The sequence below is a fragment of the Nelumbo nucifera genome, chromosome 1 (genome assembly GCF_055504915.1).
Source record: "Nelumbo nucifera cultivar China Antique chromosome 1, China Antique-T2T, whole genome shotgun sequence".
Lineage (NCBI taxonomy): Eukaryota > Viridiplantae > Streptophyta > Magnoliopsida > Proteales > Nelumbonaceae > Nelumbo > Nelumbo nucifera.
Window position 1 is genome coordinate 168,488,194 of NC_142649.1, and position 60,948 is coordinate 168,549,141.

At 40.8% G+C, this 60,948-nt stretch overlaps 4 protein-coding genes across 4 annotated transcripts; 1 reads left to right on the forward strand and 3 right to left on the reverse strand.

Annotated features, from left to right (window-relative positions):
* Window positions 1-34,399: 34,399 nt before the first annotated feature.
* Window positions 34,400-36,397, reverse strand: LOC104596583 (uncharacterized). The gene is made up of 2 exons (XM_010257818.3): window positions 35,716-36,397; window positions 34,400-34,928 (listed from the first exon to the last, which is right to left on the reverse strand). Exons 1-2 carry the CDS (start codon window positions 36,060-36,062, stop codon window positions 34,730-34,732), a joined length of 546 nt encoding a protein of 181 aa, XP_010256120.1. The 5' UTR covers window positions 36,063-36,397; the 3' UTR covers window positions 34,400-34,729.
* A 2,236-nt stretch (window positions 36,398-38,633) lies between these two features.
* Window positions 38,634-41,164, reverse strand: LOC104596675 (vicilin Jug r 6.0101-like). The gene is made up of 6 exons (XM_010257927.3): window positions 40,471-41,164; window positions 40,166-40,341; window positions 39,970-40,050; window positions 39,580-39,858; window positions 39,148-39,481; window positions 38,634-39,051 (listed from the first exon to the last, which is right to left on the reverse strand). Exons 1-6 carry the CDS (start codon window positions 41,066-41,068, stop codon window positions 38,891-38,893), a joined length of 1,629 nt encoding a protein of 542 aa, XP_010256229.1. The 5' UTR covers window positions 41,069-41,164; the 3' UTR covers window positions 38,634-38,890.
* Window positions 41,165-41,776: 612 nt separating this feature from the next.
* On the forward strand, window positions 41,777-43,929 carry LOC104596674 (vicilin-like antimicrobial peptides 2-2). Its single transcript, XM_019197627.2, has 6 exons — window positions 41,777-42,185; window positions 42,285-42,460; window positions 42,555-42,635; window positions 42,751-43,035; window positions 43,123-43,417; window positions 43,536-43,929. Exons 1-6 carry the CDS (start codon window positions 41,819-41,821, stop codon window positions 43,742-43,744), a joined length of 1,413 nt encoding a protein of 470 aa, XP_019053172.1. The 5' UTR covers window positions 41,777-41,818; the 3' UTR covers window positions 43,745-43,929.
* A 1,801-nt stretch (window positions 43,930-45,730) lies between these two features.
* On the reverse strand, window positions 45,731-59,301 carry LOC104596582 (KOW domain-containing protein). The gene is made up of 5 exons (XM_010257817.3): window positions 59,092-59,301; window positions 58,897-58,992; window positions 46,704-46,807; window positions 46,411-46,547; window positions 45,731-45,963 (listed from the first exon to the last, which is right to left on the reverse strand). The coding sequence occupies exons 1-5, from the start codon at window positions 59,149-59,151 to the stop codon at window positions 45,881-45,883; spliced, it is 480 nt and encodes a 159-aa protein (XP_010256119.1). The 5' UTR covers window positions 59,152-59,301; the 3' UTR covers window positions 45,731-45,880.
* Between the last annotated feature and the right edge of the window lie 1,647 nt (window positions 59,302-60,948).

Genomic DNA, 60,948 nt, shown 5'->3' on the forward strand with positions numbered 1-60,948 from the left:
TAAATTAAGCTCAGGTCCTCAACTAGTCTTGAATCTCTGATCGAAGAGTGAAACGCATTTTAAATTTTCTAGAACAAAACTCAAAGTATAATATATATATGGTTGGATGATGGTACAACTTGTTACCCAAAAGATTTAATCATGTGATAGCTACATACATCCAACTAACCCTGCCTGACTTTTTTATTTTGTACAAGAATATTCCTACATGATGTCCACTTGTTACACAATTTAGAATGAAAGAATTATACATCTACCGACCATCTCTCATGTAAACAAGGTACCAGCCCACTTTATGGCTTTTTCAGTACTATTTACTGGTGTTCAGAGGGACATTAAGACAGGAATTATACACTTCAGCCTCTGCAGTTTCAATACGTTGCTACAATAACTCGATTAGTTTTTAGACAGCCTCTTTGATACAATAGGAAATTAAACAAAATTGGCTTAAAGGAGGTGTTATCTGTGATTCAGCTTGGAGGGTGTTGGACAACATGGTTGAAAAATATAAACAACTGTGATGCCATATCAGTAAAAACAATATAATTAATTTTATCGATCGATACTTATTTTTGTTTTTATAAATAAAACCAACCTTGTTGTCAAACACACCTTTAGTTAAAACCTTTTTTTTTTTTTCTTTCTTATACTGAATGACAGGCATTGCAACACCAATGTCCAATATTCTAATCAACTTATAAGGTTCTTGCTGAGTGAATTATATATATATATTTATAAAAGGATAAATATTCTAATCAACTTAATTGATTAAGCTTTTAAGTCAAAGGTGGTGTTTAATTCTTGTATAAAAGTCTATGTGTATTGATGAGTTTCTAGGTTATGGTACTTCTCGTCATTGTGCAATTCTAGTATTATTAGAGTTGAAGGTTTGAGTGGACACAAGTTAGATGCATGTAATGACTCCCATAATGAAATATGGGAGTCTGATCCTCCACAATTAGATCCGATCCGTTAGTTATGAAATATTATATATTATATCGTAGTTAAGTTTTTTATTACAATTCTAATGGAATCGGATATTGAATAAGATATTCGAATTCTAATCATGCTATTGAAAATCTAATGGATTTTTATCGGATTCAGATCAGTTGGATTTCTTAACAGATCTGATGGAATACACCAACCTTTGCCAAATCCGATCCATTCTGTTTACAATCCTACATTGTTTGACCCATCTATGGATGATTTTTCATTTGGCACATGGCAGTTGAATGATGGTTCCTTATGGTCATGAGCAAATGGCTCTTAGTTGGTGACTCGATGATATTATAAGGGAGTATGGAATACCTTAGAAAAGTGTCATATTTAAGGGGGAGGAGATTAGTTGTTGGGATTCACATGTAATTCAAGAATCGTTGGGAATAAAGAAATAAATAATTGCAATGGAGTTATATATAACGATTGGCCTGGTTTAAGCTTTTTGGATTAAAATTGGCTTAAGCTTTTAATATTTGTGAAGGAGACGCATTCAAAAATCTTGAAGCAGGCCAAAATTGGAACCATCACGGGTTTATGGAACATTAATGTTGGCTTAGCATCTTATGGGTAACAGGAAAAGGAAAAACGAGGCCTTAGTACTTCTTTTTTCTTCGCTGAGATGGGTACGTTGGGAGGAGCTTCATCATCTTCCGAAAGTTGAAACCCTACTGTTCCCATTTCTGAAAACTAAGCACCACCTTCACCTTTTTCAAACGGGACTCTGGCGCTGTTCTTGAATCTTGCTCCTGTCGGAAACAATACACAGAACAACGCCGAAAAAGCTAAGCAAACATGCCCCAGTACTTGAAGCGCATTGTTTTTATTTTATGGATCCTTCTCGCTGAATTCGGATCACTGTTTTGGCTAGGGTTAAAAGGAATTACCACTGATAATATAGACAGGCGATGTTAAAAAACCTTCACGTAGAGAGAGAGAGAGAGAGAGAGAGAACTACGATGCACGTGCTATACCGGCAGCTTACCACTAACACACAGAAACTGCGCCACCTTATTGGCCACCTTCTCCGATCAACCTTCACGTACCTTGTCGGGGATTTTGGAAGCCGCGTACTGATTCCATCAACTTATTTGTCTTGTAACGTGGAAAATGGATTCATCTCCACCCGAAAATATATATTAGAATTCAGAATTCATCTAAAGATTAAAATAATGCTATATTTTTTACTTCTTAAAATTAATTCTTCGAAAACGGGTTCAATTTGAGTTGATCAATACAGATCAGAATATATATGAAACGATTCTATCAAAACTGTCTCCCAAGCATCCAATAAGAATGAAGAAAACTTTACGTTGATGCAGTAAGGAGCGAGGACTGTGATGGCTACCATCGTAATCGTTTCAAGTTTCAAGAGGTTCTCCCAATCCCATCTAATAAGATTGAGATCAAATCTCGAACAGAGACGTGGGACCCAACTGCATGCTGCATCTCTCTCTCTCTCTCTCTCCGAGAAATTTGTGGGGAACAAATTTAAACGGCTAGTTTGGACGTTTTTGTTTGGAAGAACCTGGGCGAGCCCCCAAGCCCTCTGAGGAGATGGACGTGACCTTATCAGTTCTCTTTTGCATGGGGAGCCGGAAATTTCCATGCCCGTCTACTCTTTCTTTTTCCTTCATTTCCATTTTCAGTCTTTCACATAAATTTCTTGCCATATTATATTACATAGAAAACAAATTTTCTTAATAAAATTATAGTTGACGATTGGGCTTACTGGAATAATGTTCAGAGCCACCGACCAGATTTGACCACTGTATGTGTCATGGTTTTTAAAAACGAACCGGTCAGGGGTCCGTTATCGGTTCGAATGGTCCGACCGTTTGATCCGAACGACCGGCCCATTCTGACAAAAAAAATTAAAAATTTGGAAAACGGTTAAAACTATTCAAACGGTTAACTGGCTGGTTCAGTGGTTTGTTGACCAAAATCAATGGTTTTGGAGGAAAATGGAATCGGTCAGGTGACCGGTTCCCGGCTTTTTCGGTCCGACCGTCTGGTCCGGTCCGGTTTTGAAAACAGTAGTATGTGTCCCTTCCCATATAAACACTCAGAACGTGATGCATTTCATGGTTCCCATTCCCAATTCCCATATTCTCGTGTATTCATTTCATTTACACATTTCTATTTATTTTTCTTGTGAGAATTTAATCATACAAATGTAGAACTGGGCTTTCTTTTCATGGACCAAATCATCTTTGAAATGATCAAGATGGACCCACAGCATCTCCAAATTAGGAATGATCCAAATATGAAGGTTGTTTGTATTGTTGTATGATCCCAAAGTATCTTTGTAACTACCGGGGGGATGGGTCCATCAGTGAGTCCACCCTATGTATTTTATTTTAGATCACATCTTGCATGTCTGTCTATATATGTGATGTAGGCTTCCATCCCAAATCAAGGAACCAAGGAAACCTTCATTTTCTGTAATTTTATTGAAAAACTGGTGCAATTAAGAGCTTAATTTCTAGAGAAAATACAGCAAGAGTTGAGGGTATTTTGGGGAGTTGAGTGGAGCCTTTGTTCTGATAGGAAATAAAGTGAGAACCCTCTGCGCCCCTATGTGACTGTATCACTGTGAGAGTCTCTTTCTTCTCTGCTTTTTCCCCACTCTCTTTTTCTGGGGGGACCTTGTGTTACATATACAGAAAAAGATACAGTGAGTAAACAGGGAGACAAAGAATCCAAGTTGGAGGGTGACTCTGGAACCTTGGTTTCCGTTTTATCAAGCAAGCAATGCGTCTTTAAAGCACACACCCATCAGGAAAAAAAAGAAAAAAAACACAAAGGAAATTGTAAAGAAGGAAAGAAACAAGAAAGAAAAATTAGGGCACGAATTCCCAAATTCGACCAACATACGAAACTATTTGACTAATCCCAGCTCTGCCCACATGATATTAATTTCATAACCATCTATTTAATTACACTGCTAACTACTAACTGATCTAGTTCAATGTATTTGCTATTCATTTGCAGAAAAATAAAGAGATGCATGATATGGTGTCACAGTATAATAGTGGTGATCATGTGGAAGAGTGTTAAATGGGGAAACCCAGATGGTGGGGTCCGATGTGAACCGTGTCTAGTGTGATTGATTGATGGGTTAAGTACTTGGTGATTAAATTGATCAGGATTGAGATTATTTTTGAGGGTCCCAATAACAATAATTATGTATCGATTGGGCAGTTGAGATTTAGAAAATATGTTGGTCAAGATTCTTGTTTCAAGGATCAAGGTCTTTGCAGTTTACAGTGGGCCGTTTGTTTTATACCTTGTTTGGTTGTTGCCTACAATGGACCAAGCAAAAACTGTTTGATCTAACAGTAATCGAGGTTGTGATGTCAAGGTCAAACATGATTGATTCAATCAAACAAATTCATGTACCAGGTGTCAAAATATTGCAACTGTACCAAGAATTCTTGCCTGATGGTTCACCCACCTCCACTTCTCAGTTTTCACACATAATTGTTGTTGTGAAACGAGGTCAGAGGTTGATCCAGGTATTTGGGTGGCTGGGTCCAACCGTTTCCTTTAGAATCTGGATAAGAAGGCATCACTTGGGGTGGTATTGTGGCCCACTTTTAACTGTCCAAGTCCAATAGGGCTCAGCTAGCTAGGGAAAGTACTACCCCACCCATCAGGGCATCAGTTCCGTTCAGTTCAGCCTAAATCTAAAACCGGACTCTGAATGGAGTTTGCCTACTCTGACCTGACCCAGAAAAATGTTGGGCTGAAATTGGGCCGGGCCTACTTACAACATAAAAAATCATCCCTAAACCAAACCCAACTTAAAGCAGGGCTGCCATGACTCATGAGTCACCCCAAACCTGAAAAAGCAGGTCCAGTGTGTTTGTAATTCGTTGGCTGGGCATTTTTGGCCAGTCCGAGAATGTAGTACATTTTAATGGACCCAGTTGATGAATTGTCCCTTTCTTTTGATTGCTTTGGTTTTGAGATGTTTGAATGCTTCTCATATTCACCCTTGGCATGGGTTTGTGTGGAAGAAGTCTGTAAAACTATGTGCATTCATTCACGAAATGACTACAAACAATGGCTCACAACAAACACAAAACATCCAATTGGTTCAGTTAAACGCTTGGATTGACCAGAAGAGGCCTTCAGAAGGCAGAAAATGTCTGAATAGCATAACACAAAGGTTGTAATACATCAAAAAAAAAAAAGAATAGCTTTTTTTCCCTAGAAGAACAGTAGAAAGTATCAAAAGCAAAAGTCTATTCTTGCTCTTCCTTTTATGCTTTGGCCACAATACCACCCACAACACTGATGACACTGTGGTGTTGATGATGTCTAAACTGTACCAAAATCTCTACAAGACAAAGACAATACCTTGTATTCTGCTTTCAATTGCTTCAATGAAGTTTTAAAAAAGTCAACCCTCTTTAGACTTGGCAATTGAATTTGTTATTTTTCTCAGTAACGGTCACTTCATCCCTAACACACATGAGAACATGACGTCTATATATTAATTGTGTCCCATGAAGTTCTCTAAAGAAGCTAAAATTAAAGAAACATGAGAAATAAAAAGCAAAAGGAAAATGGTTTGCTTCCTAATTTCTGTTACTTCTTTCTGGAGCCTGTATCTTAGTTAACTGTGTAATTCATCTAGATTAGACTTCCTTACCAAATTCCCAGCTGAGGGTCAATTCAATTACATCCAATGGATGTAACACATTAGGCCTTGAGATGATTTAGGTGCACAAATTTTCTACAATGAATTAATAAACAAAGTAAAATTTTAGCTTTTCTACATATCAATGATATAGTTTTCGGTAAGGGTCAATTCTAGCTAGTTAGTTAAACACCTAGCCATACTAATAACAGAAATTCATATTAGTTATAACCCATATAGAGAATTATTTATTAATTGACTTCTATGATATTCTATTATGACATGGAGGGGGCTAGAAGAATTAGGGAGAAACTGAAAAGTATTTAGGTGATTTAAGCACCCATAATTTTATAATAGATATGATATTGAACAGAATGGAATGATGAAACAGGATGGACAAGGATTGGATATGATGATGTCCATGATCATCCTTATTTAGGGATGACAACGAGGCAGATTCGGGGAGGGTTTTGTAAATTCTAGACCTTATTTGTCTCCCTAAACCTTCCAATCCATACCCGCCCCAAAACCCGTAGTGGGTTAGATTTTGAGAATCCAAACCCTCTTCGCACATGAAAATGCAAAACCTTCCCTAACCCTACCTTCCCCACATTCAACGGTAGGCCAGGTTGGGTTTAGAACCCACATCTAATGTTTTATTATTTCCAATTATTTGATTAAAATATGTAAAAAATATATAATCTATCAATTATCCTCCACATAAAATTCAAAATATTATTAAACTCAGCACATAATACATAAAGATGATTACATGCTTTCCAACAATATGTGGGTTGGGGAGGGTCGGGTTTAACCTAATACAGTACCCTACATGTATTAATATGGGTTGTAGAATCCCAAAACCCATCCCCACCCCAAAATCCGTCTTTTAAACAAAAAAATCTGCCCTATCGAAAAGGGTAGGGGTGTGGATACCCACAAGGTAGGGTAGAAATTGCCATTGCCATCGCTATCCTTATCCATATCTTGCATTCAATCAATTTTTTTTTCATTACTTATGTCATCAAGAACCTTGTACATAATTTCAAATAAGTTGGTGATATTAAAGAACACGAGTAGAAATGATTGATTGTCTTTCTTTCTTGTTTTCTCAAAAGGAAATGATGAAGGAATATTGAAGAAGAATGACATGCTTCACTGCTTCAGCACCCAAGCTTCAAAAAGTGGAAAAAGGAGATACAATATGTCTCTTTGTGGAGTTGGGATAAGTGGGCCGGAACGCTTAAACTTGTGTGATTTGATAATCACTCTCAAAATCAAAATTCCCATTTGATGGGACAAGGATTTCAACTCTTTATAACCAAACCCTGGTTAACTTATTGAGTTATTGAAAGACTTTTATTAGTTGGTGGTTGTATGGGTTTGACCATGATACCCCCAAAACTTGTAATTAATAAATGTACAAGTACCATAAAAGTGGTTTGGGTTTTGATTGGTCAAAATTCTTTCTATATCATGCTAGTTAGGGCATTGAATATGACACTAAGGGAGTTTTTTTTTTTCGGATTTTGAGAAGGGGAAAATTTGGTCAATGGAATTTTGGTTTTTATTGACCAAGAATCCTATGTTCTTTTTTCAAATTTATGTGGGGATCAGGGAAAGTTTATTTTCCTAGGTTTCACTTAGCCGAGTAAGTGATACCCATCTCCATGGTGGGTAAATAACTTTCCCACCTAAGGGGAAAGCTGCCAACACTTAAATGGAACAAAAATGTCCTTTTTAATAATAGAATTTTATGATCATTGCCTTATTTACATGAAAAATAAAAGAACATTGAGTAAATACACTTACACGGATAAGTGTTTCCAAGAACTTACCGAAAAGCGAACGTAAGTAACTTACCCAAGTAAAGAGAACAGAACGACAAAATAGAATTTATGTAATTGACTCCCTTCCGTTTAGTTAAGACAAGGACTAGATGATAATGACCATTTGTGCATCTTACACTGCTAAGTGTGCCTTAGAAGATTCTAAACATTCGCAAAAGAATGAATGAACAAGTTTGGAGCACTGAATTTCCAAAAAGTTTTCAGCTCTTTCTATTTCTTTCTTTTCCAACCCCTTTTTATAGTTGGGTTGTCTTGATTAATCCCTTCTCACGGTACCCCGTATTTCTATGATTCTATCCACTCTCAACTTTCTGGATTCAATGTCAACCAACAGCGATCATGTGGCTCGACTTGCATTGGATTTGTTTGGACCCTTACAAAACTGGCTTTTTCAAGTTGTGAATTTTTCCAAAAAGGAAAAAAGAGATGGATGGGCAAAGAGTTCTTCCTAATTGTATGTGGCAGAGCCGCGGAGGGCTACGAAGATGAAAAATGTCCACCACCAGCCACTGACGTTACAAACATGAACTAATTTGGGCTACTGCCATCACCTAAAGCGTCCATTGTGAGACCACAGATTTAAAGCCTATTTTTCTGCTACAAGCCTGTCCTCTGGGCTCGTCAGTTCATTTCAAAAGTATATTCCATCACTTTCACAACTAAATGCCTGGCTTTCATAGTCTCAAGTTCTTACAACTCCAATCTCCAAATCAGAGCCAAGAGAAATATCCCAAGTTGGCTTCCTTTATCATTTCCAATCTATAGTTGTCATGGGCACTTCGTCCACTACCCAAATTTGTTAGAGTACCAAATTGGGGATCTTTCAATGGAGGGTGAGGACTAAGAAGGCATCTTGAATGAACTTACATACATCTTATCACATTCATGTACTATTCATAACAAAGAACAAAGAATATGACAAAAGGATTGGCTACATGGACATTCATATATATTGTTTTAAGAGGTTCTTGTTTTGAAAGTTCAGAGTAAAAAAGAAATCAGCATATCAATGTAAACTTATATGTAATAATAAATATAAAATATAAATATGTTTATAACTTTTTGAAAATATATCAAATTTAAAGTTTTCAAACGTTTGGTGTGGTACATTAGAAAATCCAAATTATTCATGCATTCATATGCTTTTTCTTGAAATGTTTGGCTCTTATTCAATTAGGTTTTTTGTCTCAATTTTCAATTTCTAGATTGGGTTGTAATCTACGATAGGTGTGGCTCTTATTTAAAAGAAAAAAAAAATTTAAAAAAAGCTTTATTAAAGATCATAAGAGAGGGGGGGGGGGGGGGCATGCATGATACCTTGCGCTTAAAACAAAATGCTCTACACACAACACAAGTATATATTCAAGAATAGACAATTTTTTAAGAAAAAATATTGGGTGAAAACTTGATGATCTTCAAACTGTGTCTCCTGGGCTTTCTTCGACTTAAGATTCAATTTCTTTTTCTTGTTCTCCACTGTCACCCATTCTCGATTTGGAAGCATTCTTTTCTTTGGATGTATCACCTTTAACCAGATTTTCACCCATGTGATTGTCATTTCTCGTAGGACTGGCTTCATAGCCAGTATTTATTATCTATCTCACTTCAGGAGCACTCAGTACTCTACATTCACAAGACCTACTGATGAGTTCTTATAGGTTTTCACCAACTCCAATCACCATATCATGCATCCCACTACCATTGCTTCACAATGGGTAGAACAAGTTTCAGCCTTTTATCATGCATTTCTCGATTCATTGGATTGTCCTCGTGGACAACTGTCTGAGCCTTGATCTCTTCTAAGCTTTCTTCTTCAAATACAACATCATTTTCTTGAGGACTTTGAGTTTGATCCTTATTCTTTGCCTGTAAATTGGAATTTTATCGAACACCTACTTCAATTGTCATTACCTCCGTTAGTAATTCTATTGGATTAGTCATTGATACCTCCACGGTCTATTCTTGTTAGTCACAAATACAGTCAATCTGTTGATCAGACCTCTGCACTATTTCAACAATCTGTCCCGCCCCTTGCTTTGTTTCAACAATATGATCTCCCTTATTAGTAACTTCCTCTTGGTTCTTGTTGATGCTAAGAATGGATCGAGGACAACACAATAAATTTGCTTTGCTTCTTGGACGAGCTGGCTAGTGGACGGACTCGAGGGCTGCCGAGGCCGAGGGCTAGAGGAGCCCGGGGTGTGCTATGGCTAAGGGTTGGTGAAGTTTGCCCGAAGTCGGTAGAGGCCGTGTACTTGCGATGAAGGGAATGTCAGAGGCCTCGGGTGATAACCCGAGGCAGGGACTCCGACGGTCAAGTTAGTGAGGGCGTAGCAAAGAGGGCGAACGAGGTCCGAGGATCTCGGATGAGGTCGCCCGAAAGCTAGAGAGCTTGGAGAGATGAGAGTTTGGGAGCCAGCCAGAGGCCCCTTACCTTGGGGGAGGCATGCCCTATTTATACTTGAGGTTGCCCGTAGGCGGACGCATGCGGACGGTCAGGATGCGATCCGGCCTTGACAGGGCAGTCATCCGCCTTGGCCACGTATTGACGTGCTAGTGGCCTACCTAAAGCACCTACATCATTTGTCCCCCACTCTCTAGGCCATGGTGGAGGTCTTAGCTGATGACCCTAGCTTTGGTCGAAGAGAGTATCATTCTTGTTGGGAAGCATTGAGTGGCCTTCTATGGGGAAGACCTTGGCTATGGCCAGGCCGGAGAGAGTGGTTTTCGGGCATGGTCCAGACTTTCAACGTCGAAACCCGTCATGCGTGCGGACAACACCCGCCTCGGGTGCCAACCCAGGGCCTCTAACATGATCTCTCACCTTGCAGGATCGATATACCCACCCTTGGCCGCCTCGGACACCTTGGCTTGACACCTCGACTTAAGAGCGAACTAACAGTGTTGACCTTGGCCAATTCGAACATCAACAGTTCTATTCATCCATAAATAGAATGCACAACATCATCATGTGCAATTGTAGTAGTCATCACTTTGTACGTGAGGGTAACGGTTCTTGGCGATGCCAATCGTGAATATCCTTTTGGATTATGTTTGTTTATATGTAGGTTGTGTATCTGCACCATTAAATTCATTAATAGGAGCTTCCACACGTTCCCTTGTCCAATTATGATCTTTCACCAGTTCCAATATTGGATGCAGACTCTTGTAGCATTTGTTATTGGTAGAGGGTGATAGTGGTTTTATGTTTATGTGTTTTTTTTTTTCTTTTCTTGTAAGAATTCTTTAGATTTGACAGAAGAATGGGACAACGGATATATAAGGGTTGAGGATTGGAAACTACAATATCAATGTTTTAAAAATCGATCCGAAAGTCAAACCGTTTTTTCCATTGGGTTGCAGGTCATCAGTTCGACTAGCCAGATCAAATAGTTAAAACCGTGCCATGTTAATGTTAATGTATATGTATATGTATATATATGTGTGTATGCATATAAATATATATTTTAGCAATAAATAATATATAAATATGCCATATGTATTATTTTATATTTAATTTATGTTTTTTAATTTTTTATTTATAAAATTTTTAAAATTGCAATTTGAGGCCAAAAAAAGGTTTTTTTTTTCATGAAAATAGCGGGACAAGGTGCCTAGGCATAGATCTCAAAAAGTTACCCAAAATAGAAAAAAAAATCATCACCCCAATCGCCCAATCAGACATCGGAATGCAAAGTTATGACCTCCGAAAGTTTTGTATACATTGAATGTGCAACCCGCGACAAGATCACTAGGTCAAACAGGTCAATGATTAAAGTAATTGGGTTGAATGCAATGGATTTTGACTGTCTAACGGGCTTGAATAAACCGAATTCAGAATCTTGATCGAATAACATTTCAAATAATTCTTGACGAAATCAACGACTTTTTACCATTTGACGAGTCTTGACTGAACCGAATATGGGATAGGAATCCTATCCGAATGACAATTTTAACGTTTACCGATCAGTTCAACCGCAGGTTAAAAATATTGCACAAGATACCATTTATTGTTTCTTGTTTTCTTTAATAATGAAGAATAATTTTTATTTCAATCCCACAAGACACATTATGTTCTTGAGCATCTATTTTCTTGTCTTTATTTAAGCTTGTTTATTTTTTTTGTAATATGATTTTCTTGATTGTTATTTCATTTTAAATACTTTTGTTATTTCATCTCTAACAAGTATCAATAATATATAATAATATATAAATGGAATGGATGAACGATGAACAATATGTTAACAATATCATTGTTAATTCCATGAATTAGGGACCCATATATATTTAAATGGATTTTGGTCCATGGTATAATCAAATGGATGAATTAGAATTACTAATCCAACCCATAGCAGAAGAGCCCATCTATCGCTCCCTTGTCCTACTCACATGCAATGCTGGAAACAAGCTGATCGGTAGAGGGACAAACCTACACACTCCAGCGATTAATTCGGTATCAACCATCAAAGCAGGTAACAGCAAACAATACCCCAACGTCAACCAATCTTTTACATTTTAATGACAATTAGTTAAAGCAAACGGAAAACAATAAAAACATGTTTACAATCCTCCATTTAATAAACTAATAATTGATTAAAATTTCTCTCTATCTCCAACTTTTGTGGCCCATCTGACCTCTTCTTCACTTTGTGATCGGATCTATTCTTCACACTTAACGCCTCACAGGCGTTTTACACGCACATCTTATGAGCAGATTCGGCCTTTACTTTTTAATTATTTATTGCACAATAATTTATGGAAACATCTTAACTTTGGGTGAACGGTGGACCTCACCTCATCAACTGGATGAAAGTTCCGTTCCTTCATCGGACGCTGCCAATCCGTCAGCTGCGTGGAGCGTGGTCCCCCCGTTACCTACGTGTCAGACAAGGGGGACCCTTGAGCTAACGTCATCAGCCTCGGATGTGGCGAGCAGTACGGTAAGGCTTACGCATGCGTAGTGGAGTTCTGACAGGTGTGCTGCCACGTGACGTCATGGTCTTTAATTGTTCACCAATCCCTCCGCTTTTGTTGCTTCTTTTGAGTTAAAAAGGATATGGAAGTCGTACTAGAGGGGTGGTGGGCCTCTCAGTTCAGTGGGCCGTGCGATGCGGCCTGTTGGAATTCCTTGTTATCTGAGCGTTTCTAATTATAGCCAACGAATTTCTTAATTATTTTGTCTACCACCCTCTTTTCTCCTTTGCTTGGAAACTCGAGACATCAGTTTACTTGGAGTGTTAGGGGAGGGACCCACCTTTGGATTCTCTGTGTTTGTTTCCCCACTCCCCACCCAGCTTAATTGATCCACATGGTTTGATTGGAATCATCTCGTATTCCAAATTTTCCTCTTCACTTACCGCTGCGTGACAAATTGGTAGTAGAGGCATGATTGTGATAGGTGATCACTGATCAGGAGGTACTTTCCCTTTTGTCTATAATCGTAATTTTGCCACGTGGAATAATCTGGTAACCGATGCAGGTCATCCATCAAACAGGAGGCCCACTGGAGCGATTGATTGTCCACATGTTCAATGAATAAATCCACTATCATGTAGGTGTGTACCCCAAGTGTTGTACGTAATTCCTCTGTGTATGTCCTAAGAAAATCTTTGACGTGTGGACTGTACAGAGAGAGAGAGAGAGAGAGGAGCTTCAACCAGGCTGAGGCGCTATTGCTGGATAGGGAGGAGGCTACTGGTACTGGATTCCCCGGAGTCCTACAAGGGCAGGGCTTCATTGATTTTAGGGTGAATTGTAGTAGTCTGTAATCTGTATAGTTGGGTAATGCTTACCTCATGGCTACAGTGATTTTCATGGTCTCATGAACTGATGTGGGTCGTCGTAGGGCGGGGAAAGACAAATAAATGTATGTGGTGAGATTGTACCAGTCAATTTATTAAATTCATAATCTCTCTGCTTTGCTCTGCTCTCTCTATCTCACGGGAGTCTCCTAACAGTTAAGATAGAGGGATTATCCAAAAGAAAAAAAGGTTAAGACTTAATAGAGAGGGAAAGGAGGACGAGAAAAAGAGAGTAGTTGGGGGTTGGTTTGGTGTAAGGTAATAGCGGCCGGGTGGTAGTGGTAGTATGGTACTACTGCTACTGCTACTACTACTACGTCGACGACGATTTGCCATCATTTGCGGGAAGGGAAGGAACGTTTAGGACGTGCCCAGATGAAGATGATGGTGCTGGCGTCACTTAGCTAGGAGGAGGCTCGTGTCTCGAGTTATCTCTGTGTGAGAGAGAGAGAGACGGGCATTCCGCCGCACGCTTGAAAATAACGAAACGGTAGATGATGAGCGTTTGTTGTTGGGAGGCGTCAAAGCTGTTGATGTTGTAGTTATCTCTCTCATTGGTCTGCCTGACATAAGCAGAGCTAGCTAAGCCTAAGCTAAGACCTTCCTTTTCCTATTTAATTTGCTGGTGAAGCAAAGTTATAAATCTCAGGTGGGGGAGCACGTGAAGCTAATGATCAGAAACCTCAGAAGAGCCCCAAGGCCTGCCTACGAATTTCCCAGCTTCATTATGACTCCCTCCTCTCAACTCTCTCCCCCTCCCCCCATAAGACAGGGAGAGGAGCGTGGTGACTGGTCATGTCCAAAGTCAAAACTCTCTTTCTCTCTTCAGGGTAGTGATATTCCTGCTGTTATAATTATGAGCTCTTTATCCTCAAGAGGAACCCCACAAGCATAAGTAATCTCCTCCTCTTCTTGCTTGTAATACTTAGTAATAGTACTCGGTTGAGCGCTTCAATGATCTATGAGGATGAGGATGCAATCCCATCAATCCTATTTGTTGTTGGTTCAGCGATTCATGATCTATACATAATATATGCATGCAGCTATATATTTCTTAATCCATGCCATCGCTCTTAACATATATTCTTGTCAAGTTTACTATTTATTAGTTTAATTATTTGTTATATTTTACATCATCATCATCACCATCTTTACTTTCCTAACTAGGGAATTAATGGGGCTATAATTAATTCATATTTGTCAGGCTTCTTAATTAAAAAACTTAAAACTGATATATATATATTGCTTTGATTTGTTTTACTAAGATCCAAGTCTCTAACCATTTTCTTCTCTTCTAACAGCCGTGGGTATTAATTAAGTAAATGCGTCAACTGTCTCATTAACTGCCTTCCTTTCATACGTTAAACATTCCTATATCCGGAACCTGCATTATCCAATCGTAGCCATGGTAACAGAAACATGAATGTATACTCGGTAAGAGTTATCTAACCCTGCAACTTCTGTGGTGTACTGGAGATTCTTTACCACTGCTATTAGTATTGGTACTTTGCTTCTAATGCAAGGCGTCAGAGAGAGAGAGAGAGAGAGATTGGTCAATGGTCATGTGCTGTTGCGCACGAGGTGGGGGGGTGGGGGGGGATGCCATATATGGGCATCAGTGAATAATGATAAGGCAAATTGGGCACCCCCCCTCGCGGGCCTCGCCCAACCTGTCTCTCTCATAGACAAAAGCACAAACATATGGAGGGTGACAGAATTCAATCAATGTGATATTCATGGTTGCCGTGGAAGAAGAGACAAGTGACGATTAAATAGGACCTCACGTGGAGATCCGATTTCATCTCCTTGATCTGGGGCATGTGGCCGTGGGTCAACCCCTCGTTTTTAACAACGAAAACCCCATACTGACTTCAATAGCTCTGTCCTCTGAGGTTAGATCATCATAGAAGAGTAGGCTCTACCCATTGAGTAAAAGTGAGCGCTCCACTAATTTCCTGGGTGCAATCCTGATCTGGGTCATCGGATTTTTCTTCTACCCTTTTTGAATTATTAAGTAATGGAGATGTTTCCATGATTCCATCAACCTCTCAGTGGAGTCCAAGTAATAGACATGACCCACCAATATGGAGCAATTTGATCATTCCATTTTATTTAGCTTGCGTCGCTCATGGTCTAAAATGGGATCATTCAAGGTTCTTATTATATATACACTGCACGTTTTTGGATGTCGGGGTGGAAATGAATTGGAATTTCATACCCGGGACAATTTTGGTACAATCCAAATAGCACCTTCCTTGGAGATATTTCTGTGAACATGAAAATTTGCAGAAATATTGCAGTCCAGAGCTGCTAGAAAGTATAAACAAGATTGTAAAACGGGGCTACTAACACTTACTCAGAAATTCCTACTAATGGAGTGTTGTTACTGGCGCCCCCCATGTTCTTTTTAGCATATATCCAGAGTCAGAAAAATTTGGTGCTCTCTATTCCATTCCACCCCTAATCCTGATTCCTTTTTCGCCTGGACCTAGGACTGCAACCTGATCTTTGGATTGGGCTCGAACTTTTGCTACTAGGACTGGCCCATGTTAAAAATTTGGTTTGACTTAAACTTGGGTTGGGCCTAGATTGAGGTATCAGGTATAGGGGCAGTTTGTTGATAGAAATGTGAAATCCTTGGAAAAGAAACACCGTTTTATTAATCTGTATAGAGACATGCATTCAGTAATGGACCTCTATTCAAAAATTGGACATAGAAAATTATTAGGTCCATACCCTTGTCAACCAACATCTTGTAGCTTGAGAAACCTTTATCTGGCAACCTATATAAGGTTCTTCTCATGTTTGCTCTGTCACCATATGGGCAAAGTTTTGCTAAAGATCCTCTTGCCACGTGGCAAAGGAAGACCCTTTCTTTAGAATCTTTTAATGGCTGGAGTTGGTTCAAAAGCTCGTAATTTGTTGTCTAGTATAGTTTGACATGGAGAAGACAACGAATGAATAGGCAGGTTGCCAACCAATGCGTCTCTTTTATTTGATAGACAAAATGGATTTGCCAGATCATCCTCCACGTGTCTGAAATAGTAAAAGTAGTTTAGTCAAAAAGGAGAAAACCCAAAGAAAAGCCTAAGTGGTCCATCTAATAGACCTTTTTTTAGCCTGTAACCATTCTTTTGCCAGAAAAAAAAAAGACAAACAAGAAAAGCTAGTAAACAGATTAAATGACCCAATGTACACAAGTTTGGTGGTGTTCAAATGGATCACTTAAAAGCAATCTCATACCTATCCTAAGCATCTTTGCCCATTTCATCCTCTTTTCATCAGCCTTTGAAGAGATGAAGGAAAGCATTAACACTGAGGTGGAAGATTTTAATCCACTCAGAGAGAGATTGAATGAGCAAGCAATAGGTGGGGCCTGTATCCTGCAGAGGCAAGGTTTTGCCTAAGTTTGTACCGGAGAGCACTGTTCCAGTAATGCCTATGCTGATGATCGAACTGTACTTGAGCATGGATCATAGCAACACCTACACGCCATTTACTAATGAATAAATGAAGTGTTCTCTTCCGCAACATGGTTGGTTTTGTTTTTGAAAACAAAAACAAACTGTCACATCAGCAAAAAAACAATATAATTTTGCTGATGTGGCAGTTGTTGTTTTCAACAGAAAAATCAACAAGGTTGTCCAACACCCCCTACAGCTACATAAATAATTTAGTTCAGCCAACTTCCCTTATAGATAGAACCTATTCCAGTATTCTGTAATCCCAAGGCCCAGTAAGGAATCAAAGATGATGGTTGTTGGGCCATACTGGAGAGGGAAAAAAAAAGCCCACTTCCTCCCAACTCCCGTTGGAAGTTGGAACATCTTTTGTCCAATGTTATGTTAATACTCTGTAAATGAGACTTGGCAACTAGCTTAGGTTTGAAATCAATGTTGTGAAAGGGATTCGTTGGTTTGCCATATATTTATCGATGAACATGGATTAGGCTTATTTAGTCCACATTAATGTTTGGTGGTGGGATGAATTGGTGTAGACATGATTTATTCCATGGGGAGACAGAGGTTACTAGAAAGTTGATTAATAGAGAGGGAATCAAGTTTCATTTGGAAACCACTTAAATGTTGATAGGTCTTATCATTAATAGAGGCAAGACATGAAGAAAAGTAACTTACTCCAACCTTTCCAAAAGTTTAAAATGAGCAGATGAGGTCATGGAGATGCCGTAGGATGAAGACCTTAAGGCCGCGTTTGTTTTCGATCTGGTTTTGCTCGTGTTTTGTAATGGTGAAAATATACATCGTAAATTCATGTAAAACTCTATTCAATAATCAGTGTAATGTTAACATTGAGTTTTCGATGTAAAACCTTCCTCTCTTCTCTATCGAGGTAAATAGTAAAAGCTTGCTCCCATTTCTCTTTGCTTCTCACCAAAGAGTCGAAGACAACACAACGGTCACTGCGTTTGCCTTCCTTGTCGTCGGCGACCAAGGTACAATCAATAATCAGAGTGAAAAACATTTTGAAACTTTATCGGAATCACACCCAAATCTACTTCTACCACTACCACTGATTCTCTTTCTTCTGCCTCGACTAACATCTTTGGTGCCATGGATGATCCCTGATGATAGGCAAAACCGGCATACTGATCTTGGACGCCACGTGTCATCTCGGAAACCTCGTGACCTGCAGGAGAGATAGGTCGGGAGTCGGGAACCATTCGCCCTCGATGCGAGCTCATGCCTCATCAAGGAACCTTGGGATGTCGCCGACATCGGTCGAGGTGGACCAACCAAAAGCCCCGGTTCTACCTCAAACTCCTCGGGACATCAGACGGTGCAAACACCAGGTCGGCACTCCGGTCGCATAGTCCAACCTGCCACATCAGCAATGGGGATGCGTTTCCAGGCACTCAACGCCCCCGAGATCATCGGAGGCATGTCGAAGACCCGACAGTAATGGTGGGAGTCTCCCCCACTTCCCAGAGAAACAGCGAGCAGCTCATAGGGGTGTCAATTGGATTGGATCTGGTCCAATCCGGTCCAGCCCAATGTGAGTTTATTATAAATGGACCAAGTCCAATCCAATCCAATGAATGTTTTGTATCCATTTGGACCGATCCAATTTAATGTTTGGACCGTCCAATCTATTCAAATTCTTTTTGATTTAGATTGGTTTCAATCCAAACTCGGTCCATTGACACATATATTCTTATCTCATATCAATGAACCAGATATTGGCTTAATCCAACCCAATCCAATATAAATTTCTTACGGATAGACTAGGTCCAGTCCAATCTAATAAATATTTTGGACCGGATTGGTTCAATCCATTCTGTCTTTTAATCCGTCCAATCCATCCAAATTGATTTTGGACAAACCGGTCCATTGACACCCTTAGCAGCTCATATAGAGAACACTCCCAAGGGCCCCTAAGAATTCAGTTGTCAAGGTCCATTACTTCCAAGAATCTCAGTAGTGCCTTGATCACCCCTCATCTCCATAAAAGGGGAGGCAGTCACCTTCACAAGGTACACTCACACAAAAAGCAAATAGCTTATTTTGCTCTCTCTGTGCCTAGGGTTCTCTCTCAATTCATCCAACTTGACACTAACTTGACCGTCGGAGTTTCTTCGCCCGGGCTCACCACCCAGGCTCTCTAACATCCTCTCTTTGCAAGGTTTGTGCCACTCCTTGCTTTTACATCAGGACTCGAGCATAATGATCTATAGCAATTGGCATTGTTTGTGGGATCTGACTAAAAGGTCACCTCTCTATCTCACTACTTTCAGTATCAATTTTCTTGTTGCCAGCTTCACACAATGGGAAGGACTCTCAAGCCAATGCCATTGGAGCAACACCTGTAGACCCCTCAACAATCTCGACAGGGGTTGATGCCTGGTAGTTTCAGGAGTTGATGACCTACATACGGGGTATCGACCTTCGAATGCAGACATGGGAAGGACGTATAGCTGCCATGGGACAACCCTCTATGCAAGCACCAGCACAAGACCCTTTGCTAGACGCTAATAGGCAAAACCCCAATGGTAAGGACCAACTCCAGAACCACGACAAGTAGGTCACTAACACAGGGGACCGTGGTAAGCAGGTTGCCTTAAACAACAACCACCAACACTTGTGGGCTCGTTCCTCGAAGAGTCATATACGGACAGTTACGTCAAGACAACAAGACCCCACATACGTTCCTGACAGCACGGATAGGAAGGCCACTACGTCGCTCGAAATTGAGGCATCCCACTCTACGGTTGGTTTGTGACGCGACAGACCCAGGAGGTGTCCACACCTCACCTTAGTGTTGGATCATCTAGGACCCTACGTGGAACATGTTACCACTACCCAGTTGGCAAGCCATGTAGAAACCTCTGGCATTCCCGAACTTGCTCATCCCTCTCCTTTGGCCGTCAAAATCATCACTGAGCCGTGTCCGAAAGACTTCAAGATGTCGAACCTTGAAACCTATGACAACACGATCGACTCTATGGGCCACATAGAAAGCATCCAGGCTCTCATGCTTCTTCAAGGGGCCATAGAGGCTAGTATGTGTCAGGCCTTCTCCACCATGTTCTGCTTGATAGCTTGAATGTAGTACTTAGGGCTCGCACCAAGCTCCATCACCAGTTGGAAACAATTTTTTGACTTGTTCATCTCTTACTTCGCCACCAGCTGGAGGTACACTAAAACCGCAGTGAGCTTGATGTCCATCCACCAGCGTTTGGGAGAAGGTACCTGGGAATACGTCCGCAGATTCAACCTGGAGTGTTTGCAAGTCTGAGACCTCGATCTAGCTCAACAGGTCACCACAACAAACCGGGAAGTGCAAGACTGGTTCCTTAGGGTCTCCTTGGTCAAGAATCCCCCACTAAAAATGAAGAGCATCCTCGATCGTGCCTAGAAATACATGAACGTGGAAGAGCTCATGGCGGATCAAGGCGACTTGGATCGAGGTGACCAAGGAGACAAGAAGAGAAAGAGATGAGACGAGAACCGCAGAGAAAGTAGCAAGAGAGGATGACACAAGCATTAGTCATCCAAGAGATCAAAGTCGCAAGCTAAAAGGTCACGAACTCCTCCAGCTAAGTACTGTAGTTTTACAACGCTTAACACAAAATGAGGGGAGATTCTCATGCAAATCAAGAAGGTGAAGTACCTAAAGTGGCCACCTCGTATGAAGGAAAACCCATAGAACAAGAACCAAGATAGGTATTGTTACTTCCATAAGGCAGCCAGAATACTGAATGTTGTCGAGATCTCAAAAATGAGATCAAGGAGTTGATTGGAAGGTGCTACCTAGAAACCAACAGAATGAGACCAACGACGAATAGAAAATTGTTGGAGTAATAGTAACCATCACTGGCGGATTGATCATGGCTGGGTGTAGTACCTCGACAGGGATATATTCTGTTAAGGAACTGCAATGTGAAAAAGAGGATCCACCAAAGAATCCGAGGTCAGAAGAGGTAATTTCCCTCAAAGAAGATGACCTCCGAGGTGTATATTTTCTACATGATGACGTGTTAATCGTAAAGCTCATCAGTGTGAAGTATGAGGTGAAGCGTATACTCATAGACAGTAGAAGCTTGGTTGATATCCTGTTCTTAGATGCCTTTACAAAAATGAATTGAAATCAAAGGAACTTACCCCAATCGACGTGCCTCTGCTCGGTTTTAGCTAGGATGTTGTGAGCACTATGGGCAAAATAAACATGCTGGTTTTAGTGAGGACCGTGCCGATCAGGTAGAGGCTCAAGCATGATTTTTTGATAGTTGACTCACCATCACCCCACAACACCATTGTAGGCCACCCTTTACTCCATTCTCTCCAAGCTGTGGTACCACCTTGAAATTAAATTCCCAATTGAGCATGGGGTCGTCATAGTTAGAGGTGACAATCTCGAGTCCTGTAAATGTTACGTGGTGGCCCTGAAAGGGAAGGGCAAACATTCTTTGGTTATGGACATCGATCTCAACCTATTGAAATAGCCCAAGGAAGAGCGCAATAAAACCACCAAGGAGATTGTCTCAGTTCCTCTCTTTGAGACTGGGCCAAAAAAGAAAGTGCAGGTTGGGTCGCTCCTTGAAGAACCCCAACGTGCCGAACTGGTATGATTCCCAGCCTTAAACTTTGACATTTTTGCTTGGTTAGCCACCGACATGCTTGGCCTTGACCCCTCTGTGATAACCCATAAACTAAATGTTAATCCTTTGGTCAGACTCGTGAAGCAGAGGAAAAGGAATTTCGTCGCTGATCGGTGGAGAACCATTGATGAGAAGATTGGAAAGCTCCTAGGCACTGGCTTCACTAGAGAAGTTGAGTACCCAGACTGGATTGCCAACATGGTACTCGTAACAAAGGCAAACGGAAAATGGCATATGTGTGTAGATTTTAGTGACCTCAATAGAGCCCACCCCAAAGACTACTTCTCACTTCCTTAGATAGACTGGTTCATAAATGCCACCTCGGGGTTCGAACTGCTAAGCTTCATGGGCACCTACTTAGGCTATAACCAGATCTCGATGGACCCCGTCGACCAAGAAAAGACCACTTTTATAATGGAGACCAGCCTATACTGCTACAAGGTCATGCCCTTGCTTAAAAAATACTGGTTAAAACTCAACCCTTGTAAGTGTGCTTTTGGTGTTACCTCTGGTAAGTTCTTGCACTACATAGTAACCCAACATGGCATCGAAGAAAACCCAGACAAAATTCAAGTAATTTTGGATATATCACCACCTTGGTCCATTAAGGAAGTCTAGAGACTTATCGGTAGGGTTGCCACACTCAACCGCTTCATGTCTAGTTTCACAGGATGGTGCCTCCCTTTCCTTCAAGCAATAAAAAAAGCTCATGACTTCCAATGGACGAAGGAGTGCCAATCCACATTCGAAGAACTCAAGCTCTACCTGTGCTCACCATTGTTATTGACAAGGCTAGAGTCGGGTGATGTACTTATCAGCTAGTGATGAAGTCATTAGCTCGGTACTGGTTTGAGTAATTAATAAGGCACAACGACCTGTTTACTACGTGAGTAGAGTCCTACATGCGGCTGAGACCCGATACCCTAACATCGAGAAGCTCGCTTTTGCATTTATCATCTCGGCCAAGAAACTACGACCTTATTTCTTGGCTCATACCATTATCGTACTCACTAACCAACCACTCTGCCAAGTCCTTCAAAAGCCTGAGGTGTTAGGATGGCTAACAAATGGGTGATCGAATTAAGTGAATGCGATGTATACTTTGAAATAGAACCGGAAATCAAAGCTCAAGTTTTGGTGGACTTCATCTCAGAGTGCATGTTCAGAACACCGACGACCGACGACCTGCCCTTAAGTCAAGACGCATCCACTATCACGACACAGCCCAACAAACTTGGAGTAGAACCCTGGATCCTCCACGTAGATGGGTCGTTAAATCAGAGGGGCAGTGGGGTTGGACTCATTTTGCTCGGGCTTGATGAAGTAAATTTTGAGTATGCCCTAAGATTCGGATTTTGAAAATCTAACAACGAAGTAGAATATGAAGTCTTAATGGTTGGATTGTCCTTAGCCAAAGAGATCGTCGTAAAAGATCTATAAGTGTGTAGCGACTCACAGCTCATCATTAACCAAGTGAACAAACACTACAAAGTTCGGGAACCAGCAATGATCAAATATCTAGCCAAGCTATGTGAGTTCATTCGATAGTTCAATTCACTCTCCATCCATCACATACTGAGGTCGGAGAACGCTCAAGCTTGTGCACTTTCAAAGCTAGTCAGTGCCGCATATAACACAAGGAGAACGGTGCACATCAAATTGCCCTGACCTAGTATAGAGAACGGCTGAAGAAGACTCCCTTGTACAAATCACTGAACCAAGCTGGATAAATCTGATCTTCAAATAGCTACAACACAGAGCAGGACCCTCGGATAGGAACACAACTCAGAAACCCAGGTGAAAGTCGACACAGTATATGATAATTGGTGAGCAGTTGTATAGAAAGTGTTTTACCCTTCAATACCTACATTGCCTCTGACTTACGGAATCAGAACACATCCTTCATGAAATGCATGAAGAGTTGTGTGGTGAACACTTGGATGGTAGGGCGATAGCTCAGGAAGCCCTTAGACAAGGTTACTACTGCTAGACAATGTATGCTCTTAGCTCTAATCAGTTTGATGTATAAATACATTTATTGTAAATGAATAAAAGTACATTATCGTTTCATGTTGACTTTGGCATATTTCTATGAAATTACCCTTTAAACTGGACACTTATGAGACTCGTGTTAGTTTAGAATGTTCTCAGCCATTGGATAGACTTGGGGAGTTTATCCTGCCAAAGATGACAATGATGTGATGCCAAAGAAGTTAGGGCAACTTGTCTCAACTACTAGGGTTAGACCTGAAGCACATGTAGTGTGTCTTTGATTGAAGCACTGAACCAGAACCATTTTTCGGTTATGTTCTGGACCTTGAAGACTGATGGGCAAAATTGAAAAGTTACACATAACGCCTAAACTTGATTATGGTACTACATTGGGTTTCGAATTAGGTTATCTTTGATATACCAATTAGTGAGATCCTTTTGGGGTTAAAACCTGGGTATGTTGAGCCAGTCTTAGAATTCACTTTAGTGGGTGATCATAGTGATAGGACCGACCCATTTGTCAGACAAAGTGAATGATTGGGACTGCACTCTCTTTGATGGAAACCAAAACTCCCAAAACTGCAGTTAGGGGGAAGGTCTTTCCCTACCGGGCAGTGTTTGATCATTGAGGGCTGAAAGGTTAAGTGTAAGAGACCATTAAGGGTTGATTACCTGATGAGCTATATCTTGACTTCATTATCCTTAGGCCTTAATAGGATGGCTGGACTCAATGATCTTTTAGCTATAAATGTTGACCCTATTTAGAGACCATGATGATGTGCTCAAGGATTCACTGCATTTAGTAGTGAATTCGGCTAGGCCTTTTCACAGAGGTTGGGCCGAACCCATGTGGGCTTATGTAAGGTCATTGTTGGAGTCCCACACCATACAAATTAAACCTAAATAGGCCAGCAATACTCTTGGGTTGTGAGTCACTTAACTAATGGGCCTAAAACCCATGATTAATGTGATTAATCAAGATGTCACAGGACTGCTAGTTAAGTGGGCCTAAAGCCCATGATTAATGTGATTAATCAAGATGTCACATGACTGCTTAAGCCGTCATGTGACATGGGCAAATATGGGTTTGGAGCACCCATTCTCTGAGAGGATAAGACCTATCTTAAGATAGAGTCCAGATCTGAATAAATATTTGGATTAAACCTCCTAATTCGATTAGGAGAGGTGCTCTTTAAGGATAAAAGAAGAAGAGATCGAACTGCTCCAGATAACTTTGCTTTCAGTTCTCTCTTCTGCTCTTGCTGCCCAAGAAACCCTAGTTCGACCTCCACTTTTGGGAATGATCTTGATCAGTTCTTTCTTTGATTTTTTCAACAAAAATACAAAGAAAAATCATGCTTACCTCCCTAGTTCGATCCAAGGTGTTGGATTGTAGTTTTGCTGAAAACTGCGTTGCTGAACCGATTTCACTCCAAGTTGTGCCATCTTTAGTGGAATCCGTATCAGGTATACATCTCCCTCTTATTTGGTTTCAAATCTGATCTGGTTTCAATGCAAGATCGATCATACAAAAATGCAGTTTTTCTAAAATTGAGAAAACGATTCTCAGAAGGCAAAAATAAAATTTTTGAAAATTTACCCAACCATCCCACATGGTTCGGCCATCCATATGATGGATTTCTACCTTCCTTCAACTATTGGTCGACAATGAAAGTTGATGCCATAAAGCTCGTCTAGTGATGTGATAGATGCCAGTGCCATGCAAGCATACCTCGGTAGCCTGTCGTTGACCTATAACACCTCAACAGTCTGTGGCCGTTTGCCTAGTGGGAGATAGACATTCTCGATCCTTTCTCCCAGCAACCGGGCATAGGAGGTTGTTGGTCCTGGCCATGGATTATTTCACCAAATGGGTTGGAGCAGAACTGTTGACAACTACTACATCTGGAACTAGGCAAGGTTTTTTTTGGAGAAACAACATATGCCAATATGGACTACCTCATGCACTAATCTCGGATAATGGTAAACAGTTCGAAGACATTGGGTTACAAAACTAGTGTGATGAGCCAGAGATCAAACAACACTTCACTGGCGAAACCCAAGCAATGGGGTTATGAGTAGACGAGATCCCTAGCATCCTCTAGGCATACCAGATGACTTGCAGAATGGCCACTGGCAAAACCCCTTTTACCCTCACCTTCTGAATTGAGGCGGTGATACCGACTAAAATTAAGGTACCAACCCTCCGAAAAGAAGCGTATGATGAGGATGACAATGACGATGAACTACGTACCAACCTCAATCTCGTCAAAGAAATAGGGGACCAAGCTCAAGTCAAGACTATGGTGTACCAGCAAAGGGTAGCCTGCTATTATAATGCTTGGATCAAAAGGTGGGATTTTCGAGTTGGTGACCTTATACTTCGAAAAGTCATAGTACCTGAGCTGGACTCAGGCAAACTCGGGCTGAACTAGGAAGGCCCATACAAAGTATCGAAGGTAATTGGCCCTAGCACATACGAGTTCGAAACCTTGGAAAGGAAGGCTAGTACCCCATACATAGAATGCTGAGAACTTAAGGAAATACTTCATTTTGAACTTTCGAACTCGTTATGTAATAGATGTATGACTCACTTTTAAGAGTTTGTCAATACAAACACTTCGATTTAATTCATAATTTGAACTCCGATTCAATTCATCTTTGCTCTTTTCGATTCATGTCATCCTGACTATATTTCATAGGAAAGCAACCCAATGTGGCGACCTTGCTCCGTTTTCGCGATGCTTGCACAACGACTTTGCTAAAATAAGGCAATTGAACACCTTGGGTCATAACTGTTTAAACACTAAACCAAAGTCGATTCAATACCTTGGGTTACCCCAGAGCTCGCATTTGAACATAGGAACCCGTATGTGGACACCTCGGAAAACGTTTTAACACTGCTCCAACACTTAAAAATGAATTTTCTTATAGAAACATGCATATGAAAGGAAATACTTCATCACATTAACTAGGAAAGAGTTTGATACAAAAAAAAAGAAAAGAAAAGTGTACTTCAGAGTGAAATAAAAACCGAGCTCAAAGGCTCGGGCTACAACTTATGAACAAAGGGTCCAAGAAAAGAGGCAAAAGAAATCATTGCTAACTGGGGGAAAATCGTCATCATTAGCCTTTGTGCTTCCACCGCCCTCACCACCTTCATCGTCCTCACCACCCTCATCCTTGTCTTTGCTACTACTCTCTTCGTTGTCATCCTTTAGGCTAGCCTAGTCTCCTCCTAAGTCCGATTCGTTATGGACTTTCATGGCCATTCCAGGGCTGACGACATTGATCACTAAGGAACTTATGTCATAATCAGGGGTAAGCGAACTGATGAGCTTACGACATAACTTGAAGCCCTCCCTCATGGCACCGATGGCATAATTGTCCTTCTCTTTTGTGAAGCGGCGCGAGGAGCGGAAAGCAGCAACAACCTTCACTTCAGTAGCTTGGATGTCCTCGGCATGTTTGGCTTGTTCCTTCAACTAGGCAAACCGCTCGTTCTGCTCGATCATTAGTGAGTCCACATTCTTCTCAGACTCGGTCAACCTTCTAGTCATCTCCATAATGGCCACTCGCTCTAACATCTATGCCACGGTGCATCAACAACCCTCCAACTAAGCTCGAAGATCCTCTAATTCTTCTCCTAGTAGCTTGTGTTGACGTTCAAAGTTCGCACATCGGTCTGTAAGGACCTGAGCCAAGGTGTTCGACTACAAGACAAGTTCGGATCTGAATAAGGGGAAAAATAGGGTCCTAAAGAAGTTTGTTCTAGTTCTTACCAGCAAAATGGCTTTGCAAAGTTTCCCTTCGAGCACCTGAGTGTGCTGATCGGTGAAGTCCTTGATATCCTCAAGGAGGAGAATGCCCCTATTGATCTTGAGCGCCACCTAGGGGTCCATGATCCTGTTTGACATCGTTATTGACCACTCTAGAGAAAACCAAGGTGGTGGCATGTCAGCAATTGGCGGAACTTCCTCGACCACGTTTGTTCACTCACACTTTGAGCTAGGACCAACCTGCTCGGAGCTCAGCGCGGCCTCCCTGGCACTAGAGTGATCAGTCTACATTAGCTCAATCTCCTCCTCCTCCTCAAGGAGAACTACAGGAGTGGAGTGTCGACCCTCTCTCTCGCTGGAAGTGCTCTGAAAAAATCTTCAGTCTTCCTTTTTCTCGTCTTCTTCTTAGCTCGGTGGAGGATTCCCATGGTGTTGACACTACTCATTTCACCTATTACACATGAACAGATCATGAGACAAAAAGACGAACATGACCAAGGAAAATACCTAAGTGTCGGCGGACGACCTACCCTAAGTACTTAGCCTAGCTCGGATCAGTGCCTCCTCGGTCAGGTAGTCGATGACTCGTGCTTTTTTCTCGATCAAACCCTTCTCCCACTCCTGTATGGCCTTGCTCAAGGTAACCTCCCCGGTATCCCAAATGGCTGACCTCCACTCAATATTGAAGGACCACCCCTCCTCGGAGACGAGGAAGAAGAACTTGTTTTTCCACTTTGGCACCTTGGATAAAAAACCACCCAACAACTTGTACCCAGACCGGTAGAAGAGATAAAAGCTATCTTTGTTGGCAGGGTTTTTCTTCAAGTGACAAAGGCAAGCGAAAGTGTTGAGGTCCAAAGGAAAACCGAAGTGATGGCAAAACAAAATGGTCCCTAATAAAGTCCTTGTAGAGTTCGGATGAAGCTAAGAAAGGGTAATGTTGTAGTAGTTCAACACCTCGACTATGAGGGGGTAGAGCGGAAATCTCAATCTGGCCTAGAGCTTGATCGAAGACACAAACTTCATTTTTGTCGTGCTGGCAGGGCATTTGGCCATTGATGGGTAGCATACACTCAAAATGGTCTAGGATCCGGTACCGACCTATGAGAAATACGACCTCCTTAGAAGTTAGCTTTGTCGGACCGAACTCAAATTTTTTGGGTTGACGTCAGGAGGTGGAGGCTCCCCTTATGGGAACCTCTAGCTCTTAGTTCGAGGAACCCTCCTCAACATGGGTGGCACGTTGGCCTCCCCCTTCAGACTCACTACCAGCATTGAAACAAGAAAGGAAAGAAACTTACAAAAAACCTCTAAGGATGATTGACTCCGCAAGATTATAGCGACCAGACCGACATAACCGATCTCCCCACCACTTAGCTCTTGCTTAAGGACAAAGGAAATGGACCCACTAGGGCCAACTATTTATAACTAGGGGACCCATATTTCCAATGGTTGCGATTTGCTTCATTTGACGGTCCAGATCGATATACCGTTTCGAATTCTGAGAAACTAAACCTAGTTAAATGGTTCATTAGTGTCCACAATAACTTAAATATGCATTGCGCCCGCACGTATATGCATGCGACCCTCCAGAATCTTCTATCGAAAGACATCATTCAAACCATGGTACATTTGATCTCGGCTAACGACCTGGAGAAAACGACCCGTGGAGTAATCAAAAGTTCACGTCACCGATCTACCCCCTTCACCTGAACTCCTCCACTTCAAGCTCAGGAGTGGGATGCAATTGATGATGGGAAAAACCAACACACCGATCTCTGACACCACGTGTCATCTTGAAAACCTTAGGACTTGCAGGAGAGATAGATCTTCAGACTCACTACTAGGCACTCAATGCCCTTAAGATGATCGGAGGCATGTCAAAGACCCAGTAGTAGTGGTAGGAGTCTCCTCCGCTTTTCAAAGAAACGATGAGCGGCTCATCGAGAGAATGCTCCCAAAGGCCCATAAGAATTCGATCGTTAAGGTCCATTACCTTCGAGAATCTCGGTAGCAGCTTGATCTCTATAATAGGGGAGGCAGTTGCCTTCACATGGTATGCTCTCATACAAAAAGCAACTAGCTTATTTTGCCCTCTTTGCCCAGGGTTCTCTCTCAATTCGTCTAGCTCAGCACTAACTTGACCGTGGGAGTTTCTTCACCTGGGCTCACCACCCAAGCTCTTTGACATCCTCTCTTTACATGGTTTGTGCCACTCCTTGCTCTCACATCAGGACCCTAGCAGATTGAGCTGTATCAATCCCCAAACCCATGGGTAATCTCTGGCTAACATCATCTGTAGTGGACCCATGGCACTTTTGCCATCTATGCCTCTTAGGCCAAGCTCAAACCCATCCTCTTTGAAGGATGAATGGCTAATGACATAGCACCTATAGGTCAACTCACTACCACCTCCGATGCAGAGAACTTCCCCGATTTCCTTGAAGGGATTCTTGGAATGAAGCTCGTGGATCACTATTGAAACCAATCCCTTCGATTCAACACCGAAATCTTCACCGAAACTATGAACAAGGTTGATTTCTCTACTAATCCTTTCAAGGTTTTCACTCACTCTAAGGCCGTCTTGGTCAATACTATTATCACCACCACTGGTGCTATCGCTAAGCAATTGGAGTTTCCGAATGGTGGAGGGTGATTTTGGGATCATGGGATATCAGCTTGAAATAATTAAAAATAGACTACCCATTGTAGGGCCAAGATAGCGAAGGTAGACGCAGATGACGATGACCAATGGTCGTTAAATATGTTTTCTTTTTACTTCCGTTATATATCAACCAAACATGTAAGAATTACATTGTCCATTTACCTTGTTGTAATTAGGGGTGCAAAATGGGCAGGTTGGGCCAAGTTTATGATCAATCCAGGCCTGACCCTAAAATTTGGATTTAAGGCCCAGGTTTGGACCGAGCCCAAGGTTAAAGCCAATTTTCCCAACCCTAGCCCAGCCTGCACTATAATTTGATGAACTCGGGTTGGTCAATGAACCTACTCTAAAGTTATATATGTGTGTGTATATATGTATTTATGCAAATATGTATACCCATATTTATGTATATATGTATGCAAAATTAACATATATACTGATGTGACCGTTTTTGGTCACGTACCATTTTTTGTGATGTATAAGTTTTTTGGCTAAGTACCTCGTTGTTTGACCCGGTGGTGACGTGCCTTGGCGATGAGCTACTTGGTGGCGAACTCCCTGGTGGAGAACTACTTGGTGACGAACTGCCTGGTGGTGCTCCCTGGTGGCGAACTGCCTGGGGGCGAACTGCCTGGTGGCGAACTGCCTAGTGGTGAACTCCCTGGTGGCGAACTGCCTGATGGCGAACTGCCCAGTGGTGAGCTGCCTGGTAGCGAACTGCCTGGTAGTGCTCCCTGGTGACGAACTGCCTGGTGGCGAGCTACCTAGTGGCGAATTGCCTGGGGGCGAACTGCCTAGTGGTGAACTGCCTGATGGCGAACTGCCTGGTAGTGCTCCCTGGTGGCGAACTGCCTGGTGATGAACTCCCTGGTGGCGAACTGCCTGATGGCGAACTCGTCACTTGACTTGCTCCTAGGCGGTCTGCAACTTAGAGGATGGTGGAGCTCCCTGGTGCAGCGCAACCCGACTACCCTCTGCATGAGGTGATTTTCTCTCCTTTGTAGACGGCGGGAGCTGAGGGACCTGCGAGAACTGAATCAGAGGACCCGGGGGTATTTTCCCGGCGGGGACTCTCCGATGCCTAAGTTAGCATTCTAATTACAGAGGGCTTGGAGAGAAATGAGAGAGCTAGAGAGCGGGGGTTAGCATCCTTTTTTCTCCCCTCTGGCTTTGGGGGTCAGAGTCCTTATATAGTGGTGCCCTCGCGGGTTAGGTGGGTGAAAAGCCTTCAAATGGTAAGACGTCATATCCCGTTAGAACCGGGGTACGGTGATGAATTCCTCGAGGTTGTCAGGCTGGCGCTTGTGCCAGGCGGCCAGGTCGGCGCCTGGGCCAGGTTGTCAGGTCGGCGCCTATGTCAGTCGGCAGGTCGGTGTCCGGGCCAGGTTGCCAGGCCGGCGCTTGTGTCTGTCGGTGGGTCGGTGTCCGGGCCAGGTTGCCAGGTCGGCGCCTGTGTCCGGGCCAGGTTGTCAGGTCGGTGCCTGTGTCAATCGGCGGGTCAGTGTCCGGGCCAGGTTGCCAGGCCGGCGCCTGTGTCCGAATCAGGTTGCCAGGTCGACGCCTGTGTCCGGGTCAGGTTATCAGGTCGACGCCTGTGTCCGGGCCAAATTGCCAGGTCGGCGCCTGTGTCTGGGCCAGGTTGCCAGGTCGGCGCCTGTGTCCGGGTCAGGTTGTCAGGTCGGCACCTGTGTTCGGGCCAGATTGCCAGGTCGGCACCTGTGTCCGGGCCAGGTTGCTAGGTCGACACCTGTGGCAGGCTGATCCGGCCAGGTTGCGCAGGTCGCGCGCAGGCCGCGTGCAGGTCGCGCTAGGCCCGCCAGACCGGTGCCCGGGGGGGACACCAACTTGGTAAGTTGTTGCCTGGGTGCTTGCCTAGTTGTCACGAGGTGCCACGTGTCGCAATTTCACTGGAGGCCCAAATCTGCCCTCATCATATACATATCTGTATAGTTGGGTAGGCTTGAGCCAAGTTCGGGCTACTTAAGGGCTAGGCCTGGGTCTGGACCATAAAATAGAAAAATCCTGATTTCTTGGACCCGAGCCCAGCCTGAGGACTGAAAATCCAAGCCCAGCCTGTGTAAAATTTCGCGTTGGGCCTGTTCAGGCTTGGATTGAGCCCGCCCAAGTTGCACCCCTAATTATAACCAAACAAGATCGTAAATGAGCACAATGATATGGTCCCCAATTTACATTCTCCTAAACCAGATGAGACAATTCCATGGTGCAAAAGTGTATTTACACCACAACCAAACGCAGTGATAGACAATATTACTTTCAAAGGCTAGTACCAATAATCTAGTTTCTAACTATGATTTCCACTCCTACCTGATATAATAATGTATATTTTGTCTCATTTGCATTCAGTAGCAGTGTAAATTTTACATTTCAAAAACTGATGCAAAGTTTTCACCACCTTCCTCCTATCTAGATTCTCTCTTATATAAACTAGGGACCGCATTATTGTGCTTCCTACCTCACTCTCAAACCGTAAGCCTCTTCCTACCTCCATTTTCTTACATATAATACACCGTTTTATTTATTTTACTTCAGACAAACAAACAAGGTCAATTCTAAAGCAAAAATTAAACTAGAATTTACACAAACTATTTGCACTCCCACGCATTTACACCACTGCAAATTTATCAAACACAGCCTTAGACTCCATTTGTTTGCAATTCAATTTCATTTGGTAAGAATACATGGCAATGCAAATCAGAAGAGTGTTTATCCTGGTTCGTTCATTTTTAATTTGTTCTTCAACTGCCTTTTTACAGCATAAGGTTGGTATTCACACATTGGAGATATGGATACTCATGTATCAGGACAGGTGTCTCTCCGTGGATGGGAGGATAGGGAAGGAATCAAAGTATACCGTCCCATGTAACTCAGTTGAATGTAATGGCAGAAGTAGTTGGTAGAAGGCATGGATTATGAAAATACCATTACGTGAAAATTTAATACATGGACTGAGATAGAATTGTGAATATGAGTTTTAACAGTAAATGCTATTACAGTAAACGTAAGTGCTAGCAGGGAAGTACTGGTGGATGTGCAATTCGCCAAAAAAAAAGAGCTATTGAATCCACGTCAACTGTCAGTTTCAATCATATTAAGTTATTAACGTTGGCTTAACCATATGTCCGAGCGAGTAGCACAACCGACCATCTTTCTTCCAAAAATAATGGGTAAAGATGCTGTGACTAGTTTTTCAATTGCTGATGGCTAGGGCGATCCAAATGCAACTTTTGTTTTATTGGATCAAATGGATCCACCCCAATCCAATCCCATAATACTTGATGTATATATTTGTATCTGCGTAAGATTAATATGTATTTATTAATAAAGTTGGCTTGAATGTTGTATGTATATTATACATTACAAACGATGTTCATAATATTGATTAACCAAAAAAAAAAATGTTCAAAATATTGAAATTGAAAAGCTTTGTTATTTTTATTAAAGATATACAATATCACTCATTTCTTAATTCATTTTAATGATAATATGTACTGTTATGGTAATTTTTAATTTAATTTATTAACGGTATTTATTATTTAATATCCAAATCCAATCTAAAGTTGATGGCTTGGATCTAGTACTACTGGTGTTATCTGTCTTTCTAATGATAAGTTGATAACTTTTTGTTGGGAGTTGCAGATCGACGTTTTCTGGTACAGTGTTCATTAATTAGAAGAGGCAGAAATTCAGACTACTTCGTAGGCAGTTGGTACTTAGTACTATTGCCGAGGAGAAATGTTGGAGCAAAGTCCATTCGAACAGCCATCGTAGCCAGATATTCCCGATGCAAGGCTGTTCGAAGACATTTAATTATTAAAGCCCTACTGGGTTATGAGGATAGTATTAATTCAGTGGCAGTGTTTGTCCGTATTAAAGCTTTTAAGTTGTTGACTGGAGTCTATTAACTTTCTGTTACGTAAAAAGGAATGCGGTTGGGCCGGCTCATGAGATGGCCCAATGTATGAAACTCGTCCAGTGGGGATTACGAATCACTATTTTGCATATACTTTTGCTGCTTCGTAGTGTTATTTTATGCATAAAAAATCTAAATCTGATGGTTAAGATTCGATTTCTAAATATAAATGAATAAAAAATTGGATCTAGCTAGCCATCTTTTTGTTTTGTTTTTTGGAAAAGGATCTAACTAGCCATCTAAGTATAACAAAAATTTGATACTTTTGCAGCCTATAACAAGTAGAAGGGATACGTAACAATAAACATGAAAGAGTTTTGGATATATACTAACTTGTGGATCTTCAAGCATCGGAAATCAGGACATAGGAACAAACAACATAACACTAGAGATTGCTAATGGCCGATGTCTGTGATGCATCCCTCTGAAGGTTAAGAAAATAGATGACAAATAGGAAGTCAATTAAAAAACGCACACTAGTAGTTTGGTTGGTCACATAAACAAATTCAATAAATCTATCTCAGATGAAGAACCACACAAGTAAATCCCCTATGCAGTAACAAAATGAAGAGCACAAGAAGCCATGTATAGGACACAAACATTCATGTTGACAAAGCCAAATCGCTGGAAGATGTTAATGATCTATAATCTATATGCTTCATTCTAAGATAAACATTAGCATAACAGTGAGAGAAAAAGATCTTTAAGATATAGAATATTTGGACTCTAAAAATAACAAAACTCAAACTTGCATTTGGTTAGTCCATACTCTTTAAGAATTTGGGTACAAAAGATAGCCTACAGAACCAAATGTTATCCTTTAAAGCTCTAGTATTCTAAAAATCACGTCTAACTGTACAAGAGCCACTGACATGCCACCAGGAGAACAAATCATGAACGATTCCCTATTCTGTACAAGAAGCAAAAGCTTGACAGCTGAGAGATATCGCATCAAGTATCCGAATTGCCACAAAATTCCATCAAAGAAGATGTGTCAGTTCCCATTTGAGTACTGGCCTGACCCTTTAATCTCTGATTCCACTGGTTCTCAATTGAATACATTCCTGATGATTCACAAGCATTCCCCACTTCACAATCCAAAGCCATATGATTTTCTCGGCATTCAGGGCAACAAAATGCCCGCAAGTAACTGCATCATCATCAACATGAATATCAATACTACGTTAAAACACAAACAAATAATAGATAAAATGAGTCTTTAAAGTGGAGTAAAGTTAAGATCTATAAAACTTATCCGCAAGTCACTATGTATTACTACATTGATCAACAAGCGCAAAAAATGGACATCAGTAGTACTACCCAATCTTGATGCATGCATATGATCAAAGAAAGAACAAACAAAACTTAATTTTAGAGAAATTGAAGAACCACTAAAGATATTACATATTCTCCAACATCTGGTTGCTTTAATGGCATGAAATTGAAGTAAATTCACAAAATTTAGATGCTGAGGAAACATGTCATGTTTAAAAGTTGTAGGAAAGACCATCAAAAAGTCAAATTAGCTGCAATAATCTTGTATAAAATGGTTTTCAAATAATGATGATTAGTATGAGTCTTCGTATCACTTAATTCTTCTTGCTCCTTATAAAAAACATGGTAGAGAAGCAAAGACAAAATCCCCCCACAATTGAGGAAAAAATTTACGACATTGCGGCCGGACTATTGACATTGGAAAAGAAGAATAGATACAATGGATCATAAAAAGGAAAAGAGAAATTCAACCACGATGAAGCATTGATTGGGAATTGGAATAACATAGAACAGAAAATTAAATTAAAAGTCTTAAGCACAAAGAGGAAAAAAAAAAAAAAAAACAAAGAAAACGGATATCAGTTGAATGTATATAAAACCAAAGGACAAAAAAAAAACCATAATGAAAGCAAACGAAGAAGAAAAAAAGAAATGAACCCTACCTGTACATGTACACTTCATCACTTTCCCCAATCTTCTTCTTGCAAGAGTAACATTCTTCAAGAAAACCCCCAACCGTTCTATCAGATCTCACCTCATCGTCCCCCTCCGTTCTTGTCTCCCTTACCGGCGACGCCAGTGTCAAGATCTGTCGACGAGATCGTTGTGGTTTTGCAGCTACCTGTGGCTTCGAAAGCTTCACTGAATTCCTAGCCGCAGCAGAAGTAGATGGAGATGTAGTTTGCCTGTCACGCAGAAAGGATGGAGACTCGAGGGCCCTGACATGACTGAACATACCGATCTCCCCCTGGCTCGACGACCTGGCGATGCGGGAGCGTTTCACCGACATCGTAGGAAAGGTTCCACGAAAAAGACCAAAGGAGGGATTAGGGTTTCAGAAACAAAACCTACAGATTCTAGGGTTTGGAACAGCGTCAAGGGAGAGTGAGATCAAAGACCGAGAGCGAGAGGAGAGAAGAGAAGGTGAGAATTGAGAAGCTTCCAGTTCCAGAGGAACAGAGACGGGACTGATCGGGAATTCTCTTCCCTCGACCGCCACAATTTATAGGTTGTCAGTCGTACTGAAGAGAGTTTGAAAGAGGTACTATTACTAAATTACCCTTAGAGATCCATGAGGTCGCCGCAAAGACTTCAAAGGTTTAGCGTGCGAGTCAATCGGGCGAAACTCGCTGAGTTGAGGGGCTACTGCCACGAAGTCGACACACATATCAAGTACCAACCAATAACATTACAATTTTAAAGATAGAGTGGGATCCATCGTCGATGTAGCCCTTTTTTTTAAGTAAGAAATTAGCCACGTGTCAGGAAGAGAATAGGGTTCGACTATGATATAGAAAAGATATGATAACTGAAAAACAACTGATCTTAAACGTGGTTAGGAATATGGTGTGATTTATCAAAATTCATGGCAAATCTATTAAACAATGTTAAAAATAACATATAAATATTGAATTATGGCAAATCTATGGAACTGTCAATTTTATTCCTTTTAGACAGCATTGATGTAAATGCATGGAGTGCAAATAGGCTTATTGTAATTTGATTCAGATTTGGCACTCAGTTGGTGGATTCTCTGACTCATCAGAGTAGAGACCTGGGATCAAATCCTGCTGCCACTAATCTACTAAACCGCATCCTGCCCATAAATATAGCATCAATCCACCTTAACGCAGCCCTGGGAACTAGCAAAGCCAAACATCAATCTCGTCGTATTGGTAAAAGAAAAGTGAAAGCTTACTGACCCCATTTTAATTATAAACTATATTTTTCAACCCAGTCTTGCAGATATGACAAATGTAAAGAAGTTAGGGATGAATGCTTTCTCAGACACCATAGTAGTCATCTATTAATTCTCTCTGTAACATGTTAGTTAAGACAGGAGTCATGGATTGGAATCCCCATTCTGATTCATTTGATCTCAAAATACATGTTCTTGTATTATACAAGCGCTTATGCCAATTGATGGTATAAATCCATGTTCATGTAAGAAATAGTTGTTCAGAGTTTGAGTGATGACTCCTTTTGAAGAAATCATGGATGCCTGCATTTGCATCCATCAATTCGAACTGTCATAATCATATTACTACATACATCTCTTGTATTGGTCATAACCCAAGCTGTCAATACTCTAAATGTTTGTATTGTAACAAGAAAATTCAGCACTCTGATTAATGAATCCTTTGAAGGAGAGAGTCCCAGTCTCCCATGACCGGTCTATCACCTATCCTATGACAAAGCCACATAGTGTAGAGAAAAAACGATGTGACTGCAACGGTAACGGTGTAGAGAACTCTTCATTGATTATTTCTTCTTCCTTCAGAGTTCAGACCCCAATAAAACACACATTTGTCACTCAATTCCACTTTCACTTCCTTCGTTTCTCTTGAATTGAATTGTGAAACCAATTTTACCTTGGTTTCTCTTTTACTCTTTCCACAATCCGTATTATAAAATATTCAATTTCTTACTATACTGATCAACAATTCTTTTAATTTATTTAAATTTTTAACCCTTCAATGACATCGTGATATGTGACACCACAACACACTTGTATCAGCATCATCTTCTATGCACCAAACTGTGAATCCCCCAAAAAATGTCAGGTTGCGACCTACTTTACTTTACGAGCAGGCTATCATCTTCCCTGGGTTCGTGGCCAAGAAAGGTATACACGCGATTTAACTCTCACAATTCTCAAGTTCTCTACATTGAATTATCCACATTCTAGCTCTCTCAGAGCAGGAAGCACTAGATCGCTAATTTCATTTTTGGGCATTGTCGTGCAAAGACAATTACTCTCATATTTACCATCAATTTTACCCTGAGGTTTTTAATAAACAATTATTCTCATATGGAACTGATTTTTCATAGCCCTGGGCAAGAATTTATTCATTCTTATTCTTGCCCAATATACCCAACGGCCAAAACTTGTGCTACATATTTTGGTGTTTCATGCTCAAACAAACATGTTCTGAAGATCAACACGTTTTGAACTCCTTCTATCCAAACTTGACCTTCAGCTTGGGGGAGCATATTGGAGATAACGATAACCATGTATCCAGTTCCAGATCTAGTTTGGATACCATTTCCTTGTTTCCTTTGATAAGGATACTAAGAGATAGCTGTTGATTTACAGTTCCTCTCAGATTAACATGATCTCTTGATTGTACTCTATCTATGACTTACTAACCTAATCTTATCTTGTATCTTGTATGAGGCCTAAAGTCTATTATTCCCTCTTATTTATCTTGCTGTATTTTCGATAGTATTACTGTTCGAACTTGAATTGAGAATGGGTAGGAAAAGTGAGTAAGAAATCCCCGAGTCTTAACAGAACTGGTGGAGGATGCTTGCATGGACCCCATGCGCATATATTAATGCTGGAAATTCTGTTGCTGTCTTGATCAAACAAGTGTTTATTTAGAAGCAGGAGAGATATACTCATCATATACATGTAGTAGATAGTTCTTTTTTCGCTTCACAGTGCTACCTAGCTAGTAGATTACTACATGCCTTTTCTACATCCTTTACATTTTGGTCTTTGTTTAAACAAAAAGATTATTGAACTACATTATCCCATTGAAGACGTACACCAAAATTTGTTTCTCTCCTCGTCTTTGGGTGCCTTCTCTCCTCGAGTGCCGATAGCTTGGCTTCTCATTCATCTGCACGACCACCCCATTCCTGGCGTCGTTCAGGCCCTGGAAAGAACAAAGACTCGCTCTGTTTGCTTAAGATTTCATCCACCTCCTTTGCTGGTATATTATAGGATAACTCCTTAGCTTCTTTTTCCAAATACTTGATTATGTTATTTTCCCCTGAAACACCAGACCAGAAAACAAACAGTTAGGACGGTAGGGAGCAGGTGCCGCGACTTGTCGGATTTCCTATTTCAGAGCTTTTTACTGAATTACCTGCAACCATGTACTTCTCGTTTTTCTCGCCCTTTATCTCAAAACAAACAATTTGCAGATTCTGACCACTGGAAGCAACGGTCACAACAGGGTGGCCTGCCGGGACTAGGAACACCGATTCAGGGGCTAGAAATCCGCTCATTTTCCGATAACGGACGCCACCTTGATCTTGGTGGTGATGAAACCTTGAGCTGCTACCACCCTCTGATCCGCCGTGTCGCCCGCCCGAAGAAGACGATGAGTGAGGACACGCCATTTCGTAGTACCCATTGCCTTCAATTACCACAGCCACCTTGGTTGCTCTGGAATTGTAGTACGGACCACTCATCGCACCCTGAACGAATTCAGTACGTACTCGTAAGGGCGTGAAGAAGCTAAGCGATTGTATTTCCATCCAGTTCCCGAAGCGAAATCAAAGAAGAGATCACTTACACTAGAGATGTTTAGGAAGGAGACAGCAATGTCGAGACCTTGGAGCTGTTTGAACTCACCGGGCTTAACTTCGTAGAATTGTCCGTAGTTGTTAGATTGGGAGGGACGTTTGTTAAAGAGGTTGAAGGGACCCTTTGTCTCGCGTTTGTCGAATGGCCAGAACTGTCCACCTCTGGACGAAGCGTGTTGGCTCAGGGATTTGATCTGTTCGTCGGAGGCTTTGATGATGACACCCTTGTCTTGCCGCCCGAGCAGCCTCTTCAATTTATCCTTCCGAACCTGTTTTTTTTTTTCTTTAATTAATAGAAAAGTCTAGTTTACACAGAAATTAACGAACCTCAATCGATCGAGGGAAATAACAGGGAAGTTTTGGGCATGGAACAATCATACATTGAGAGCGGCTTCGAGGACCTCAGTGCTGAAGGCCCTGTAAAACGATTCAGGATTTTCGCCTCCTGGGCCGAAGAATGCCTATCAAAAGTGTTTACAATTGAAGATTACTTAGCTCCCTTACTTTAGTGTATATAGCATTAAATTAAGTACGCTTAATACAGACCGTTAACGTTAAGGCATCCAGAATATGTACCTCGAAATGGCCGGGAGTGGAGATGGGTAGAAGAAGCTTTGCGATAAAGAGCTTCTCATGGTTGTCGTTGTTGATGAAGTAGACTACGGTTCCTGCCGGAATCATCATCACATCACCCTTTTGAATCTTGAAGGACTCTCTGTTGTCATTCCGCACGAGGGTGATGACACCTCGTCCTACGTTCAAAAATGAACGATCGAACATAAAATTCATAGTATTGAGAACATTATTACAACGGAAACACTCAAAAGAACGAATTAATTAACTGGAAGGACGGAGGAACAGAACGAGCAAATTAAACGTACCCCAGGTAACGAAGAAGACGACATCGGCGTCCTCATGGCAAGGTGTTACAAAGGTGTTAGGGCTAGCCTTGATGATGGCCAATCGGTAACTCTCGATACCGCGCAGAAACTCCAACCTCTCGGAGAACCTCTCCAGAACCTTAATGTTGCCTTCTTCAGTTTGGAAGCGAGTCTTAAAGCTCTTTTCGTCGAATAAGTAAGGGTTGTTCCCTTCTTGTTCCTCTTGGCTGCCTTTACTTTTTGACTTGTCAATTTTGCTTCCACCTGCACAATGTTCGCGCTGTCTTTCATCTTGCTCTTTTTGTTGTTGTCTGTGTCGTTGTTCACACCCTTGCCGGCATAGTTGTTTCTCTTGTTCACCTCTCCCTTGATCGCACAACTGCTGGCATTGCTGGTAATGTTTCTCAATGATATACTTTTCACACTTTTCCTTACAATATTGCTTCTTTTCCTCGTCGAAGTGCTCTTGATGTTGGCACTGGTGCTGACATTGTTGGAGTTCTGGGTCCTCTACCTCGCCCGCGAGAGATAAGGCTGAAAGCAGAAGGTGGAAAGAGACCAAAAAGAGAAGTAATGACAGCTTTGCTTTGATCACCATTTTCCTTTAATTTTACTGAAGATGAGAACACTCATATGGCTGAAAGAGATGAAGAACGTCTGGAATTTATAGAGAACAGCGAGCAAGAAAGCTCGGAGATCAGGCAGGGTCTCCATGCAGGTGGACGTGTGTACAGTTGCGTGTCCACCAACGGGCCAAGGTGGGATCGCGGCGTCCGATCAGACAGAGCATCAACTCAGAAGGAATCTGTGCACCGTGTCGAATGGGTTCAGGATGCTCGTGCACGCGTCGGCCAAGGTGTGAAGTGCTGAACTGGATGTGGCATTTACGTGGCACCGATAGAACTGAGAATAACTACGCGACATATAGAAAGGTCAGCATGGGTGAAGGCAGCAGGTTTGGACTTATCTTAGGGGCATTAACACTTGGAAGAGTGTATTAGGGCGCGACTAGACTATACATCCTCTAAGGTTTGCCACGTGGCTATTTACACCAGTTATTGTTGATATGCGTTTTAATAACATCCTTTTTGTCCAATAATTAATTATGGTTTTGACAAGGGAGGATTGAGGAATGCAGACTACAGAGGTTTAATAGCTCTGATAAAAAACTAAATAAATTAATTCGATCATTCCTCAACCCCAACCAAACCATCGTAAGAATTGCCAAACCATCTGGACACGTCAATTTGACGCGTGTTGCATGCATGTTAAACTTGCATCTATAAATACGTCATCGCATCCCACCTCCTTTATCCATCCACCAAAACCAGCTTTCTCTCTTTCAGTCATGGCGATCAAATCCAAGCTTCCTTTGTGTTTCTTCCTCCTCTTTTTCTTCCTTTTATTGGCAGCATTGTCACCGGTTTATTCACTGAAACTGCAAAGAGATAACAAGCAAAAAGAAGGCAGCCGAGAGGAGGAGCAGCAGCAGGAGGAGCGACATAAGAGTAACCCCTACTTCTTCGATGAACAGAGATTCAGCTCCCGGTTCAAGTCCGAAAAAGGCCACCTTAAGATTCTCGAGAGGTTCTCTACCAGGTCAGATCTTCTGAGTGGTTTAGATAACTACCGCTTGGCCATCCTGAAGGTCGAACCTAACACTTTCCTGATCCCCCACCACTGGGATGCAGATGCTGTTGTCGTCGTTGTTAAGGGTAACTTTAATTTACCATCTCCATCTCAGTTCTCTTGCAGGCTTCCAGCTTTTCAGATGCTCCATCGGATACATTTAACACTAAAAGGTTGACTTTCAGGAAAGGCAACGATCAATTTGGTGCACAATGATAACAGGGAATCCTATAATCTTGAGTGTGGAGATGTAGCTAGGATTCCTGCTGGAACGATGGTCTACTTGATGAACAGAGACGACAACGAAAACCTTCAGATAGTCACACTCTTCAGGACCATCTCAACTCCTGGCTACGTCTCGGTAGATCAATCTTTGTGTTTTATTAATAGACCCGGTCATGAATAATGAAGATTCTATTCTTAACAAACTAATAGAAGAAACTGGTGTTGATCAGGAATTCTTCAGCGCCAGCAGCGAAGATGGGGAATCATTCTACACTGCATTTAGTAATGAAATCTTGGAAGCCGCTCTAAATGTTCGTTTCTTCTCTTATATTCTATTCCAAGTCTTGTGTGTAATAGAGTCGTAAATCTTGTTTGTCTCTCATCTGATCTAGCGCATTAATTACAACTGGCAATTAATTAATGCAGACTCCAAAAGACAAACTAAAGAGGATGTTGGAAGAGAAAAGGAAGGGAGTGATGAGGGAGGCGTCAAAGGAACAGATTAAGGCTATGAGCGAGCAGGCTTCTTCATCATCAGAGGGTGGGCGTCGGTGGAGTATACACAAAAGTGAGACGAGGGGCCCGTTCAACCTGTTTAAAAAACGCCCCATCTATTCTAACAGCTATGGACAAATCTACGAGGCCCAACCTAATGACTACCAGCAGCTCAAAGACCTCGACGTCTCCGTCATATTTAGCAACATCAGCCAGGTTATTAATTTGTGTGCAATTGTGATATTCTTCTTAATTAATTTGTTTGAAGAATAAATTAATTAAGCTATATATAATTGTGTGCAGGGAGCAATGCTAGCACCCTTGTACAACACGAGGTCGACCAGGATAGCTTTTGTAGTGAAAGGGAATGGATGGTGGGAGATGGCGTGCCCACACATCTCCAGTCAGAGCCAGAGAGGAAGAGAAGGAGAAGGTGATGGGGTACAGTATGAGAAGGCTAGTTCACCTGTGTCTCCAAATACAGGTTTCATAATTCCACTGGGGCATGTGTTCACCGTCGTTGCTTCCGAAAAAGAGAATTTGCAGATAATTGTATTCGGGATAAACGCCCAGGATAACAAGAGGAACTTCGTCGCTGGTGAGTTATGTTGTTAATTATTAATTATGCTTTTAATTTAATGCAGCAAATTAAGCATTTATATATGTAATGTCTAATGTGCGTGCTTACTTTGGCCTGGGTGATGACTGAGGAACAGGGAAAGAACACAACGTGATGAAGCAGATGGACAAGGAGGCAAAGGAGCTGGCTTTCGACATGTCAGAAGAGGAAGTGGATGAAATACTACTGAACAATCAGGAGGAGTCGTTCTTTGTTCCTGGTCCCCAGAAGCAGAAGCAGAAGCAGCGCCACAAACACGATAATGGCGGACGACTGTTCTCCGTCTTGGATTCTGTCGGTTTTTAGATAAATACACCTATTACTACTACTGCTATTACTATTTTCTACGTACTAGAGTCTGGCGAGAGTGAGTAAACATCAACTGTGAACTTTTTTGTAGAAAGAAAACAAATGAGAGTTGTGTTTTCTTAGTTTTGCTCACCATCTATGTATAAAATAATAATGAAATGAAGGCTCTTTTTGATAGTTAATGATCCATGGCAATGGATAGTTGGAAATGCGAGGAATAATTGGCAGCAACCATCTAAGTTGTTTCATTATTTGTGAAGAGATCGTCTGACGAGAAAAAAAAAACAAAAAAGTTAATAGTTTATAGTTTGGCCATCAGGTGAGATGGTCAATGTGGGTTAAATGACAATTCCTGAACCGCATAAAAACATGACAACAATAGTGTAAAAGCTAAGAAAATTTTCATATCCATTTTGTTTAGTTTGTAATCCATAGATCAAAGTTAAGAACCAGAGCACGGGGATTTGGGATAATGATTGTTTTGGTGGAGACGGGGATTAATATTAATCTTCCATGAGGTCGGGATTATTATATCATTTATATTATATATTAAAATATATTTAAAAAATTATTTATATTTTAAATTTTTTATTTATTTAAGTAAATTTATTTTTTCTCAGATATAGGACAAATTTTATCAATAATAGTTCCAGAACAAGGAGTGTGAGATAATCAATCAGCAGCTTAATTTGCTTACTATTCCTAAGACGGTTGATGACTTGTATAATTGAGAGCCAGAAGATGGGCCTCACTAACTTCAGCAAGGTTGATAATAGTAGTGAAACCCGACACATCCATTGAATTTGGGCAATTGCATCACCCTTGGAATCAGACTCAGAGCCCATAGAATAATTTTTCATTTCCATAAAGAGAGCTTTCTCCAAAATAATGGGAGTATAAAAATTATTGTTGAAGATTTATTCATTTCTTTAACCACGATAAAGAAATGGTTTTATGAAAGAATTTTTACAGAAGCAGTTTTATAAAAGTATTTCTATAAAAATACTTTTATACGAAAACACTTCTATGAAAATATATTTCTATAAAACTACTTTTATAATGGAATCATTTTTATGAAGTATTTTTATGAAAGTATTTTTACAGAAGCAGTTTTATAAAAACATTTTTACGAAAACACTTCTATGAAAATACTTTCATGGAAATACTTTTATAAAAACACTTTTTACGGAAATACTTTTATAAAAGTATTTATACAAAAACATACAAAAGTACTTTTATAAAAGCATTTATATGAAAGTATTTTATAAAAGTATTTTTATATAAACACTTTTACAAAAATATTTTTATTAAAATATTTTAGTAATTTTATAAAAATACTATTACAAAAGTGCTTTTTCAATGCCAAAAGGTAAATTTTGGTAATTTTCAAATTTTCTTCATTTTAATATATTTTTATAATTTTTTATATAAATTTGTATATTTCATTCCGTTTGGATTGGATCCAATTTAATCCATTTGCATTTTAATAGATTAGATTGGATTTGATTTATATTGGATTGCGTCCAGTCCATTTGTAAGCGGACTCACATTAGACATTGGATTTGGACTGGATTGGGTCGAGTCCATTTGTAAGTGAACTAAGTCCAATTGATACCTCTATTGCACCAATCCCACGTTGAGTTGTCCTGCCCCAGGGTAAACCATATCCGCCCCAATACAATTCCATACTTGTGAGACGGCACTCTACTCACAAAGCATTCCAGTTTCCAGATCAACCTTGGAAATGGATCATGGATGAATACAGCATTGGCACTATCAACCATATATATTATTCTTCACAGTGGTTGCGCATGGTTAGAGATAGATCCCAATGGAGATCAGATTCCAGTATGTTAAAAATCTCTTGCTCCAGACGGCAGCACCGTCCACAATATGCTGTAGCCTGTACCAGTCCAAACCTCGAGTTCAGACTTCAGAGAAAAGGAGAGAGAGAGAGAGAGAGAGAGAGAGAGAGATCAAATATAACCATTGAAAACCATGGAGAGAAAGATCTTATTTTGATCAAAGAAACTCGACTAAGATCGCTTCGAGAAAAAGTCTCGTTTTCATCGGCCAATGTATATATGATCTAACCTTCAACATAAAATACAATAAACTAGTGGTCTACCACTCTTAAAGATCAGGCATGCCCTTCCCAGTTTTAGCATCATATGTTTTCTCCAAAACGAGCTCCATTGGTGTATCCTTTGGACCAGCTGCCAAAAACAAATAATTAAAATTTCGTCCAAAAGGTAGAAAAATAGTCACAGTAAAAGTTCTATATCAAGTTAATACAGGGGAACTTTTATCTAGACGACAAAACAGAAGAATAAAAACAACTTAGACAAATCCCCCCCCACACACACAAATTTTCTTGACAAACAAAAAAGAACACCAATAACTGGAAGTTCAGGATCAACCACAAATCAGACGATAGTCTAAAATATGATTCATCTCTCACTAACTAGCTACCACGTCATATAAAAAAAGAGTGCAGATTTAAAAACTAGTGATTTTTTATTGGATAGTTAAATACTTCAGTTACAAAGCCTTTGAGAAAGCAACAAAACTTCCAAATGGTTGTCAAACAGAAACATTATTAAATTCAAGACAAGAATTCCACCTAAAACAATGCAGCAGAAACAGGGGTGCAAGACAAATACCTACAGTAGGTCTTGGTGTAGTTCTGATTTTTAGAATCTCTGGACGAGGAATTATGGAACTTGATGCTCCTAGACCTCTTGAAATTCTTACTTTGGTACCATCCTCTAAATATCTTACTCCAATCTTGCAAGGTTTCCTACATTTCAAAACACAAAGAAACAGAAGGGGAAAAAGAGGGAAAATTCAACAAGATTTCTCTTGGAACAAAAATCATGCAAAATAAGATCACATTTTGATATATAAGCATTTTGAAGCAGAACTACTGTTAATATCAAATTCTTATCATATGTACCCTGTGACTGGATCAAGAACTTGAACATTTGAGACATGAAGAGGAGCTTCCACTGTGAAAATTCCACCTTCATGACCTTGCCCTTGCTTGATGTGTTTCTTCACCTGTAAAGACAAGTAATTTTATTGCACAATTCATCATTCAACGGGAAAGAATATAAGTGGAAGATTGTGAAGAAATAACAAGCCAACCCCTGTGCCAAGTATAATATGTCCACAATGGAGAGGGACCTAGATCTCTCTGTTCATGAGTATCAGCAGATTAGTTGGCATAAAAAAGAATGATTGGAAGATCAAGAAATCATGGGAAATTCAGAGAAATTATTGGTTGACTGAAATGCTTTTATTCTTCCTTTATATGCTCTTTCTGGCCTTTGGCTTGTACACAGTTCATTTATTGTTAAAAAATGTTAATTGTATAGATTCTTCACCGTGGTGACTCTGGATCCTGCTTATTGAATATGACGTCACCTTATTAGCGCACCTAAAAAGAAGAATTAGAAGATCCAATTCCAACAAGCAACAAAGAAATCTCACCACGGTTAATTGGCATATACCTGGGCAGTTGGACTGTTGACCCATTTGATCTGATGATCGGGTCATGGGTTGCACATTAAATGTGTATGTAAACTTCCATAGGCCATAACTTTGCCTCAATGTCTGATTGGGGTGATCTCTTTTATTTTGGGTAACTTTTCAAGATCTATGCATCCCAAGTATGGCATGTTTCCCTGCTATTTTCACCAAAAAAAAACTTTTCGAGCCGCAAATCGCAATGTTTAAACATGTTTATAAATAAAAATAAAAACTGAATTAAAATATAAATTAAATATAAAATAATGCATTTTTTTAAGAATAAGTAAAATTTTATTAAAACAAAAACAAGAAAACTGATCAGGTGTCTAGGTGACACCCCTTACAAAGAAAGCAAACCTCCAACTTCAGTTTAGACCAACTGATTCACATTACAATTTTGAACCTCTAACAATTCCCAAAAGTTATCAGCAAAATCTGAAAATCTGATTTGTTCAAATTCTGGTAGAGTGATGACCCAGCTTGTGACTAGTTTGCCAACTGAAGCCACGACCTCTTCAGTCCTTTCCTTTCCTTCAAACAACCTCTCGTTTCTTTCCCCCCACAAAGACCAACAAACTGCAAAGGGGATACAGCTCCAGACAATCTTAGCTCTCAGACTTCCTCTATACTTTGGCCAAGAAGAGAAGATCTCAGCTGAAGAAGATGGTTGGAAGATAGGCATCCCAAAGAGGGAACAGTAGTAACTCCAGATACAGTTTGCTAAGTGACAAGAGAAGAGTTAGTGGTGTACAGTTTCCTCATTTGATTTGCACATATAGCAGTAACTCGCCAAGCAAAACCCCCTACTTTTCAGATGATCTATTGTGAGAATGCTATACATTGCAGCCAGCCATGCAAAGGCTTCAATTCTTGGAGGAATTGGGTTGCCCCAAATTCCAAGCACCTGATCATTAGTTACACTATCCTTGATGAGTTTCAAATAGAAAGATCTCACCATAAATCTTCCATCCCTGCTCTCTTTCCACCACAGCCCATCTTCACAAGCAGTGGAAATCTGAATCTGCTCCAGCCTATCCAGCAGCAGAACGCATTCCTCCAGTTCTTGGTCGCGCAGGGGTCTTCTAAACTTAGGACTCCAAACCACCTTATCACCACTTACTTCATAGCATTGGGCCACAGAGACCTGATGTTCAGTCAGTCTGTACAGCCTTGGGCAAATATCACAAAATTTCCCAACCCCACTCTAATCATCCTCCCAAAATCTTACTCTAGACCCAACTCCTACATTGAAGCTAACCAGACCTCTAAAGTCCTAGTTAAAGCTCATTATGCCCTTCCGCATTCCTACCCCATATGAGTTAGAAGCCTCCCTTGTTTCCCATCCAAATCTCACCACTCCATACTTTCCTGCCACCACTCTTCTCCATAATGAGTCCCTTTCCTTATCCAACCCAAACCTCCATAACTATTTACCCAAAAGAGCTTTGTTGAGTAATTTTATTCTTCTTAAACCCAAACTCCTAAAGCTTTCGGCCTACAAACTTTCTCCCACCTTACTAGGTGAATCTTTCTTCAACCTTTTGCCCCTTCCCAAAGGAAATCCCGTTGAATCTTTTCTATCTTATCAGCAATCAAGGTTGGTATTTTCAGCAGTGGTAGGTAATAGATAGGTAGGCTTTGAAGCATGCTCCTTATTAGGGTAATTCTGCCCCCCAAAGAGAGAGACATTGCCTTCCAATTTTTCAACCTCATTTCCACTCTCTCTATGAGAGGTTTCCAAGTACTTACAGATCCAAACTTAGCTCCAACTGGGAGTCCTAAGTACGAGAAAGGAAGTTCCCCAGTTCTGCACCCAAGGACTGCCGCAAAACTTGACAACTCTTCTTGACTGATGTCACCAACAGCAACCAAAACACTCTTCTCCAAGTTGGCCTTCATACCTGTTAGCATCCCAAAGTTTGCTAACACTGCCCTTAGATTCAAGACTTGATCTTCCACAGCATCTAGAAAGATGAGTGTATGAGATGCAAGGACCCTTGGCTCCTACATTGAAGCCTCCTAACCAACCTCCCTGGACACCCCTCTTCATTAACAGATTTAAAGCCTCCATCACTAAAACAAACAATAAAGGAAACAGGGGGTCTCCTTGTCTCTGCCCCCTAGAAATTTGAAAGAAATCTGAGGAGTCCTTGTTAAGGATCATGAGAGAGAGACTGAAGAAATGCAGCCATACATCCAGCCCCTCCATTTTTCTCCAAACCCCATTAACCTTTAAATCTCTTCCAAAAATCCCCATTCCACATGATTATATGCTTTCTCTATGTCAAGTTTGCACACTAATCCAGGTATTCCACTTCTAAGTCTCGAGTCTATACATTCACTTGCCACCATCACCCTGTCTAGGATTTGTCTTCCCTCCACAAAAGCCATCTGTGTCGCCCCCACTACTTCATGAAGTACTTTCTTTAGTCTCATTGATAGAACATTTGCCAAAAGCTTATAAGGGCTGCATAATAAACTTAATGGCCTGAAGTCCTTTATGTCTGTAGCCCCCATCTGTTTTTTTTTATTAGTGAAATAAAGGTTGCATTTGCTCTCTTGTCCACTGTTTTACTCTCACAAAACTCATTTATCATCTGCATAATATCATTCTCTAAGAAGTGCCAGCACTGTTTAAGAAGTTGAAGTTAAATCCATCAGGCCCCGGAGCTTTGTCTCCATTAATCCTCTTTAAGGCTTCCCTAACTTCTCCTACTTCAATCTCCCTCTCCAACCACCCAGCTGCCCTTTCACTCAACTTTCTTAATTCTACTTCCCCCAAAGTTATCCAGCATCATTGTCTCCCTGAATACAACTTTCTATAGAACTCCATCACTAGCCTTTGGATACTTTCCCAGTCTTTAGCCTCCTCCTCCCCTACCTGAATTCTTGAAATCAGATTTCTTCTCTTCCTTCCACATGCAAAGGCATGAAAGAAGGCAGTATTTTTATCACCCTCTTTCAACCATAGAATCCTTGATTTCTGCCTCCAACTCACCTCTTCTCTTAACAGCAACCTCTCTAGCTCCTTTCCAACCCTTCTTTTTCCAATTTAACCTCTCTAGGAAATATCTCCATCTCCTCCTCTGGCCTGTCCAGTCTTGCAATCTTCTCCAACACCTCTTTTTTCCTTCCTTCCTCATTCCCCAACTCCTCCTGCCTTCTCCCCCTCAGCTCTTCCTTTAGGCATTGTAGCTTCCTCATAATTCTGACACCAGCTGGCCCCTCAACCTGGAAAGATCTCCATTTTTCTTCTGCCCACTCTACACAGTTAGATTGAAGCAGCCATACATTTTCAAACCTGAATGGCTTTGGGCCTGAAATCTCTACAAAATCTCTTTATACTATTGGTTTATGGTCTGGAACAAATATTGGCAGAGGTTCGTGAACCAGGATGCCCATTCGATCCATCCAATCCCTCGATATCAGAAATCTGTCTAGCATTCTGAGGATAGATGGACATTGGCCGTTTGACCAAGTGAAACTTCCTCCATTCGAAGGAAGATCGAACAGCTCTGAATCATTAATAAGCTCCTCAAATCTCCTCATCCCCACACTGAATCTGCTCTCCCTTCCCCCTTTCATCTCATTCCTTCTTCTGACAGTGTTGAAGTCCCCTCCCAAACACCATGGCCCCCCCATCTCTGCTTCACCCTACTCAGTTCTTTCCAGAACTCCGCTCTTTCTCCTTCCGCATTCGGCCTGTACACATTTGTCAGTCCCCAAGTCCACTCTCCATTCATCTCATATAAGCAAACTGATAGCGAATATCTCCCGGCCCACTCCCCAATTTTTTTGAAAGTCCCTGGATCCCAGAGAATGACTAAGCCTCCCGACAACCCCATGCTTTCAGTTCCACCCACTCTCCCCCATCCGTCCCCCACAAATTGTGCATCATATTTATATCAAAGGTCTCCAACTTTGTTTCCTGTAAAAGGACTACATCTGGTTTTTGCTTTCTGATTAGGTTGTGAACCAAAGCCCTCCTCTTTTTCTCCCTCAATCCCCTGACATTCCAACTTAACAGCTTCATCTTTCCCCGCCCCTTCTATTAGATTACTCCCCTCTAACCAGTTCTCATTCTTCAAAAACAACCTAGTCTTCTCCTATTCTCATCCTCCCTAAAAGAAAAGACCAACCTATTGTTACTTCTCTGTCAACTATCCTTTCCAACCACGAATCCTTTCCCTCTGCTATCATACCACTTCCTCTCCCTACCTCCCCTCCCTCATCACTTCTACTCTTCCCCACTTCTGCCACTTCCTCTGAATTCCCCTCCCCTCCTGCTAAGTACTTCTGCCCCCCCCCCTCTTCTCTTTAAACAGACCCGACGATCTCCTTCTATTATACACACTCTGTTGATACACTATTTATTGATAAAATATGTGTTTATACCTATATATACATATATGTGTATATATTCATATGTATATATGTATATATTATATTTGCTGATGTGGCATGGTCTAACCTGTTTAACCCAGATGGTTGAACCCATGACCCACAACCCAAAGGAAAATGGCAAATATGGATCAGCCTCCAGGTTGGTTTTTAAAACATTGATATGGAATGAGAGAAACAGCCGAACATTCAAGAACATATTCAATTTGGATGAAATAATTGAAAGGAAGAACACAGATATTGTACACTCTGGCTGGTAATACGCAGAATTCAGGAGAGTACCTAACAATAACCTTTTTGTAGTTCAAAATCTGATGATAGCAAGCAGATCATTGTCTTAGCATTGTTACTTTTGTATATTCCCAGTGTACAGTGCCTTGGTGTACAGGGGTGTTTCACCAGTTCAAAAAAAAAAAAAAACAGAAAGAAGAAAGCTTTTACATCTTGAAGCTTACTCACTCATGTTTTTAAGGCCCCCATTTGGAAGGGCTTATGCATTGGTTGAGTAACTAAGCTGAGATGCTTCGAAGAAGCCACTAAAAGAAACTTCAATGGAGAGCCATGCAAGTGACTGAAAAATAATCAGTTTGAGCTTTCTGGATTTTTTTTACCAAACATTGGTTATAGGCTTTAATGGGTGGGCTCCACCTCACAGCCAATGACAGAAATGTGAAAGCCCTCTGAATGGGTACTAAATATGGCCCATGCATTCCCCACCTCACAAAGCCAAAGACAGAAATGTGAAAGCCCTCCAAATGGGTACTAAATGTGGCCCATGCATGCATTCACTTAGATTTCTTTTTTTTGGATAAAAAAGAGAAATTTTCATTGAAAGGAAAAAAAAATTACACCTAGGTGAAGAGATTCCACTGACTAGCAATTGATCAATCTAACCAGACAGCAAAAAGCATCAAAGTTGATGAAATATAGTCCCAACAATTAATCTGTTTCTTGATCTAACCTTGCCTTCAAAGATGTGCCTGTTGCTTTCTCACAAAGTACAGTAAAAGGGATGATGCTTCAAAATATTTTACCTTTTTTACTATCTTCAATTGTAGGCCACAATGAAAATAGCTCCTTCAGTTAGGAAGAGATTGATCATACAACCTGAAACATTAAGTAAGATAAAAAGGCAAAGAAACTAGGTCGTACTGCAATGGAAAAATAGGTGCATTTGATAAGACCCAGAAGCCATCAGCCCGTTACACAAAGGAAGACAGCAAGGATGGAGCCAACATCACAGGACCGCCTATTCGGTTCGTTTATATGAGAAGGGCACGTGGCAATAATTAGTTATTCTCATGTAAAACCACATGAAACAATCATGCAGTTAACAACCTAATATAAGGTTTCTGGCTAAAGAAAATAAACAGAGAATCATTTCGAATCATCCTTCTCTCTTTTTCTTCTGTAGGAGGAAGGGTCCCTTAAAGAATCCCTGAGGTGGGCAGTATCCCACCAATTTGGTATGAGAGACATTGCTTGCTTCCGCAATGACAAACCTCAGGTGAACATGCCGATGACTCAATCAGCTTCAGTGGAAGAACAGATCAACAAGCTCAAGGTGGAGCTGCACAAAATCACCAGTAAGCTGAAGGAGACCGGTGAAACTTTATCGGTGGTGGCCTCCCACTGCAAGAAGGCCGCCTCTGCAAGGAATCAGGAAGAACGTGCGAGCTTGAATCATGGCAGTAAGCTGAAGGAGACCGGTGAAACTTTATCGGTGGTGGCCTCCCACTGCAAGAAGGCCGCCTCTGCAAGGAATCAGGAAGAACCTGCGAGCTTGAATCATGGCAACAATCATCAAATGGGAGGATTTTTCAATTGAGAAACCAAAGTGGAGTTTCCAATGTTTTCAGGTGATGAACATGCTGATGACTCAATCAGCTTCAGTGGAAGAACAGGTCAACAAGCTCAAGGTGGAGCTGCACAAAATCACCAGTAAGCTGAAGGAGACCGGTGAAACTTTATCGGTGGTGGCCTCCCACTGCAAGAAGGCCGCCTCTGCAAGGAATCAGGAAGAACCTGCGAGCTTGAATCATGGCAAAAATCATCAAATGGGAGGATTTTTCAATTGAGAAACCAAAGTGGAGTTTCCAATGTTTTCAGGTGATGACCCTGTTTCCTTGTCTTTTAGAGCAGAACACCTCTTTGAGTATAATGAAATTCCTGAAGGGATGAGAGATCCATCATATGGATGGCCGAACCCTACAGGTAGGTTGGGCTAAATTTCAAAAATTTCTCTCTCCCATGTGGGAATCACATTCCCTATTTTAGAAAACTACATTTTCAAAGATCAATCTTGAACCTAAACCAGACTAGATCTGAAACCAAAAAGGGAGTGGAGGGTTATACCTAATACGAAGTAATAGTAACCTCCAATGAAGGTGTTCACACCCAAGGATGAATCCAAAGACTGTTTCCACCGAAAATGACACGATGTAGGATGAAACAGAATCAACAGGATGGCTCTTCAGCAAGAACCTGATTCTTTAGCAAGAATCTGATGGAGGGCGAGTGAGCACGACTTCAGATCACCTTTTCTGCCAAAAGATGATATCAAAAACCCTTTCTTGATCGCTCCCAGAGTTGAGATCAAACTGGTTATGGCGGCAATAGCAGGAGAGAGCAAGAGTAGAAGATAGAGGCAGTCCATCTGTATGCTATCTTCTCTCTTGAATCAGTAGACTGAAGGATGAACTGTTGGTTCGCCCTGCTCCTCTATTTATAGCCTTAAAGAGAGGTTCTCCTAATCCAAATCTTGTATTTGGATCTGGACTCTTTTTAAGAGATAAGGATAATCCCTTATCTTATCTGCAGATAAAGATCAGCCCTCCTAATCTAATTAGGAGTTTCCTGATCCAAATCTTTATTTGGATCTAGACTCTCTGAGTGGATAGGGACAATCCCTTATCCTATCTGCTGATCTAAATCCCAGAACCGCCCCTCTTTAATTAATCTCATCAAACCAGTTCGAATTGGGCTTTAGGCCCATTAAGTCTATGTGCTCACTTATCCTCCAAACAGCTACCCAGTTGGATATCCTTGTATTGCATGGGACCCAAACATTGATCTACACATCAGCCACATGGGTTCAACCCAGCCTTTGTTACAAGGCCTAGCCGAATTCACTATAGGAGACAATGAACCCCTGAGTCCATCATCATGGGCTCTTAATGGGCCCAACATTTACACCAAATGGTCATTGGGTCAAGCCACCTTATAAAAACCCAAGGACTGTGGGCAGATGCAAGATCTGCCCATCAGGTATTACCCTCAATGGTTTTACACTTAACCTCTCAGCCCATAATGATCAAACACTGCCCGACAAGAGAGGACATCTCCCTCGGCTGCAAGGTACAGTGTTGCACTCTCTACTCACATGGATCTTGGGAATTAAAACCTTTTGCAAACATTTTGAAACCATAATATATATATATATATGTATATCTCTATATAAATATATTTTGTAAAACAAATTTCAACGGTTGAAATCGGCTGGCGGCAGTTTTTGGTTTCCATCAGAGAGAGTGCATCCCCGATCATTCACTTTGTCCGACAAAGGGGTTGATCCTGTCACTATGATCACCCACTCAGATGAATTCTCGGACTATCCCAACATACCCAAGTTTTGACCCCCTCTTAGGATCTCACTAATTGGCATATCAAAGATAGCCCAATTCGACACCTAGTGCAATATCATAATCGAGTCTAGGGGTCAGGTGTAACATTCCAGTTTTGCCCATCTATCTCCAAGGTCCAAGGCAATATTGGAATTCTGGTCCGATTCAGGGGTTTCAAGAAAACCCACACTGCATGTACCTCAGGTCTCACCCTGGCAACTGAGACAAGCCACCCCAACCAACTTGGCGGCACATCAGTGTCAGCCTTGGCAAGATAAATCTCCCTAGATCTATCCAACGACTGTGAGGATTCTAAACTAACACGAGTCTCATATGTGTCCAGTTTAAGGGTATCACACAGAAACACACCATAATAACATGAATCAAATATGTACTTTATCCATTTACATTAAATGTCATAATGTACATCATTTTGATTGGAGCTAAGGGCATACACTGTCTAACAATTTAAGCCCACCAAAGAGTCCAGGTAGCCCCCATGCATCTTGAGGGCAAGGCTATACTTTGGTACCAATGGTACCGCCAGTCCAATCCCCAGCTGACTTGGCTTGATTTCACCGAGGCATTGTGCGCTAGATTTGGTCCTTTGGGGTTTGAAGATTTTGATAAAACCTTGGCCAAGCTCCGCCAGATTGGATATATGTGCAAGTATTAGAATGACTTCAAGAAATTGGCCTCCCAAGTTTACGGGTGGCCTGAGAAGGCCTTGATGGGGAGTTTCATATGGAAACCTAATGAGGAGATTCGGGTAGAAGCAAGGTTCAAAGTTTAGATACACCCCGATATGGTGTAGGTGTATCGGTACTTTAACCCTTGAGACACCCTTTTTTCTTAGTTTTTTTTTTTCAAAAATTAGGCCAAGGGTAGGAAATGCAAGCACATCAACAACTTGAGCTTTGTTACAAATGTGATGAGAAATTTGGCCCTGGTCACTGCTATAAGAAGCCACAATTGAATACCGTAGGGGTGACAAATGGTTGGGTTGGGTTGGTTGGGTAAGGATTGAAGAAGCGGACCGTAGGGGTGACAAATGGTTGGGTTGGGTTGGTTGGGTAAGGATTGAATACCAACCAACCCATACTGACCCACTAGCCCACCATGACCCATCATCTTGTTAAATGGGTCACAATAGGGGTGCTCATGGTTTGGTTAACCGAAATGTGGGCCTAAATTCCAAACCAAACCAATAGCATTGGTTTTTGGAAAATTGGTAACTGAAACCGAACCAAACTTGATCGGTTAACCAGTTGATCGATTTGGTTCGTCGATTTTTCAAATTTTTTGACTTTATAATTTGAGAATCTCCCTACTGATCCAAAAAACAAAAAAGAATCTCCTTAAATCTGTATCCCAACTTACCAACCTAAGGAGAAACCCCACTTTAAACAAGAGATAGTATTTTCTTTCTAGTGAAGTGTCTCAAACTGTTAGAGGCCATCTGAATGGGATAGCATCCAGCCCATAACAATTTGAGAATGTCATTCAATCCATAACCAAGGGAAACCACCACTTTTAGCCCTTCAACAAGGAATAGTATGTATAATCTTGGCAAATTTCCTTCCTCTATTGGTCTTCAGAACTAATATTATTGCCACCATTGCTCCTATAACCTTTCCCTGATAGCCCTAGTATCCCACAGAACATCCATCAAATTTTAATCTCATAATGCCTTTGCGAGGGACGAGGGAGCTATGAAATTTGTTGTTATAGCTACCTATATAATTTCAACAACTGCTTCCCAACAAAAGGCTTTAATTTCAGGTGGTGCAGGGCCCACCTACAATGCACTTCCCTGTTTTAGGGAGGGGACTAGAATGAATCATTGTGAAAAAGGAAGAACATCAGAAGAAACCATGGGGGTTGCCTACTTGCTTTCATGATCTCTAAGATCTCTTTTAAAGAATATAACCATGGAAATTTTATACAAAGCATCACCATGAATCATATGAAAAAGGAAGAACATCAGAAGAAACCATGGGGATTGCCAACTTGCTTTCATGATCTCTAAGACCTCTTCTAAAGAATATAACCTTGAAAATTTTATACAAAGCATCTCCCCTCTGCACCCCCTCCCCCACATACACACATTCCAGCTACTAAACTTCACCAGACATCCTCGAGTCCCTTCAACCAGCATAAATTTTTCTCCTTTCTATGTATTTTTGCTTTAATGAAGCATTCACATCATGGTTTATATGATTAGCAAATCTTTTCCATTTTTGAATGCTTCACACAATTCCAAAAATTAGTTTTGTTTCTCGGTCATCTACAAAAGTAAATCCCATTTCTCCTGCCAAGGAGTCTAAAGAACAAGCCATTTTTTATCTTATCCTGTTTGCAAGACACCAAATGGAACTGCACCTTTCTCTTGATTAAGCCCACCACTTTACGACACTGACCCAGTGTGAACCAAAGAACAAGCAAAGCATCAAAGGAAAAGCAATAAAGAAATATAGAAAACACAATATTTAACATCATTTGCCTGCACACACACAACAATCTTAATAAATGAAATCCAGTAAATATCAGTATATTCTCATGTCTCATCTGGAATTAAACAAAATTTCTCCCTTAAACCATATTTCCCCTTGAACAATCATGCAACCCCAATAGAGTCATACAATAGATCTAACACAATACCAAGCTCCACAGGTCACCATAGTTTTCAAGGTGCCAAGGCGAGGCCAGGCGACAGGGGGGTGCCTTGTCGCCTAGCCGCCTAGGTGATGGATTATTTTAAGTAAAAATCACATATCATAGGGTAGTTCCCTAGGTTCCATAACCAACTTTCTTTAATAACTATCCATAATTTTCATAAGAAAATTATAAACTTCATGTTTAAGTCTAGAAAATCAACATATTTATGAGAAGAAAGGAAAGAAATTCAAAAATATAGGGGTTGAACCCCTACTTTTGTTAAAAGAAGAAGAAGAAGAAGAAGAAATGTGTTGATTAGACAAAATTTTTAAGTTCTTCCCTTATTGGTTCAGATGTTGAAGTCATTGAGGGATCAATACAGCAGTTAGCAATGTTTGTGTTGATTAAACCCTAACAAATAAGAAAATAATAAAAAGAAATTAGTTTATAAACACAAAAAAATGAATATTTTTCCTTAATAATATCCATTTTATAATTATAATCTCAAAAGAATAACAACATAAAAGTATTATATTACACAGTATGCAAAACTGCTTGGCGACTGGGGGAGGCGAGCCTCCAAGGGTGCCTTGACAACACTTCTATAGAAAGTATAAGCAGATCATCTCTGGTTGAGAAACAACAAAAAGAAATAAGGCTAGGCATAGAATCATTAAAGTAAATAGCAAGGGTTTCAATGAGAAATGTTGATTACTTCACGGATCACCATCCAAATTGTATCTATTAGTGGAATGAAACCATTCCCACTGTCCTTTTATTTCCTTAATATCAGAATTACAAATTGGACACCCAAATTTTGATAGTTATGTTAAAATTAAAATAGAAAACATATGTATAATTACGTAAGAGAACAAATCGCCCAGAAAAAAATTAAAAAAATTAAAAAAAATAAAAAATGAAAGAGGAAACAAGTACCAGATTCTTTCCCTCAACAATGACACGATTCTGAGAGCGAATTACACGCTTGATGACGCCAGTTTCTCCTCTATCCTTGCCTCTTATTATCATGACCTGCGAGGATTGATGCAGAAGGGAAAATTATTAACGAGAAGTAACAAAGAATCCAAAGAGAATGAACAGAGAAAAAACATCTAATTCGTCTCCAATTACGTTGTCTCCTCTAAGAATCTTCCAGTTCTGTATAAGTTTCTGTGCCGCTTTCCAGCCCATCTCTTTAGCTCCAAATCTTCCCTGGAGCAATAGTTTTGTTATTCGTGAAGAGGGCAGAACAACCCTACCCGATGTTAATGTCTCACCGGTCGGGGAAGAAATGGGAATGTAGCTCCTTTCAGGGTTTAGGGTTTCGAAAGCTTGCTGGGATCTGCTACCAACAAAACACTGCTAACACTGTCCCAAGTCCCAACCACCACTTCAGCCGCACATTGGAAACATCTTACTTGATGGAGAGATGTTCCCGATGTACGGTTGCAATGGGTGATAGCTGATCCGAACTCTTGAAAAGCATTGTGTGGGAAGACGGTTCGAATCTTAATCCGTGGTCTTAATACCTGATTCGAATTGAATTCGGATCGTAATCGGATACGAAGTAGATTAAAGGATTAAGGGTTTGCTTATTGTCAAAACTTAAGGGTCTGTTTGGTTTGGAGTTGAAATCGGGATTGAGAATTGAAATCCTTCAGAATTGGAATTGGAATGATCTATTTCTATAAGCCTGTTTGTTTAAACTGAATGGGAATGAAAATTGGAATCAGCAAGAATAAGATCTCATTCTCAAAAAAGAGGGAGAGAATGGCCACTCCCTTAAATGGGGGAATGCCACTCCACCAAGGATGGGAATGGGATTTTGATTCCACCCAACCAAACAATTGGTTTGGAATAGCTCATTCCGATTCTAATTCCAAACCCCTATTCCCATGAACCAAAGTAGGGGTGTCAATTGGATTGGATTTGGTCCAGTCCAATGTGAGTCTATTATAAATAGACTAGGTTCAATCCAATCCAATGAATATTTTGGATCATGTTGGACCGGTTCAATTCAATGTTTGGACTGTCCAATCTTTCAAAGCCATTTTGATTTAAATTGGTTTCAACCTAAACTAAGTCCATTAACACCTATATCATTATCTTAATATTAATGAACTAGATATTGGCTTAATCCAGTCCAATATAAATTTATTACGGATGGACCAAGTCCAATCCAATCTAATAAATATTTTTGGACCAAATTGATCCAACCCAATATATATTGTTGGTCCGTCCAATCCATCTAAATTGATTTTGGACTGGATGGGGGTCCAATCCAAAACCAGTCCATTGACACCCTTAAACCAAAGGAGGCCTAAAAAGCCTCCTATAGTAGTACAATTTGCAAACCATCAGAAAACATACATGACCTCTTGAACCTATCCTATAGTTTTAGTTTGCAAACTGGTTGTATCTTCGCTCAAGAATGGTCATGTGACCTCTTAAGACAAGTAGAAAATGTGAAAGGGCATGGATTTAGGGGCTTTTTATTTTGAAAATACCCTTTTGGTTTCTAAAATGATTTAGGCCCTGTTTGATTTCACTTCTAAAAAATACTTCTTTTTAAGTGTTGGGATCACACATTAAGTGGTAAAAAAGTACTTATGTGTGTTTCATAAAAAAAATCACCAAGAAGTAAAAAGACATACTTATGGAAAAAGTGACCTAAGAGTGGTTTTTTTCAGCACTTCTTGGAAAAGTGCTTTTTCAATATGAATGGGACGATTCAGTCCCTAAATAATTTATTTAATATTAGTTTTGCCCCTACGCGAGGGTTTTTTCCCTCTCCTCCTATTTGAACATAGCAAGTAGAGGGCAGTGATTTCAGTTGCAAGTCCACCAGTGATGATCGCTGGTGCAAAAATATAGCCGACAAACCTACCGTTTTTCCCTTTGTGGCTATTTTTTTTTTGCTTTTTTTATTCGATTTGAAGCATTTTTCTTGACGCCTAAAAAGGCATTCTTCTCTCTATTCACAAATAT

Coding starts and splice junctions, on each gene's coding strand:
- LOC104596583 (XM_010257818.3), bottom strand. CDS start 36,062: ATGTCGGTGAAACGCTCCCGCATCGCCAGGTCGTCGAGCCAGGGGGAG. Junction 34,929..35,715: donor GATGAAGTGTACATGTACAG/GTAGGGTTCATT, acceptor ATGATGATGCAG/TTACTTGCGGGCATTTTGTT.
- LOC104596675 (XM_010257927.3), bottom strand. CDS start 41,068: ATGGTGATCAAAGCAAAGCTGTCATTACTTCTCTTTTTGGTCTCTTTC. Junction 40,051..40,165: donor CCACTCCCGGCCATTTCGAG/GTACATATTCTG, acceptor CACTTTTGATAG/GCATTCTTCGGCCCAGGAGG. Junction 39,859..39,969: donor TCCTCGAAGCCGCTCTCAAT/GTATGATTGTTC, acceptor AAAAAAAAACAG/GTTCGGAAGGATAAATTGAA.
- LOC104596674 (XM_019197627.2), top strand. CDS start 41,819: ATGGCGATCAAATCCAAGCTTCCTTTGTGTTTCTTCCTCCTCTTTTTC. Junction 42,461..42,554: donor CAACTCCTGGCTACGTCTCG/GTAGATCAATCT, acceptor GGTGTTGATCAG/GAATTCTTCAGCGCCAGCAG. Junction 43,036..43,122: donor TATTTAGCAACATCAGCCAG/GTTATTAATTTG, acceptor AATTGTGTGCAG/GGAGCAATGCTAGCACCCTT.
- LOC104596582 (XM_010257817.3), bottom strand. CDS start 59,151: ATGGGCTGGAAAGCGGCACAGAAACTTATACAGAACTGGAAGATTCTT. Junction 46,808..58,896: donor TTGTTGAGGGAAAGAATCTG/GTACTTGTTTCC, acceptor TTGTCTTTACAG/GTGAAGAAACACATCAAGCA. Junction 45,964..46,410: donor TACACCAAGACCTACTGTAG/GTATTTGTCTTG, acceptor TGTTTTTGGCAG/CTGGTCCAAAGGATACACCA.